The following is a 72089-nucleotide window of genomic DNA, read 5'->3' on the forward strand; positions in this document are numbered from 1 at the left end:
TATACAACGACGATGACAGTTTCTCAACAATTATTTCCCGCACGTTGTTTGATGATGTAATAAATTTTAGGCCACGCAGTCTCCCTTTATATCGACTTGCAAGAACATGACTTAGAGTCTGTCGAAGCGCGCCATTAAACACTTGCGTGTCGATGTCAATTGACACCCCATATTAATGACACTTTGACCTATATAGTAAATATATAAGTCATAGTTACACTTTCCCATTGACGGTTCGGAAATAAACACCTCGGAAGAACAGCGAACGAAACTCAGCGGGATTGTTTTGATATTATATTTTACAATTATAGCTTCATACAATATTAAAAAATATATTTTCGTTATTTGAAATAGCCTGAAGGCGATCATCTCATTGCAAGGTGTGCAATCAACTAAAAAGTCAGTTGTTATATCCTTTAGCTAACAAACTCTTCTGGACGGTTCTTTTAAATTTTAAAATTGAATTCCATGCCATTTTCAGGGATCCTGTTGTAGCATGTTGTCCTTGTCTCACAACAGGATCACTAGCCCTGTGTAATCGATTAATTGAAGTTACAGGTTTATACTTGTTCCTAGTGTTAACATGTAGATTGGAGATTGCTCAATGGATTGGCCCTTTGCAATATCAAAATATTATACTTTATTTGAGTAGGTATTTTTCTCACAATATTTCTTACAGAGCTTATTGATGCTAGATCTTATTTCAATCTATATGCAGTTAAGAGCCCTATCTATTATGCCATTGGGCCAACTTGTCTCTTAATAATACGAATTGAATTTCATCAGTGAGAATGAAATGTAGTAAATATACCTGTTCGAGCCAAATAAAACCTCCTTGCTGTGTACAAAATTATTTACGGCGAGACGTCATTTTTTGAAAAAGAGCAGATTGCGCTTGGAGACTTGGACGTAAAATAATAATATAATTATTTACATAAAATATTATGTTAATTTGATCAAACTCATTTCTCCATCTTCAATCATTGGCGCGATCATTTGGTGACCCCGACGTGATCTTTACCGAACAATCCACCTATCGAAAAACGAAGCCAAGACTATTCGCCCTCCAGGACATCGCCAGCGTCCAGCTGCAGCCATCAATCCGAGGAAAATACGTCTTCAATCCTTCATAATAAATTCTTTTTAATTCGATTTGTGTGAAAACGGTAGACGAGAATGTTTTTAAGTCAACTCACATTTTCAAATAATTATTATACAAATTACAGAAATAAACATCTATAAGTTCGGAATTGGTTGTAAAATCGTGGCGAGTGTCGCAGAATCTCGCTCCTACATACAATTGCAAGCGTATTGTCAGAGACCGGGCGGCTGTGAAACCGATTCGTAACGGGATTCACGTAAAGTACAAATTCAATAATTATATTGTTAGATTAGTTTTGTAAACAAACAGTTAATTAATTGTGCATTGTTTTCGCCGTTAAAATGAGTAAGCCAAAGGATCTTGGTAAACAAAGCAACCATTAGAGGTAGATTAACTTTTTTTGATAAATATTTAACACCATTAATGGAATGTAAAGAATTTAATGCCGTACAATTAAACGAACTTCGTTTAAGATGTGACAAGTTGCGTGACCTTTCAAGCTGTTTTGAGGATATACAATCACAGCTAGAATTATTAGAAGATGATACATCAAAGCAGCTTGAGGAACGCGATATAACGGAGAATTAATTTTATAATTTAATTGCCAAGGCTCAGTCTTTGTTGGAGTATTTTGAAAACAAGGATAAAGATGAAAATGCATCCATTAAACCAAATAAGGGTCGTAATAGCTTAATGAAGTTGCCTCCTTTAAAAATACCTCCTTTTAGTGGTAATTCAAACCAGTGGCTTTCCTTTAGGGATACATATATCACTTGTTCATAATAATGATTCTATAGAAGATATGAACAAATTTCATTATTTAAAATCGTACTTAGAAGATTCTGCTGGTTCTGTCATATCGTCTATTACTGTGTCTTCCAATAATTATTCAATCACATGGAATCTTTTATGCCAACGGTACGACAACAAGCGTCTCTTAATGAATGAACACATTAAGGGACTGTTTTCAATTCAACAGCTACATAAAGAAAGTGAGCACGGCATACATGAGTTAATTGATACTTTATACAAAAACTTAAACGCCTTAAATTCTTTAGGCGAACCTACTGATAAGTGGGCCACTTTAGTAATTTATATGGCCTCGGGGAAGCTCGACAGTGTTACAGCGCGTAAATGGGAAGAATTTAGAAGTGACTTGGATTCACCCTCATTGGAAGAATTTTATACTTTCCTTCGCCAGCGAGCTACTGTCTTAGAAACTGTTAACGCAGGTAGGTTTAATAATAATGAAAGAAGACATATCTTGCCTCATACAAAATCATTTATTGCTTCATCCTCCGTCGAATATAAAACAGAAGAAATGTCCACTTTGTAACCAAGATCATAGAATTTTTGAATGCCTTAAATTTAAATCGTTACCTGTCGAGGAACGCTTAACTAAAGGATCCATCATGAAATTATGTAGTAATTGTCTCCGCAGAGGTCATCAATCATATCAATGTAGATTGAATGGCTGTAGGATCTGTCACAAAAAACACAACACATTATTACATAAACAAAGTTATTTACGATCCACTCAAAATAATCATCTAACCACTACAAATACAAAACCTAATAATGAAAACACTACAAATACTAATGAAATTAACTTATCTGAGGCTGTAGTTGATTCCACTGAGTTTCTTTCGCCTTTCGCACAATGTAGAAAACGGTGGAGTGCATGAGGATCATAACGGAATCTCTTGCCGGGATGCTATCACGCTTTAAAGCCAAACAAAGATCCATCGTCGCTTTAAGTAAATAATATATGCTTAAGAATAATATCAAATTCATTGGAATATATCCACTTCGATGCGTTGGCATGTTGACAAACTGTGACAGCGGACACGCGAGGGTACAGAGTAGATTATTACAGAGAACATAGCATTTTTGAATAAAAAAAATACTAGAGATATGATAAGCCATCAAAAATGTGTAGGTGCCTGATTGTTTAGGAGCATTTACGTGGTTAATTTTTGTTCAGCTGTCCGCCAACTCACTCACTGTACCGATACATCATGATTCATTTCATTTGCCAGACTGTAAATTACCCACTGCTAAGCTAAATCCACGGTGAGGTTTGGAACGAATTCTACCACGTTTGCTAAAATACCTGTTAGTGGATAACCGGTGTTGGAAATTTTCACCCAATACATGCACGAGATGAATTCTAAACAAAAATAAAGCAAATGAAAATTCAGCGAGTCTTAACTGAATTTGTTCTCGCAATTTTGTGTACCGTTAATATGTCTAATTAAATAGCGTGATTCCTACCTTCCTGTTATACATTTCCGTCGTCACGTATTTAATTCAATCATAAGACAATACATTGTGTGTTGTGTTTGTGGCCAATTAGCGAGAATGATGTTATTTTAATATCAAAATGTAAAGAGTTAGCTTATTATTTAAAATTATTAGTCGATTTCAATAAAAGAAGATTATTTCTATCTTGGATGATTATGAAACAAGTTGAAATGAAGAATTTTTGACGAACTGTCGTAATAGACAGATATACACACAGAGTCTCTTTCAGTATCCAAGCAACCTCACAAAGATCTTTGTATTAAATTGATGGCAAAAGCAGGAGGCTGATGGAAAAAACTACCTCCACCCATGGACATCTGCTACATCTGCACTGCCGTTCGTAAAACATATTGGTTCGGCCAAAATGCCGTTGAAAGTTGATTCTATCACGCTGTTCTTGATTTTTTGGATTCAAGATTATGTGGGGTTCTCGAGTCTTGGTTGATTTCCATTCACAACTGGCGCAACAAAACTTCGGCCTATACGAGCTAAGGTTTGACGTGTCGATTTATATCGGTATTATAAGATAAAAATGTATGTCTCACTTTCTTAAAAATATTTTCAATTTTTGTATATTAGTGTTTATCTCGTGCTCGATGAGAAAAAAATCAAATGTATATTTAGCATGAATTGAACCTTTAATTACTATTCTATAAATTTAAATTAATAATCTTACTTTACTCTATATTACTCTATAGTTATTCATTTTAATCTATTATTACTCAATAAAAAAATATTTTAATATAAATTAATAAAGTATCAAGTGATCACGTGTCGCGATATCAAATGAGTACTGTTCGTAGTTACTAATGCGTCGACGAACGTGACCTCCGTGACCTGCGTTCCCCCTCGAAACAGCTGATAGCTGATTCTACTTATTTCATTATGAATTTAATTATTAACCTGCTTAGAACAGATAGTTAGATGAAAAATAATTCAAAATTAATATATATCTATTTCAAAGGACTCTTTATTTAATTTGCCTATAAATCATCTCATTCGAAGTCTTTCAAATCTAATTTAAACAGTATCAGAATGAGTTTTTATATACGAATATTTTCATATTTACCTTTAAAAGAAAATCTGAACATGTACCTTATATTTTATAAATTTAATAAAAATTAATCCAATATCTAAAATATTAATCTCACTGTTTATAACACAACAATCGTGAAAGTAGTTGAGCTTATTGTCAATAACTTAGCTACTAACAAACTGACTGCCAGACAGATTAGGTTCAGGGCAAAAACCTCGAATATCCGATTAAAAGTTATCTGTCTGTCTGAAGACTGGAAGTTGGAAGCTTGTACATTCCCTTGCCTTGGAAAACACGTAAAGCCGTTGGTCACACCTGAACTCTTATTAACTGATTAATGTTATTAATTATTTGTATTATTATATCGTTTGTTATATTTTTGTCACTATCACAGAATTATCAGTATACAGATTATAAAATCGTTTGTCAGGACTGGAAATTTCAAATTTAAGCGAAAAAATTTAAAATAACTTTGTATGTAGTCGAGACTGACAATGCTTTGGGAGCATAGTTTCTCTGTAACAACATTACTCTGTGGTTGATACAGGATAGCCCTTTGTCACGTCGCTACTATTGTTCGATTAGTTATTTGACTGACTGATGACGTGTTTGTAAAGAAATTTTATATATTGTCACGTTGTTATTGTAATTACAATATATATATACATAACGAATGTCTTTTTTGTTCACGAGACTGACGTTTGCGGGTAGATTTCGTAGATAATATCGAAATATCGAGCTCCACCAAATAAAAATAAATAACATGGTAAATATCCCGTTTTAAATACTGTTAGTAATAAAAATAACCATGTTAATTTAAAATCTTATATACATATATACACACATATATATAATATCATCGTGTATTGTTTCCATAGTTTCTTCATGTTGGTATTCGTCTGGATTATACTTTGGAAAAATTGTTTCAAATAAATGATATTTGTGCAAATTTTTTAGTCGTACCCATCTCTTTCCTGTTATGTATAAACCAAGCACACAATATTTGCGTTCTATTGAATTAGGTGGCAATTAGCTATATTTGTAGCCGTTTCAAAACTTTTCATAAATCAACGTTTCCTTTTTGAATAGTTTGCGCTGGGACACGACTCCCGACATCCGTTCACAATTTTTATTGATAACTTAATTTACTTGCCAAGAGGAAGTTTCACACGAATACGCCTATTGACAACATTAAAGGAACATATTTTCGTGCAGATTCGGCTTAAAGCTAAATCGATAATATTTTAGAAATTCTTAATGTACATTATAAAAGAACCTAGTGTATTGTTGTTTCTCTATCACACATCTATAATACACTATGACAAGAAGACGAAATATGTGCGTAGTTGTTTTTTCTATAATCCAAGTACTCCAATCTTTATTAAGATATTTAAGACGTTACGCCACAAAGCCTCTTGGGCCTTATTACATAAAATATATATAGCTTTGGCGCAGTCAATATTGGTATACTGTATTCCTGTATGGGGAGGAGCAGCTAAATCTAAGTTCATTGAAGTTGAGAGAGCGCAAAGGCTTTTGCTAAAAGTTATCCACTTCAAGCCATATCGCTTCTCAACGGACACGCTATATTCAATGAGCCAGATACTGACTGTCAGACAAATGTATATCCAACGTATCGTTCTTAAAGCTCATAAATCATTAAAATTCATTAAATCCAGTTCATTAAACAGAAGAATAAAACATAAAATAGCTGAAACGTATGATGCTAAGACTACTTTTGCTAGCAACCAATATATAACACGTTCTGCCTACCTTTATAATAAAATTAATAAAATTCTAAACATATATCCCGAACAATATTTTAACGTCAAACAGAAATTATTTGAATGGTTAAAAACAAAAACATACGATGACACCGAATTAATTCTGTTTCATAAAACATAATCTAATCTACTGTAATCTACACATACACCCACCTACACATACACACACACACACACACACACACACACACACACGCACACACAAGTAAATTTTATTTTGATATAATGTTAGTTTACCTACTGATTGTGAGTTTTAGTATATAGTAAGTTATTGTTTATTCTTTTTAAGAACATGGACAGAATTGTATGTTACGGAAAAGCGGGCCCTTCTGTCACGAGTATTATATTATACTCACTAGAGGGTCCCAACCTTTATTTGCTATGTACAACTTGATAAAGAATAAACTATTTTTTTTTCATTTTTTTTTTTTTTTTTTTTTTTTCAATTATTACTTCTGATTCATCAGTTGACATGACTAAATTAATATCAACATTACACCTAACATTGGTACTGTAAGAAATATTAATCATACCTCACATCACCAATAACCACCAATCTATGGGAACAAAGTGGTTAACTTGTGCCTGTAGAGAAACTAACTCACTCACTTTGGAATATATCATTATTGGGTGGTACTCACTATCACAAAGCCCTACCACGAAGTAACTTATGAAGTATTAAATATTTTTTTAACAAGAATAACTAAAAGGGAAAGATCTATTTCCGTCTAAGAAGCCCTCTGAATCGTAATCATTAAAGCACCATTAAAGCCTAGTTAGTTGTTAACCTGTTTGAGAGCTCCCTATTCTCCTTTTTCAGAGTCGTGTTCATCATTTGAAGACGTTTCTTCCCCACCCGTTGATAATTCTTTAAACAATGTAGCCTGACCATCATTAAATTGGCAATAGTCAAGCCATCGAATACTGTAGTAATTGGTATCCAATAACAGTTTAATAGAAGTATATTAATCAAAATGGCGGTGTAAACAGGAACGTTTCTAAAGGAAATAATTTTCAATATTTTACCAAGTATATATTTTCTGTCTTCACTTTAAAGTCTAGTCGTATGTATCGACGTATGTCAGGGTTGCTGCTTCAGAATGATATAGATTTTTTTTTTACATACATTAGCAGCCTGTAAATTTCCCACTGCTGGGCTAAAGGCCTCCTCTCCCTTTGAGGAGAAGGTTTGGAGCATATTCCACCACGCTGCTCCAATGCGGGTTGGCGGAATACACATGTGGCTGAATTTCGTTGAAATTAGACACATGCAGGTTTCCTCACGATGTTTTCCTTCACCGCCGAGCACGAGATGAATTATAAACACAAATTAAGCACATGAAAATTCAGTGGTGCCTGCCTGGGCTTGAACCCGAAATCATCGGTTAAGATGCACGCGTTCTAACCACTGGGCCATCTCGACTCAACCTTGGTACCTGAGATGTTATGTCCCTTTCACCGGAAAATTCATTGGAACACAACCATAGTATGTATGGTTGATGGGCAGTAGAATATATGATGAGGTGATAGTACTTACCCAGGCTTCAACAAAGCCCTATCAGCGAGTGATTATAGTGTAATCATAGCTGAATTTCATCAGCCTAGCCTTGAGCTTAAAAATTCTTGAAAGACAAATAAAACTTCAAATCTACAGCGTCATATGCAAGCCACTAGACCAATCCTATGTATTCATTCAAAAGTTTTTTTTCTCCATAGGCATGTATTAAAAGCAGATAATAATAACCTGGAAAAGAACCCAGGTCTCATCAATTACCCTACAGCCAATTATTAATCATTTTCATTGCTGTGTTCCGGTTTGAGGGATTAATGATCAATGTTACTTCAGGCACTAGAGACATAACGTTTTAGTTTCCAATGATGGTGGCGCGTTGGTATAAGTTGCAATATATACAGCAAGAGATAATCATTTCTATCAAACAACCTTTTAGCATGTAGGCTCTGTAAAAAAAATGAAAGTCGTTTCACGATTTTTCAATAGATTTCGTTGATTGTTAGTTTGTTTTCAGTTAAGAAAATAATTATTGATTAAAGTGAATCAACTTAGCTGTTATAATATGACCATATCAATAACTGAAGTCATTACACAATAACAGCAACGGCCTGTAAATGACGCAATGCTGAGCTAAGGCCTCCCCGTTTTCTGAGAAGTTTTGGAGCTTAAAATCGAAATATACTTTATTCAAGTAGGCTTTTACAAGCACTTTTGAATCGTCATTTAACAAACTATATTAAGTGAAGTTATCACCGCTTCAGAATATAGATTCTACCGAGAATAACCGGTAAGAAACTCAGTATTATTAATTATTCCATCACATGGGGCAGAATTTCATTGAAATTAGACACATTCATGATTTCTGACGATTGTCATTAAATCTTTACTTATTAAATTTTGTCCAATATTTTTAATATCTTTTGTTGTTTCAACCCTGAACTCATACGTTGGATGCAACAGAACGTCACAAGTTTGATAATATTTGAAAATAACTATCTCCCATGTTTTATCTGGATCTAGAATTGATAGATAAAATCTGGCTTCTGTTTTCCTGTGTGCAAAGATACACGACACGAATATTGTCAATAAAACGTGACTGGACTTTCCTTTAATAATTTATCAGATTACAAGCCGTTTACCCGATGCGTTATCCCATCGGAAAACATGTTACGTTCTTCTTTTATTTAAATCAGAAGCGTAAACACCGACTTCCTTGTTTTGACTTAAATGATGATGAACTTTCATACAGTTTTTCATCACCCATTTCGCTCTTCTAAGTGATGAATTTTCGAAAACGCTGTTGTAACTTTCTTTTACTAATAAACAGAAGCCTAAACCTCGATTTCAATATTTAACTGAACTTCAAACTTTCATCCCCAAAAGTTTAAAGTTGGGATGAATTATCAGAAATGCTTTGACATTTGTCTATTTCTCAAATACGGAAGGCTGTATAACAATTTCTATATTTCTAACATTGGAAATTAATAAGTTGTCATCCCCCATATAATTTAGAAGATGAACTTTGGAAAATTCCCTCTTAGAATTCATCAATATTCCGAAATGAATTCCTGTCCAAAAAAATATGAAGTCAAAAAGTTGATTAGCTTCAGTAGTTCAATGTTACATATAACACTCATATAGGACATACGAAATTAAATAAAAGAGCCAAACAGGTCTCTTATGAGTGTTTTAGTACATAACCGCTTTTCGTAACCGTCGGTTAAATTTTGTCTGCAGTGCGTATCGCAGCGAAATCTGTGGAGTCGATTTTGTAAATAAAATATGCATATATTGAACGTAGTATAGACTGCATGGTTAGCTGTTTAGGGTTCAGATCCTCTGCCTCTGAACTCCGAGATGGGTCCGTATTAGGTTTAAAAAAAAATTAAAACCTTAGATATTTAATTTTATTTCTTAGAACGGATTAAGCCAAGTATAATCGGCAGTGTTATGGTAAGCAGGCTATTTCTTCCAAAAAACCCAACGGAAAGGGTGACTTCAAAACAGAAAACAGCTAGAGGTGCCGTAATAAACATCTTACGTTTATGTACAAACGAATACTTTTACGAAATACACATAGAAAAATGAAGTAACAGACACAATGAGAATAATTAAACAATAAGAAATAAAAATGTTATTAAAAACTCCAAAAATAAGTTTAAATAATGTTATATTACGTACGTAATTGTAGAGAATTGTATTGTCATACTAATATCCAATCGGGGCCTTAACCGCGTATGAGAAAGGGGTCAACACAAATCAAATCAAATCAAATTCCTTTATTCAACATAGAAGAGGGATATTCGCGCAATCTATAACCTAGGATAGATCAGAGCCAAGGAATCATTAAGGTATAAATTTAAAGAAATTAAGATATTGACTGTTTATTCTCAATATATATTCTGTAACGTTTTGTATGTACGGAAAAATATTAATGTTTTATGAGAAAATGTGATTCTTATAACATTGGTACAAGGAACAAACACAATCTTGTTACTCCTGTTACTCGACTGCATAGAGTCAGTAACTCTTTTGTGGGGCAATGTATACGCTTCTACAACAGGATCCCAGAAAGCGTTCAAAATGCTTCTGTTGCCAAATTTTAAAAAATTGTTAAGGAACGCTTGTGTGCGAAAGGTTACTACACAATTAGTGAGTTTATGTTTGATAGCATACCTTGGGAATGAAACGATCGCCTCCTGGCTGTTTCTATTCATATACAAATATTTATGTAATTAATTTGACAAAAATAAAAAGACCCGCTGAGTTTCTTTCGCCGGTTCTTCTCAGGTCAGGGTGTTCCTTTTTCCGAACCGGTGGTAGTGTTTAATTTGACCATCAATAAGAAAATGTAATGCTTCTATGTTTAATAAAGGAATTTGAGTTTGAGTTGAGTTTACGCATTACACTTATTTATTGATTGTCAAATTAAACAATCCTACCTGAGAAGAACCGGCGAAAGAAACTCGACGCATTTTTTTTTATCAATTTATGATTCATACACACATATTTGAAATTAGTTAGGACTTATTGTGGACGAAGAAACATTCTAGTGCATACGAAATTACATAAATTGACATTGAACTAGTAAACCATAAACGTGTAATGATCGCGAGAATACAAACAACATTTCCTCGTTGAATTGCAATTACTTGTCCCGATTCTCTAGTCGAGACTTAGCGTGTCGCTCGTGTTTAAATATGCCTGTTATATTGACAGACGAAGCAAACTAACTTAGCTTTATGTTTATTACAATTTCCCTCGGTATTATCGCTTTGTTCTATCCCGTCTGCGTATACACCGTCCACTGTTCACATCCTATCGCTAAGCTTAGTATGGTTGAGTTGGGATTCAACGCCAATGTGGTGACCATACCATCAGATGATATAAAATAACAGTGTTATTTACAAGCTCTTACCATACTTGTATCAAATCTTTTCAGTCGAATTCTAAAGGATCTTAATGTTCATAGATGTGAAGTTAATATAAGACGTTATAGATCTATAACTTGTTTAGAGGCCTCTGATTGTACTTATGACATTTTTTTCACAAACGAACTGAACGATTCTATTCATGTCTATGTCTCCTGTTTCCTAATAACCGGTAAATATGATACCAGGTGGTTATTACCACATCATTATTCCGTTGTATTAGATAATGCGTTCTGTGTTATAATAACGTTTTAGATTAAATATATATACATAATTATTTCAAATCATAAATATATTTTGCGAGTTATTCAATAATATTCATGGCCCAGTGGTTAGAACGCGTGCATCTTAACCGACGATTTCGGGTCCAAACCCAGGCAGGCGCCACTGAATTTTCATATGCTTAATTTGTGTTTATAATTCATCTCGTGCTCGACGGTGAAGGAAAACATCGTGAGGAAATTTGCATGTGTCTAATTTCAACGAAATTCTGCCACATGTGTATTCCACCAACCCGCATTGAAGCAGCGTGGTGGAATATGCTCCAAACCTTCTTCTCAAAGGGAGAGAAGGCCTTTAGCCCAGCAGAGGGAAATTTACAGGCTGCTAATGCTAAAAAAAAATATAGTATATTTGAAGAAAATACTGTAACAGACGGACAGATAAACACGAGAGTGATGCTATAAATTATATGATTTAAAATAAAAGTTACGATTCTCTATATAAAATAAACTAAAAAATTAAACTATTGAGTCAGATTCACTAACTTGGCTAAATACTGAAAACTCATTGGTTCCCTATTACGGCATCGCCTATTGTTATCCAATGATAATTAATATTAAACTTATATTATTTAAACTCATATTAATCAGCGTTTTCGAAACTGGATATTAATCGTCAAATCTTTTAAAACAAGAGATCAAAACAAACGCAGCCGTGTGAAGCCGGTAGTCATAAATAACAGCCACGCTGCGTGATTTATACCACGCGACGGCTTGAAAATTTCATATGTATCAACTTTTTAACTTTATTTAACCGTGAAACATAATCTTAAACTGAAGTTTTATTTTATGTTTTATATAAAAACTGTTTGTAATAACTTTCTGACTGTTTATTATGTCTGAGTTACTATGTTATTAAAAATGTGGGCCTTTATTAATAATAATGACTTAGATACCCTCGGACAAAAAAAATCAAGTCTTGTGTTGTAAAAGTTTTTTTTTGACGGGTAGGGTTGATGGAAGTTGTGTAGATGAGTTCTAGACTGGAGAGCAGAGATGGACAGACATTGCGTAATCCACTAAGCAAGGTGTATGAATAACTTGACGAAGGGGGCGGGTCACGACTGAATGCAGATGAAAAAAAACCGTTGGAGTATTGGTAAATATGAGGGTAGGGCATACATTTATATTTGGAATGATAATGATTATAAATATATTTACTTGGTGGTAATATTCTACGACCAAATTTGTAGTTGTATATAGTAAGTCAGTGTAAATACAGGCTCATAAAATCTTAGGTCTTAAGGATGAGAGCATTGAAAATGCAAGGAATGGTGAATATTTCTTACAGCGCCAATGTCTATGATGACCACTCATCAACAGGTCGTGTTTCAGCCTACCGACCTTTAATATAAAAAAAAAAATTAAAACACGACAAAATTTTAAAATATTCTATACAAATACATTTTCATGCCAACAAGTACGGAATAAAAAACAACCGAAAAATGAGCTGTACATCACGCGGAAAATACTTCATAATTTATATGACTGTAGCTAGTAGTGAACACGTGTGGATATATTATTGTTCTCTACTGTTGACTTAGTTTATTTAGTAGCTAATATGGCTGATTTTACCTTGAGGTACTGAGTACAGATCTCAAAATGACCCAAAAATTTACAGGTTATAAATATTAATATTCTCAGAAAATCAAAGTCAAAGTCAAAAACCTTTATTCAATATAGAAGTGTTTACACTTGCTTATTGATTGTCAAAAATCTACCACCGGTTCGGAATTTAGCACCTCGGACCTGAGAAGAACCGGCGAAAGAAACTCAGCGGGATATATATATATATACATATTTTTTTTTTTTTTTTTCAGTGGAATACATGGTGTAATTTTATTTTTATTTAACTGAGTAACTAGTATGTTTCTTACCAATTATGTAAAATGACGATTCCAAATCGCTTGTAAAGGCCCGCTTGTAAATTTTTATTTTGATTATGAGTAGCAACCCGAAGTGCGTAAGTAGGAAGTGTAATAAATTGCAAACAAACAGGGGGTTTATCTGATGGAAACTATCTTTGGGTGAATGCTTGCAGGTGCGTTGCCGAAAATTCGCGTGAGACAGAAAAATGCTTTAAAATCACTTGTCGCTGAAGTTCCAAAAAGATTCCACTCCTGTGGATTGGAAATGTTTCCGGTCTTGTCGGATTATAATAGCGAGGGTATGGAACACTTGTATTTATTCACATGCACGTATGTATCTTCTGAGAATGGCCGCCACAGCCTAAGACAGTCAGTCAGTATGACCACCAAAGAGCAACATCATTTATAAAAACTAAATTACGCTGGAGTTTGTATACAATGGAATCAATGCTTTCGTCTAGACATATTTGTTTATTTGCACAAACTATGCAAAGATAGACAGACATTTCATACGGAAAGTCATTCTCTAAGACGAACGGAAAATATATGGTGCAACAATCTTCTTAATAAATAAAAATGAATATTTGTATGGTTATCTTCTATGCGTTCCTAAACCATTCATGTAATTGTGATAAAACGATGTGTTTGGATCTCATTAAAAGGCCTGACCTAAAAGAAGCACTAGATGTTTCCGTGTGTATTCTTTTCTATAGGATATGTAGGGAGACGGTCACATGGGTCACTCAGTGATAAGGGCAACCAACGCCCAAAATTCCATACATTTCCAATTTCCACCATCCTTTCGAACTAAGTTATTATGTCCCTTGTACCTTGAGGTACTGTTGGTCACACTGTGAGTGAGTAAGCACTCACCCTTAAAACCGGAACACAACAATACAAAGTACTGCTTGGTGTTATAATGTATGATGAGTAGGTATTACTCACCAACACAGGCTTTTACAAAGCTCTCTCTCTCTCTCAGCCGAAGGACGTCCAGTGCTGGACATAGGCCTCCCTCCGCAACCAGCAGCTTTACCACGACCTTCACCAGGTCGTCGGACCACCTTGTGGGGGGCCTACTCACGAGTAAAAAAAGCTACAAAGCTCTACTACTAAGTAAAATACCTAAACCTCATTCAACCCCTGCGATGCCAGGGCAGGTAACTTTAAAAAATGATTGATTTTAACCGTACATTTTAATTTACACGTATGTGATTGTATATATAATATCTTATTTATGATTTTTCCTTGGTTTTGCTGGAAGAAATCTCTGATTCTCATCAGTCACACAAGAAAGACATAGATGAACTCAACTCCAAAGAGACATTAAACAAGGAAGATATTCGGTACACAGATCATAACGTTAGAGGACAGAGTATATCTTAGTTACTTAATACCGTTTTAAATTTGTCTTGTTTATTAGCTTCTGCTATGTATATATGTATATGTTTAAAGTTATCTCAATACTCCACATCCAGTTTTTCGTCAGACTCATTCGCCTTTGGAACAACTTACTAAAGTTGTTAAAGCAAGCTGCGACGTCATGAGTCAGGTGACGCTTTAAACGACAAGCTAAGAACTTATTTTTGTTTTATACTTACATACTCAGCGACAATTCACTATGCCTATGTTATACATTGAATTTTACTGTATGATAATGTTCAGCCAAATACCTTTTCTGAAACCCCCTGAATACAACAGTAGTTATTTCACGTCAAAACATTTCGCAGTGTTTACGTGATGCGCGTTCAAAAAAAGCAGCAATATTTCTACAGATATAGAAAATTTGATTTCCTAGTATAATACCACGTCCCAAATAAGTCACGTGTGTATTTTTATATGTACCTTCGTATTTATTATGGGCGTCTATAAGGTTGACTATTATACAATGCTTTGAGCACCCAAAAGATGATCAAAATCTTGAAAATAATTTTCAGAAAGTGATAAGCGACATATATTTTAATGATTATAACATTTAAAGGATACAAGCATCAAAATAGCATATCACCGTCATTTGGTTATCGACCAATCACAATTGAGATAATGAAGTTTTATAAAATGTCTAATTTTTCTACTATTAGCAATCAACTAATGGCTCACACGCATTTAATGTTGCAATAATATCAATTTTAATCTGAACCAAATAATTTTACCATTTAAATCCAAAAAAAAAAATCATCCAAAAAAACTATTCCGAAACAAAACTTCCACAGACCAAGTAGCTTTACGAAATCGTTGTAAAATTTTCATTGAATGGAACAATGAAAACTAGACAAATAAGCGAAACAGTGCATTGCGCAGTAAATCAAGGCCTGCTGCGTGATTTATACGACCGAGGTACACGTGTAGATGTGTAACCACCCTTATTGCAACTAAACTAAATCAGAATACGAGAAAAATTGGCCTAGGGTGATTCAGTTTGCATTTAATATTGTATCAAGACGTTCCCAGACTTCGAACAGTTTGATCGTTTTAAAAATAAAATCTTAATATTAACTAACACCACAGTCTGAGTTAGTTTTTCTTGCATCAGAATATATTCGCCTTACGTTACACTTAAACTTGACCTTAAAATTATACTTTAATTGTGCCCTACGTCAATAATTAGTCGCAAATTAATCAATCAAAAGAAATTTTGAAACTGTTCACAGAAAATACACGAAACGCTTTTCCACTTAAAAAATTTCCATTACGAAGGATAAAAATAGATAATGACAAAAATTATAAACACAATGACAAAATGAATAGGGTGACCAAGTTTCTTAGGATTTTTATTCTCGAGTCCGATTTTTTTCGGATTTCATTAACTTTGAGGAAAACGTATATTAATTAACAGATTTATTCACACTCGGAGGTGCACTCCACTTAAAATTATATAAGGCTTAATAAAATATGAAAAAAAGTAATATTTTTGTAATATTTTAACGTGGTTTACTCTTAGCCGCCTCGTGCACACTAAGACATCTTTTAACCACGAGTGTCCTCACAAATACTAATAAAAATAACCTAAAATCGGCTGATAAACTTTGTAGATAAAATGTACTAGGCCACTTTGTGTTTCTCTATTTATATATCTATATGACTTTTTGAAACATAATTATTATATAAAATATACTATTAAAGTTACCACTACATTTCAAAATGTGTTCCCGATTTTAAAATGTACGTCGACCTTCTAACAATATAAGGTTCGGTTTTTAGAGCAAAATGTCCAGTCTAATAGCAAGTCCTGATTTTCATTTTCAAGGCCTGGCTACCCTGAGCTCAAGGAAAGCGTAACGGTTGACTCGCATTAATGTCACCTAAAATTATAAAGGTGGATCATCAATTTTTAATAAAAGGTCATTTTAGACGGTACTTGAAATAATATTACTGTAATTTTGTATAATTTAAACTAAGTTAGTACGACCTAATCCGACGAAGATCGTTAACGAGATAAAAAAACATAATTACTTTGACTTTTTAAGTCTAAAGATTCGAGTTTTAGTTGGAAAGGGTCTCGGGAATCGTTTCTTTGTATGTCATGCGAATGTCATAAAGACGAAATGTTCTAAAAGATGTTCTGAAAAATGTTCTATAGTTTGTTATAAAAAAATGTTCTGTGTGTGTTATATGTTGAAATCATTATGAGCTATGAGCATATGTATATAGGTATATTATGTCAAGATATATTACCATCATCATCCTCCTGCCCTTATCACAATTTAATTGGGGTCGGCGCAGCATGTCTTCTTCTTCCATACTTCTCTGTCAGACGTCGTCTCACAAGTAACATTCTTTCCAGCCATATCGTCTTTCACACAATCCATCCTTTCTTCGGTCGTCCCCTTCCTCTATATATATATATAAAAAAAAAATACAAAAAAAGTAGAAAATAACCGTAGCTCATTTACATCCAAATAGTAGGTATGAAATATAATATAAAAGTATTTTGATTGAATTTGATTTGCATCAAAAAGACAAAAATGTACTTTTGAACGGATAGGCATTATCACGAGTTCGAAATGCAGATTCTACCAAGAAGAATCAGCTAGCACAGTTGTCTTGCATGGAGCACACCATGGGCTATTATCTATAAATAATGTAATTATGTACATACATAACATTGTCGTAAACATACTGTGAAGCTACAAGCATCAAAAACATCTCGAAGGGTGTCTCGAGCTCCAAGAATATAAATAGACAGGGGAGTTCTTTTTTGCAGGCTGGAAACTGTTTAAATATCTGTAGCGTTACCCCAAAGCAAAATGCTCTAAGAATACTATGAAAGTAACCGAAGTATACTAATCGAGCAGTATTAACATCAGTTAGTTGTCTAACTTTTCTAACCGCGTAGGCTGCGGAGCTGAGTCTCCCTGTCAGGTACGATAAATGAGGATTCCAACGAAGCTTCGAGTCTAAAGTGATACTAGAAATATTGTATCAGATACATTCAGACCACTATTGTTTGAAGTTAACTTTAAATTTTACATTCTTACAATGGGTAAGGTAGACAGTACACATTGTGTCTTTTTGGCATTTAGAACAAAAATATTTTTTGTAAACCAACTACTAAGTTGGTTGTTCACTGATAAAGCATTATTTACATAATCATAATTAATATTTCCTGTCAACTTAAAAAACTAAATAACTTAACAATGATACGGGAACACTTCAAGCAAAATCGGTTCATATTGAAAAAAGTTATACACAAATCTACATAAATGAGTTAAGCACACTTTTTAGGCTAAAAAGCGAAACAATTATCTAGTAAGTAGAGTAACTACTGAGTTTCTTGCCGGTTTTTCTCGGTAGAATCTCCATTCCGACCCCGTGGTAGCTTCATTTAATATAGTTTATAAAACGACGATTCAAAAGTGCTTGTAAAAGCCTACTTGAATAAAGTATATTTTTATTTTGTGTCACTATATTTGAACCTTATTATAAGAACGCTACAATTATATTTCTATACTAGCTGTGCCCACGACTTCGTGCGCGTTGTTTGAATTTAAGTTATTTGGATATTGTAGTGTGATTTTATTTTTATTCTATATATAATTCTAAGATAAAAGTAGCCTAAGTTACTCCTTATTACATCCGCTATCTGCCAGTGAAAGTCCCGTCGAAATCGGTTCAGCCGTTCCAGAGATTAGCCGGAACAAACAGACAGACATCCAGACAGACAAAAATGGTAAAAAATATTATTTTGGTATATGTACCGTGTATACATACATATGCATTTAGTAAAAATGGGTTATTTTAATATTACAAACAGACACTCCAATTTTATTATATGTATAGATAGATAACAATTTGAAGTATTATTTATATTTTGGACGTCTTGATATTACTTCAGTATTCTATCCGAAATAAAATACAAAGATCTAATTATATTGTGAGGTGAATTACATTTGAACATTATGTACCTTTTGGGGTAATTTTCTTCGTTAATACCGATTTTTGCCGAATAGAAATATTTTCTCATTTATTTACGCGTACAATAGAATTAATCGGCCAAGTTACTAAAAATAATATCAGCATTATATAATATATAATTGGATTGCCCTTGGATCGGATGCTACGACGTGCGGTCCGCATTATTGGCGACGTATCACAAACAACCTCCAACCTTTACTCGTGCGTCGAGAGAAAGCGGCGCTGAGCGGTTTTTGTCGACTGTATCACGGTGAGTGCTCTGAGGAACTATTCTCTCTAATTCTAACTTCCCCTTTCCTTCACAAGTGTACGAGTGCTGGCTCGCAATGTCACCGCGCAACTGTGACATCAGTTCCATTGCGCACTAAGAAATTCGGCAAGACTTTGTCACACCTCCAATAAATGAAATTTCAAACGAGGCGTGAAGAGGTATCTTGTGGGCTGGCATGGCGTGGCGTGGCATGGCATGGCATGGCATCTAGTGCAGTTCATTCAACCGTCTTCGCTTTTGGACTCATCCACCATTTACCATCAGGTGGAGTGCAGTCATATGACTACCAGGTGAATATTAAAAAAAAAATTGTATACACATGTTTAATTTTAGTATATAATAGTTGCCGCCCGCGGCTTCGTTCGCGTCTTAGGGATTTGCCATCAGGTGCTAAGCATAAAAATCTAACATTTGTCGTTCCTTGGGGTACAAGCTTCATTCATACCACAATCCGTCACATTTATCTCAGGTGTTTGGTTGTAAATGAGCAACAGACAGACAGAGTTGCATTAATAATACTAATATAAATAATAACCGATGTTACTATATTTCATATTTTAATAGTTTCTGTTTTCTTTAAACGTGACATTTCATGAACGATGTTAATCGGATGACAATGGTCTCCTGTTATTGTTAGAAAAATATTTTTATTGCATTAGTAAGTTAACGGGCAAATGGGTAACCTGATGGTTAGTGGTCACCACTGCCAAAGATATCAACCATAGGAACTTGATGGTACCTGTCACTCACCATTCAAAACAGAACACAACACTTCTAAGTATTGCTGCTTGTGGTAACTTCCAAAAGCCCTACCAAGCTTCATTGAATCATTTTTTAGACACAAGTGCTTTAGCTACTTAAATTGGGATCAGAGTAATGTATGTGATGTTGTCCAATATTTATAAAAAAAAAAATATTTTGATTGTTTTATTGTATCTACTGTTAGTTGTCGTAATTCAATATATAAATTATTTTCATGTATTTGGTATGACGCCAACCCCTTTGGAAGAGCTATTGTTTGTGGAGTTATGCATATCTCCACGTTTACACCATTATAAAGATAAAAATGGGTAAATGTTTCGCTGCTCGGCGAATACCAATGTTTTGCCTAAGCATAAGAATTTATAGTTCAATTTCCTTTCTGTATTTCCTCAAAATATAATTATTTATCTTACCTTTGATTGTATGTCCACTAAAGACACGCACACTAGTAAATTAGTACTGAGTGTCAAGCGTAGAGCCGAGATGGCCCAGTGGTTAGAACGCGTGCATCTTAACCGATGATTTCGGGTTCAAACCCAGGCAGGCACCACTGAATTTTCATGTGCTTAATTTGTGTTTATAATTCATCTCGTGCTCGGTGGTGAAGGAAAACATCGTGAGGAAACCTGCTTGTGTCTAATTTCAACGAAATTCTGCCACATGTGTATTCCACCAACCCGCATTGGAGCAGCGTGGTGGAATATGCTCCATACCTTCTCCTCAACGGGAGAGGAGGCCTTAGCCCAGCAGTGGGAAATTTACAGGCTGATTATGATTATGTCATATAGCTGTAACGCACACCAAGATAAAAATGTCGGCTCCTCGTTTGTTTTATTTATTTTGTAATTATATACTGTATGTATATAAACAATGTTAGTCTTATTGATTATCAAATAAAAAAAACTATATCGTTACTGTATCGCGAATTGCTGCTACATAAATGTGTTAGAATTTATTTCGCCGCGGGTAGGTTTTCTCACGGTTCTGTCATCGCTAACACGAGATCAATTATAAACACAAATTTAGGGCGTAAAAACTCAATTGTGATCATCAAGATTTTGATAACAACGTGCATGCCGATTTTGAAATCATGCATCTAAAAAAATATTGTAGTTAAGTCATAATTTATTTTCAGATTTTTAGAAGTAAATATGTTCAAGAATGCTTTATCTAAGACTAGTGCACCTCAGCTCTCCTCCCCCCTCCGATCCTCAGGAATAATGTATGTAGTATAATTACATGATATTTTTTTTAGTTCAATATATTACCCTCTACATACAGGCAAACAAATTTAACGTCTTTAATTATTAATTATAATATTAGTACAGATTAAATAAGTATCCCATTATTACTTTATTTTAAGAAGAATTTTACAAATCAAATACAATTAAATATTAATTTAGTTATAATTAATTAACACAATGGATAAAGATTATATATCTATTGTGATATTATAACTATAGATAAACAGACCCAGTAACAGCCTGAAAATTTCCCACTGCTGGGCTAAGGCCTCCTCTCGTTGGTTGGTGGATACACATGTGGCAGAATTTCGTTTAAATTAGACACGTGCAGGTTTCCTCACGATGTTTTCCTTCAACGCCGACGACGATAAATTCAGTGGTGGTTGCCTGGGTTTGAACTAGCAATCATCGATTAAGATTCACGCGGTCTAACTACTGGGCCATCACGTCATTAATATTTCTTAAAGTACCAATATTTATGTGTAATGGACGTCTTACCACCAGGTGGCTCATTTGCCAGTCTACCTGCCTATATGACACCTGAACTATCTAAAGTTATTGGTTCGAATTTGAAAGTGTTAAAGGCAATATGTATCTACGCCACTGGTCCTCAAACCATTTGAGTCTTCGACCACTCACCATATTTTTTTTTATTTTTTTGGACCGCTCAGCTAATATATTGCAAATTCATTAACTTCAAATATATTTATATTGGACAACGGAATTTTATTAGACTTATTTCGCTACTAATATCAGAATTGCGAAAATGAATCTGTTTACATATCCGATGACAGTACGTTGTCGGTCTGTTTATGATGTTTTTTTTTTTATGTTAATTTAAAGTCAAAATAAAAACCCCGACCTGCTTAAATGGGATCCACGATCATGGACCACCGTTTACATCTCACGAGCCCTCAATTTCATTCTCATGGACCCCTTGTCGTAGTCGACCTCTGAGTGTCAATATACCCCTCTTTGGGTATCACGGATAAAACGTTTTGAAGATAAACAAAACATAAAACATACATATAATATTAGTTTGATGCTGTTTTTAAAATAAACATCTGTTTAAAAAATGTTTTTAAAATCCAGAGTTTTATTTAGTTAGGTATTGAATAAATAAAAAAATAGGTATATATGTCACAACGTGAACGCTTGTTGAAAAGGGTCGAATATAATTATCAAGTTTTATCAAATTGTTTATATATTAGGCTATATGTTCTAGTGAGTTTGAATAAACGTTGCGCATGTATAATATATGTTATATATATAATGTACGTTATATATTTTATGACCATTTTATTTTATTTATTACGCTGTTTCTATTCATATACAATATATGTATAATTAGTTTGACAAAAAAAAAGACACGCTGAGTTTCTTTCGCCGGTTCCTTTCAGGTCAGGGTGTTTCCTTTTCCGAAACGATGGTAGTGTTTAATTTGACAATGAATAAGTAAGTCTAATGTTTCTATATTGAATAAAGGAATTTGAGTTTGAGTTTGAGTTTGACTTTACGTAATAATTAATACTAGTGGTCTCCCATTGGTTGAAATTCGACCGTAATTCATTACTAATAAAATATCAGATGTATTGATTCGAAAGGTTCGTGGAAGAGTGAGGCTCAACTGGATAATACCTTCACCATCACTTCTGCAATAAAAAAATTGAAATGTAAAAAAAATGTCATTGACATGACCTGTGTATGTCTGTGTGCAGCATATACGTAAGCTATGAACATTTCATATTAAATATGATGTAGATAAACGTGTATGTGTTAAACGTATTGTAGTGTGTGTAAGGCTTTATTTTATTATTGTAATGTATTTCTAATGTATATTTAATAAAAATATTAGCTTTCTGTCCTCCTTCTCCACATAAACATTAATAGTGCCAAATTTCATACACAGTCCGCGGCTTTTTGATAAAAAAGGGGTACAAAGTTAATAAAAAAAAACTTCACGTATTAATATATAGATAACGAAACGTTAAATAAATAATAATAATCTTTGAGTATTTACTTTGTGGTAGTGGTAAGTTGGTCTGGGTAAGTACCACAGACTCATCAGATATTCTACTGTCTAACATCAATTAGTAGTAGTATTCCAGTTTGAAACGTCAGTGTGTAAAAACAAGCACAAGCATAAAATTATAGTTCCCAAGTTTGGAGTCGCATTGGCGCTCATCTGATGGTACAACATATATTCGATTTCAGACTTCCACATCTTTCGTAAATTTCCACACGTAAAAACATATCACCATACATGTAACCTATAAAATAATCATTACAGTATTCGTAAGAAACCCAGTTAAATTACATTTTCATGTTGTACCAGTCACAAGGTTAATAAATTCCATTCGGTCTCATTCGTCAATTAATAATTCAAAACAATCAGACGAGACCCATCGTTGAATGACAATCAGTTAGAACCTTGTAAATTTTAGGCAAAAGTTACAATTTGGCAAAGATTTTTTTTTAAATTTTTCTACTTGATTTAGGTTATATCATTACGCAATTTATATTCAAAATTAAACGTAAGGTAACACGTTTCCCATCTAGACAAAACAAAATGCCTAGAATCCACTGGCATATTTATGAACCCCAATGGTGCCATTTGCTAAATTGTAGTGCAATATCTCTGACCCAGTAGAGCAGTTTCGTCGATTATAATTCTGTAACAAGATGGAGTACTTCCAGTTTATTTTTAGGCCTAAACCTTTATATATTTATAATTTTAAATAATTTATTCTTTAAATATGTACGTATACTTACAAAATATGATTAGGGAAACTTTTATGAGTGAATAGAAGTATACTGAATATCAATTTTATGGTTCTGTAATATACATACATATATTCTGAAGAGGTGGTCAGATTTCCAAGTAGCCGATGGTATGTGATCACCACTGCCCATAGTATCGTCAATTCGCCACAAACCTTGGGAACTAAGATCAGCTGGGACGTAAGATATTTTTATTTCGTATGTAACACTGGCTGAATATCCTTTAAACCTTGAACACAACAATACCAATTACTGCTGTTTGGTGTTAGAATATGTGATAAGTATGCCAGATGGGCTTACACAAACGGTAGTGAAGTTCTTTTATTACGTTATAGGTGGCAAACGAGCAGGAGGCTCACCTGATGGCAAGTGACTACCAGTGCTCAGGGACATCTGCAACACCGGGGGGCTTGCAGATGCCTCGCCGGCCCTTAAGGAAGGAGTACGCTCCTTGAAGTGGAATAAATGACACTGATCGTCTGTTATATTCGTGAATGTCGTTACCTGTGATGCTTAGAAAAACTGTAATTTATAGGAGATCGACTTGGAATTGATTAAGTGCTTATTGTTTTGGGCGATATATGTATGTACATCCAAAAATCCTGTAAATGTCTCACGGCTGGGTCTTTCCTTTTTCGGCGATGGTTGTATCGAATCTTGTAAATACAGAATATCATAAGTTTATTCACCATAAATTCCTTCAGCGCCAAGCACGCGACGAAGTCTAGACACAAATTAAAATTGCCTAAATTTTGAAATGCAATATTCGATTTAATAAAACTCGTGGTATAACCACTGAGCCATCACCGTTAACTTGTCTTACTAATATTATATATGCGAAAGCTTGTGTGGATATAGGTATGTTACTCAATCACGCCATAGCTGAATGTATCTCAATGAAATTTAGCACAGAGGTAGGTTAAGATATGAAAGTAGATTATAAAGGAAATTTTTATTCCTAAAATGTACACAACACTCAATGAGTAAGCCATCATAAAAAAATTATTATTGATAGGCGAATGAAATATTTTGATGAATGACTATGTGAAGGTTTAAAAGCTAACATTGATGAACAGTGGAAAATTGCGTACGACCGAACGTTTAAATAATTAAAACAATTTTATCGATTTTATTTTAATTTCGTTTTTTAATTTATTTGTGACATAATGCACACACAAGCAAACATTCTCGTGCTTGTGAGTATAATCATTAACAGCCTGTAAATTTCCCACTGCTGGGCTAATGCCTCCCCTTCCTTCGAGGAGAAGGTATGGAGCATATTCCACCACGCTGCTCCAATGCGGGTTGGTGGAATACACATGTGGCAGAATTTAGTTGAAATTAGACACATGCAGGTTTCATCACGATGTTTTCCTTCACCGTCGAGCACGAGATGAATTATAAACACAAATTAAGTTCTAAATTAAGATGCACGTGTTTTAACCGCTGGCCGTGGGCCATCTCGGCGTATGGAGTATAATATCGCCCACAAATTAAGGAATCACTCCAAACAATGCCTCGGTAAGATTCCAAGATCTCTTTCATCAGGAGAGAAAGACTATTCGATAGTGTGACATGACCAGATTAATACAATATAAATAACAGCCGATTAAAATATTCTATTCAATTTTTTTTTTTCGTAAATAAATTATTCAAGGTGTTTTTACGTTCATTACTTCGGTAATCTCTCCGTCGGATGTCGTCTTATTTTACGACTCGGGGCCGAGATCATCTTATGAAGGCTTTTATTTTTACATCTTGACATTTTTTTCCATTATTACAAACGCATTAAAAATGTAGAGGAATAGTGCATTTATAAATGTATGTAATATTTATTAATTTTAATGTACTTTTAAAATTTTTGTGACTGTCATTTTTAAGTTTTGTTTCTCTTTGTTACTTGCATATTTAAATGTATAAGACAAGATATATATATACATCTCTGTATATAGTTATATAGCTGCCCGTTAACTCAATATGAATGGAACGAGAATTATATTAACTTCCCGATCACAGCAACGCCTATCAGATCCTATCTTTTCTTGCTTGCTTTTAGCTTTGGTAGACGGACGAAAAGCCACTTCATGGTAAGTAGTCGCCGCTGGTGCCGTAAGCAATTTTAACCATTCCTGACACTGGGAACTGAGATGTTATATCCCTTTTGCCTGTAGTTTCACTGGCTCACTTACCCTTCAAAACGCAACACAACAATGATGAATTAAACAATCCACTAATACAAAAATAAAATCATCATAATCGGTCTTTGTTAAGCCGTTTAAGAAGACTTTAGTTTCATAAAGTCTTCATAAAGTTTAGTTATAGATAAATTTCTTTATATTATATCAAAACGAATCTGTAGTTATTATTATTCTTAAATACACTAGTGGACTCGAAACTACATCAATGTCCAGGACGCCATTGAAATAAATATTTAACCAACTATTGAAACTTTATACGATATATATATATATTATATTTTACTTTATACTATATTTTCATTTATTTCATTCTAAATAGATTACATACTTCAAGAATATTAGTTCGAAAGTAATCCTGAAATTTGATGCAGCTTATGAGTCCGTTAGTGTATATATATGTTTTAGTGTTTGTGTGTCTTCAGACTGAAAGACAGGACGCACCTCAAAGTAACACGCAAGGCAAACCTCGTTCCAGTCGACTTGTCAAACCGCAATGTTTTTGTTGCCTGTGTTGCATTCAAGGAGATTTCTATGCTGGGCCATTCGTAGAGCTATTCAATAACAAAACACTCGAGGCTCATCGCAGACGATCGTGAAATGTCAAAAAGTGATGTGCGTATATATACACAAATGTCTATCTGTATAAATGGTTTTTAGATGTTGATTGTATAAGAAATAGATTTGTCTCATTCTTTCGTTTGTAAAATAAATGATGGCAGAAAGAGATAAATTAGTATTTAATAATACAGTCATTATTTTTTTATAATTAGTAATACCTCAAAATTATTGAATTTTTTTTATTTTTTTTTTGTTTAATTTGTATCTCACGTCTATGTGGCGGTAGGTGGATATAAGAAACATTATTCCGAAATTTTTCCAATAACTGTATTTAGATATACCATATTTCTAAATTTAAAAAATATCACAAAACTTTAACTGAAGCTTTAACATCGTTTTTTACAAACAAACTTTTATCCCCTATTCAAGCCCTTTAGGAGTTTGTTATGTAGTTAGGCTAAGCTTTTACGTGAGTGCGTTTGGCTGCATTCCACCTGAGCAAGGTTTCTATTAAATCAGCGTGTAATTAATCTCGTGGCTTAATTGACGGAGACCTACTGCTTTTATCTACTCTACAACGGAACTAAAAAAAAAAAATTACTTTATACTTTATTGTACACCACACAGAGAAAATAAATAAATACAACATAGATACAGCCGCGATAGACGCGTACAATTTTGGCTACCTTATCGCTAAATAGCGATCTCTTCCAGGAAACCAACGGTGTGGGTTATAGCTCACAGAATATGAGGTGGGTGGTGCTCTAATAATTAATAAAATAACATGAATCTACTATTATTAAAACTAATAAATAAATGTAAATATAGAATACACATTATATATCAATAAATATATTATATTATCAATACTTATATATAAAATACAAGTATACAATCGAAATACACACTACATACAAAATACATCTTTAAATAATTAAAAAATCTATATTAGTGCCTTAGGTTCCACCAGCTTATTGACTCACTCAGCTTAGGCATTGCGTTGTACAATTAAGTTAGTGACTTCCAGGCAGGAGACATAACATACATATGTATATAATTGTATTTAACTAACATGACTGTATTTTTAGATGTTGAAAAAGAGTATCTACTGAGTTTCTTGCCGGGTAGAATCTACATTCCGAACCGGTGGTAGCTTTACTTTAAATAGTTTGTTAAATGACGATTCAAAAGTGCTTGTAAAAGCCTACTTGAATAAAGTACATTTTGATTTTTTTTTTTAATAAAAATATTCTGAGTAAGTTATCGATAGAACCGTTACCTTATAACCTGGAATCCCTATCACTTCCAAGTTCTAAGCCAATTAGGCTTAAGATAAGGATTTTTCAGCATAAGTAAAGAGATATTATATGCAGTGGCTCTCTTGGGTCCGTGAGGAGTCTGATTTGGCAAGACGCCAAAGTAGCTTCGACTGAGATCTTGAAAGAAAACTGTGAAACTAGAATAGAGGAATTTAAACGAGCAAATCTACCTGAGGCCTATATCTATATATGTACGAATCGTCGCGGTAATTGTAATTAGTTTCGATATATAATCACTCAATTGTATGTGGAATTTGATTTGATGTTGCCAGATACCATTTGCAAGGTTGGACTGGGTTTGCAGCGCAGCATTGACTAATCACTACATAGTATAAAACAAAGTCGCTTCCCGCTTTCTGTCTGTGTCTGTGCTCAGATCTTTAAAACTACGAAACGGAATTGTTTTTTTATAATAGGTAGTGTTTCAAGGGGAAGGTTTATATATATAATAAACACATAGTATTGTATAAAAACACTGATAATTTTAGAGGTTTCTAATGTGATGTCGTAAATAAGTACAATTTTTGCCCTTACTTTGCATGCTGGCTGAATCCTACGAGATAGATCAAAATAGTTTACTAGAGTATTGTATATTGTTACGAGACTAGTCCTAGCCTCCATACGGTGCTACGTCGTAGGATATTATAATTAATTATATCATTAATAATATCACATATTATAAATATATACAATTATTATTGTAATTAATTGATCAATAATTTGTACAACTTTAGTTAATATTATTTTATGGGATAACATTTAATACTGGCATGTAACACTATTTCTTATTTTAAAAATGATTGAGCTGTCATAAGGAAAACAATTGGATGATTTTGAGGGATTTGTACAGATATATAGAGAGATTGGAGCATCATTGTAAAAACATAATTTTATTTTGCCATCCCGAACTACTGAAATTACAATATATTAAAAAGGTCTCGGCGATGGTATATACATATCTATCTCTTAGAAATAACCAACAATAACCATTTTGTATCCTTTAATTTTTACGAGAAATAAAGGATTCTTTACGAAGGGATCTTAAGCAATAGAACATTAATCCTTATTCCATCAATATGGCCCTTTACAGAAAAAAATTAAATGCAGGGAAATAGTGGTTTGTATTGTCTAATGACATAAAAGCCGTGAAAGTTGTATGTAAAGACATTCTGTAGTATATTTAGTATTAGCATTGAACCCGTGCGAAGCCGGGTCGGGTCGCTAGTTTAACATTACAATAGTTTGAGGTATAGGTGATGTTCAAAAGGACTTGGTGGTAGGGCTTTGTGCAAGCACGCCTGGGTAGGTTCCACCCACTCAACTGATATTCTGCCACCAAGCAACATCACGTGGTATCGTTGTGTTCCGGTCTGAAGGGCGAGTGAGCCAGTGTAACTACAGGCACAAGGGACATATTAGTTCCCAAGGTTAGTGGCGCATTGGCGAAAATAAGTAATGGCTAATATTTCTAACAGCGCCAATGTCTATGGGCGGTGGTGACCACTTAACATCAGGTGGCCCATTTGCCGGTCCGAATACTGACATAAAAAAGGACTGGTGGTTGTTTCTAACAGAGAATGTAGTAAGCGCCAAAAGCAGCTTAAAAAAAAACCAAAAAGTTTTACAAAGGACGCCGTATAGTAGCCCTAGATAGTTTGTAATAATAATTTACTAGCTTCTGCCCGCGACTTCGTTCGCATAGATTTCGGATTTGTGACAGGATTGCGTATCTCAAAAGGAAATCAAAATAACCCATAAAGATACAAAAGAAAAAATATATATATATTAATTTTTTAAACTTTGCGAAAATTATGTAAACTTTATAACACTGCACAGATCATGAATGTGATGTAAATAGTTATATTATGTATTGACGAGGCTGTTGCATCTTTGAATAATGATTTGGCTAAGATCAGTGAATGGTGTAAATCTTACGGTCTCCAAGTGAATCCGAGGAAGTCGCAAGTAGCTGTTTTTGGCAGTCTTAAGCTTCTGTCGTGGGCTAAAGACAAAAATCTATCTCCAATCATGTTTGAGGACATATTACCGCTACAAGACAATGTTAAAAATCTTGGACTACTTCTGGATACTTCCTTTTCCTGGGTACCTCAAGTTGCAGAAATGAGCCGTAAGATGTATGCCATCATTGGTTTTTTAAGGCGATGGAAAAACCTACTGCCCATCAAGGCTAAGATCAGCTTAGCCAATGCTTTCCTTTTTCCAATATTGGATTTTGCTGACGCCTGCTACATTGACTTAACTGAAGACCTTCTAACTAAATTAGAACGGCTGCAAAATTTGGCCATTAGATATATCTTTGGTCAGCGTAAGTTTGATCATGTTTCGCAGTATCGGTCTCAGTTAAAATGGCTGCCAATCAGGCTTCGAAGGAACTTGCACGCCTTGTCTCTTCTCTATTCGATACTATATGTCGAACATACACCACCTTACCTTAAAGAACGCTTTAAATTTCTTGGGTCTGACAGCATACACAACCTGCGTTCTAGTGAGGATAACAAACTAATAACACCATGCAGCCGGACACAAACCTACAGCAACTCTTTCACTGTGTAAAACCGTCAAAGTTTGGAATGCACTACCCACTGATATACGGCAGTCTAAAACCTTGTCCATCTTTAAGCATCGTTTGAAAAACGATTATCTATCCATATCTAAATAATATATGCAAGTATGTATGTATGTTTATAATTATATATATACATATATATTGATAGTCTATAATTATATATTATTATGTGTGTAATATTGGGATGTAGCTGTGTGTAGTTTATTATTATACTTTAGTATAAATATTTTTATATTATAGTTTTTTATCTCCTATCTTTATCTATTTCTGAACTTACCTGTTTTCGTTCCAAGTTTCTATCACCAAAGGTTGTCTGTGAGAGATCGCTATAAGCGATAAGACCGACTTTGCGCACCATTTATTTAATGTTTTGTATTTATATTATGTATTCCTGTGGTGTGCAATAAAGTATTTTAAATAAATAAATAAATTAAAAAAAATGGTTGTTGTGCCTCACTCGACATTGATAGGTATAGTGTGTCGCGGACTTTTTTGTAGATATTTATAAGATCTACAATTAATTTGAACATTTTATGGTTCTATCTTTTAAAGTTTAGGCAGCGTACGCAAAATAAGTAACTTTTCTGGTTGATTTTTTACACCTTGTGTTCGAACAACCCAAATATCTTAAGGAACCCTATTTTTTTCAAAATAAAATTTAGCCTATGTTACTCGTGGATAACGTAGCTTTCGAATGGTGAAAGAATCTTTTAAATCGGTTCAGTAGTTTTTGAGCCTATTCATTACAAACAAACAAACAAACAAAGTTTTCCTCTTTATAATATTAAGTATATATTATCCATTTTTCGTGTCAATACACTAAAGCAATAATTAAAAAACTAAAACTCGGAAATCTTGTAACACTTTTTATCAAATTATTTTTTGTATATTGATCAAACACTACCCTTGAAAATATATTATGTAAGTACATATAACACTTAAATTGTAACTTTAAACTGGATTTGTCCATAGAAAATCAAATTAAAGATTAGTTTCGCACGATGTCTTCAATTATGCTTTTCTGGGCTTTGAACTTGTGAACATCGGCTTAGATATACGCGCTTTAACGACTAGCTCATCTCGGTACAAATTAACATTAAAAAAGATTAATGATTAATTTTTTTTGTTACAAAATTTCATCACGGAGCTTCGTTAAAGTCTGAATATATTAAACTATGATATCATAATTAAAACGTCACTAATAATTACTGCTTATAAGAATAAAGAGCTAAAGAATGGTAAAATAAGGAGACGATTTTAAAAGTGGTATTAAATAATACGAGACAATAGATGCGCCAGGGGCGAGTGAGTGAATTCATTTGCTTCTCAACGGACGGTTAGGCTGGACGGTTTTATGCAGCAGTTGATAAATTTATAATGAGAAATATGAATCGAGTCAAAAATATATATTTTAAAATGAACTCATTGTTGGTAGTCGTACATCCTCCGATTCATATAAAAACGACCGCTCAATAAACGGTAAGTCATTTGGTCGTCAGTCGTCGGTCGGTAAGAGTCGGTACCTGCACTACTTAGCAGTAAGTTCGTTCCTTTATTATAGTGGTTTTTCGTTTTATGTGTTTGTCGTTTGAATATTAACGGTTGTTTGTTATCGGTCGAATTTGGATTATAAATCGAATTATTGTTAAAAATTAAAGATTATTTTTTAAAAAAAATATATTTTTTTTTTATTATTTTCTCTTCTTATTGCTAAAAATATATTCGTCATAAACGTAGTGATGATCAAAAAAAGTAAACTTTAGTAACTCTGTATTTCCAATTAATATAACTTTCAAAAGTAGTAAGTATTCGGAAAGTTACTTTTGTCAAACATGGCCGCCGTTGAACTGTCATGTTACTGAATTTCATGGATATAATATCGAAATATCTCGATTATACGAATTTTGCGGATATATATTGTTGACTAAAGAATAATATATATATATATATATTAAATCAAATCAAATCAAATCAAATCAAAAATCTTTATTCAATATAGAAGTGTTTACACTTGCTTATTGATTGTCAAAAATCTACCACCGGTTCGGAACTTAGCACCTCGGACCTGAGAAGAACCGGCGAAAGAAACTCAGCGGGATATTTTTTTTTTTTTTTTCATTTTGCATGTACAATAATTATTATATTTTAGTTATTTGAAACAGCCTGGAGGCGATCATTTCATTCCCAAGGTGTGCAGTCAACTAAAAAGTCATTAGTGTTGTAATATCCTTTAGCACACAAACGCTCTTTAACGATTCTTTTGAATTTTATAATTGAATAATTTTGAACGTTTTCTGGGATCCTGTTGTAAAAACGTATACATTGCCCCAAAAAAGAGTTACTAACCCTGTGTAATCGGGTACTTGGAGTAACAAGTTTATTCTTGTTCCTAGTGTTAATAGAATGTACGTCACAATTTCTGGGAAAATCGTTTATGTTTTTGCGTACATACATAACATTATCAAAAACAAATTGAGAAGCGACAGTCATTATTTTAATTTCTTTAAATTTATCTCTTAACGAATCTTTTGGGCCCAGGTTATAAATTGCACGAATAGCCCTCTTCTGCAGTACAAAAATAGTATTAATGTCAGCTGCATTACCCCAGAGTAGGATGCCATACGACATTATACTGTGGAAATAACTGAAGTACACAAGGCGAGCCGTATCCACATCAGTCAAAAGTCTAATTTTTTTTACCGCATAGGCTGCAGAGCTGAGTCTATTCGCCAACTTATTTATATGGGGGCCCCATTGGAGCTTAGAGTCTATTGTCATACCAAGGAACTCTGTTGATTCTAAAACATCTAATGCTTCCCCGTTTAAGCGTACACTCGTTTTGACACATCTTACATTGGGAGTAGTGAATTTAATACATTTAGTCTTTTTACTATTTAACATTAAATTATTAACACTAAACCAATTTACTATTTCAGAGAGAGTATTGTTCACATCGTCATATATTGAAAGACGTCTTTTTATTTTAAAAATTAAAGAAGTATCATCAGCAAACAATACTATCTCGAGTTTATCACCTAGGAGATGTGGCAGGTCATTTATATAAACAAGGAAGAGGAATGGTCCAAGAATTGATCCTTGAGGGACCCCCACAGTAACTGGAGACCCGGGAGATCTCTTTCCATTTACATCAACCCTCTGAATCCGATTGATCAGATACGAAATCAGAAGACTGAGTGCAGTGTCCCTAATTCCATAATGACGTAGCTTCCTGACCAAAGTTTCGTGTTGCACGCAATCAAAGGCCTTAGATAAATCACAAAATATCCCTAAGGCATCCTGTGACTCCTCCCAGGCCCTGTAAATATTTTTAACGAGCTCAACACCAGCGTCAGTTGTCGAGCGACCCCTTGTAAATCCAAATTGTTTCTTGTGTAGCAACTTGTTATTGTTAAAATGTACTAGCATTTGATTTAGTAATAACTTTTCAAAGATCTTGCTAAGAGTTGGTAGTACAGAGATGGGCCTATAGTTGTTGGGGTCTGATGTACTACCTGACTTCGCCATTATATAATAATATATATCTATAATCGCGGATAGGTTTCGATCGGGTCTATCGAAATTATTAATACAGATTTACGTTTTATGTTAAACCATAATCTAACCCAACACCGTATTACCTTTAAGAGTCGTTTACCTTTATTTTTATTTCTTTTCTTTCTATTCTGATGGCTGATATTTTAGAGACGCACTCAATTACACAGCAACTCCTTCTTTGTTGAAGCTGTCAAATTATGAAATTCCTTCTTCGTTAAGTCTAGCATCAAAACCGAATCGAATAAAACCCACAGCATACGCATGTTATGTATCAATGCGTGCCGCAATATCTCATAGTATATTTAAGGGTTCAATTACATAAAAATAATTAATTGTTATCGTAAACATAAAGCCATTCCAATCATCTTGGCAAAGTCGCGCGGAACATAGACTTTCTGTTCGTTAACTTATAATATTATTTATTACTATGTATTCAATATCAAAAGATAATTATGTTGGTTAGGAGTTTTGGCAAATTAACTGCAAAACTTATAGCCAATGTCGCATATAACATTCTGAATTTTCACGATCGTTAACTACAGCGAGGTACCACTTTGTTGTTATGCAATAGCTTACTGATATTCCTCAACAACCTTTAGTTCTCAATTTATGAATTATTTTATTCTACGTGATGTGCTATGGAAGAACTCAATTTTAAAAGCCGATTGTCTTCGATGTCAGTATTACAGATATTTTTACAGAAAAACTTTAAAATTAGTTTGACATAAAAACTTTTGATTGAATTGAATCTTGATGCTGCGTATTGTATGACACCGTCCATTTCATCTCGCTAGAGGAAATATCATTAGCAGTGTCGCTGAACAGATTCCCGACTCCTAAGTGCGTCCGGTTGATATTTATTTATGAATCTCCGTTAATATATATCGCACAGATGAGTAAAGATGTAAATACATTTCTGTTCTACTTAGTAACAGCCTATTAATGTCCCACTGATGGGCTTAGCATACATACATCTACCCGTTTGAGTATTGGGGCTTATTCCAGCATACTACTGCAGTGGATTAGCGGATAAACATGTGCCAGATTTTCATTGCACACAAGTTTCCTCAGGACGTTCCCTGCCAAGTACGGGATGAATTTGCAATCCATTAATCACATGTGAATTGAGCGGCGCTTGGCCGTACTTGAACCGAGTCTTCAGCAAAGGTGTTCTAACCACTAGGACGACTGGCACTGGGGTAATTTTGTTTGTTTAATCAATATGTTTATTTGTTTGTGCGTTGAATATTGAATGGATTAGTGGTCAGTTTATAAAGTTGAGCAGTTCGAGATTCAGAATTCTAATTGGAGATTAGGTTAATAAAAAATATTGGACTTTTCTATCGACCAATGCTTGAATAGGCGTGTATATACATTTCCGTGCTATGATAAGTACTTATATACTTGCTATGATATACTTATATTCTTAATTTAATAATGGAATAGAAAATGCACTAGTGAGTTTGTGCTTTTTTAAGGAATAGGTGGCAAAGGAGCAGGAGGCTCACCTGCTGGAAAGTGACTAAGACCTGCAGGTACATTGCCCGTCTTTCGGAAATGTCTAGGCTTTTTTATTTAAGATTCCCAAGTCACATCGGTTCAATAAACTGCTCTACCAAAAAATATTTAATATATCGATCACAAATATCTAATATCCCTTGAAATTGTCTTTGGCCGAAATCGTTCAGAGGGACACCACAATTTTATACAATAGCTCTGTTATAATTACAGAGAATAAATTACTAATATAATAATAATAATAGAATAAACTACTTAACTAAGTAATAAGTCTAATAAATGCACTCTAAGCATTGATTGGGAAGTCACTTGCATCTAAGATACGGGGTCTCCTAGTTTAGGGGCCTCTTTGATGTATATTATACTGTATTTGTATTATTATTACTGTGTTGTGTGTGTTATAAGACTATCATGAGAAAATTATAATAGACAATATCCTCTTTGAGGAGAAGGTTACGAGCACATTCCACCACATTGGTCCAATGCGGATCGGTGGATTCACATGTGGTAGAGTTCATTAAAATTAGATACAGGCAGGTTTCTTCACAAAGTTTTCCTTCACCGCCAAGCTCGAGATTAATTATAAATACAAATTAACCACTAAGCACATGAAAATTCAGTGGTGATTGCCTAAGTTTGAACCCGCAATCATCGGGTAAGATGTACACGCTCTAACCACTGGATCTCGGCTCTTACGAGTACAGTAACCTGCAATTATTTTGACAGAAGCAATTACAGACGTTGCTTAAACAAGAGCATTAAAGTCAAACTTCTAACATCGCTCCATCTCCGCAGATACAATTCGTCCTTACCCGGACAAGACGCTTGCTTTTACAATGAAGTCCATTCAATACATTTAGCTTTGGTTTTTAATAAATTTAAATTTCATGAAAATATCATTAATAAGTATGAAAATTTACTTGTTGGTTAAAAGCGATTTTTTATACTGGACATATAATATTTTAATGTAATTTAATTAAAATACTCATTATATATAATTAGTAAATACTAAAAATGTTAGTGGTACAACCCCTTTATCACATATTCTACCGCCGAACAGCAATACCCGTATTGTTGTGTTCCGGTTTGAAGGGTGTTGCGCCAGTGTAACTACTGCACAAGGGACATAACATCTGAGCTCACGAGATTGGTGACTGATGTAAATAATGGTAAATATTTCTCACACCCAATTTCTATGGGCGAAGGTGACCACTGACCATCAGGTGGCAGAATTGTTCGTCCGCCTACGTTTACAAAAAAAAAAAAAATAGTAACGGATTAAGATACGCGCCATGTACAAGGGAGAGTCATATAAGGTAACGTCACGCCGTTTGCCGTGACGGCATACGAGACGGCGTTACCCTCAATATGTCAAGATGTTTCATATTAAAAGAAAATAATTAATCGCCACACTATGAACACTTCACCGACCGCCATTTTATATTTACAAACGCCATTAGCATTACAACATAGTACCCAAGGTTTGCTTAATAATTCTAATTGATTAATATTTCTCACAGTGTTGGGCGATGGTGACCTCTTACCATCATATGAACCATTTGTCCGTCCGCTCATTTATAAAAAAAAGCCAACGAGACACAAAATTAAAATAAATACACTTTATATAAAATATGTATACGGACATACAAACTATTTATAGTAATCATAAAATACTTCTATTTTGAAATCGCTCTAGCCAGTCTCGGACAGATTGCTAGGGTTATGCATCACAGCTGGATGGATGTCCTGAATGTAATTGGAGTCTGATGTATTATTTATTCAGAACACAAGATCCGATCTGGACCTGGGTCATGTCGAACAGAATCCTAGGACTCTGGATAAGAATCTAACTTAAGTTAGCTCTTAGTTAGATAGTTGATCTAACTAACTTAATATATTGATAAAATTTATCTTGGACAAATTAGATATTTATATAGTTAAGTAATACTAATAACAGATTGAAATTATAAAGGTGATTGATATCCTTGAAATGTAAAAAAAATACACCAATCATTAAAATGATTAGTGTATTTTTGTGGTACAATTTTTTTATGAAAATGAAAAAAATAAAGAATTTAATTAACTGTTGCTTCTCAATAGATATTCTGTAATGTTTTGTATGTACGGAAAAATATTAATGATTTTATGAGAAAATGTGATTCTCATAGCATTAGTACAAGGAACAAACACAATCTTGTTACTCCTGTTACTCGACTGCATAGAGTCGGTAACACTTTTGTGGGGCAATGTATACGGTTCTAGAAAGCGTTCAAAATGCTTCTGTTGCCAAATTAAAAAAAAATGTTAAGGAACGCTTGTGTGCGAAAGGTTACTGTACAATTAGAGAGTTTATGATTGATAGCACACCTTGGGAATGACATGATCGCCTCCTGGCTGTTTCTAATCATATTCAATATATGTACTTAATTTGATTGACAAAAAAAGACCCGCTGAGTTTCTTTCGCCGTTTCTTCTCGGGTCAGAGTGTTCCTTTATCCGAACCGGTGGTAGTGTTTAATTTGACCATCAATAAGAAAGTGTAATGCTTCTATGTTGAATAAAGGAATTTGAGTTTGAGTTTTTGACTTGGTGGTAGGGCTTTCAGCAACAATGTCTGTGGGCGGTGGTGAACACTTACCATCAGGTAGCGCATTTGCCCGTACACCTATTACATTTAAAAAAAGCATTTTACTAAACGCAGTGTTCAATGCTCATATCCTAAGCTGAAAATTATAAAGGGAATATTAAAATTAAATAAAAAGTTGAGTATCTGTAAGCTGTTTCAAGTAAGAGCGCGGGTCACGAAGGTCACGCCGACGCATTAGAATGCGCGCGAAATTCGTTAAATACCGCGACACATGACTATTTGATACTTTGTATTTTTTTACAAATTTACATAACAGATAGCTTAAATAAGAATTATACTCAGGGACGTTATATCTTGGTACCCAAGGTTGGTGGCGCATTGGTGATGTAAGGAATGGTTAATATTTCTTACAACGCCATTGTCTATGGGCGGTGGTGACCACTTACCATCGGGTGGCCCATTTGCTCGTCCGCATACCGATATCATAAAAATAATAAAAAAATATCAAAAATCCCACTCAGGTATGAGCTTCTTATAAAGATTGCCATTTTTCTCGGTCTTAAGCTATCTGAGACCATTTTTGTTTTAATGTCACCTCCCCAGTGCGCATGTGGTCTACTTTCGCAGCGTCTGCCGTGTGGTCATCTCCATCACTGCTTTAGACCACCTGAGATCCTTGAGATGATTCGGAATAAGAGACGAATGTTTGCATTAACAGCTCAAATTATTTTTATAATATATCACAGTATTGGATCAATTCTTATTTCAAATTCACACTAGAGCCGTCCATGGCGGCACTACCAGCGTAAACTATATAATATAGTATATTATTGTACCGGTTTCATCGCGACACTTAATCTAATACTAAAAACGTATATTTATTAGTCTCGATATGTTTAACAGAACTCAGGCGTTTTAACCCAAATGTGCAATGTCGCACGTCTGAGCATTGGTGAGGGACCTCAAAATATCTCTTAATAATCTTTTGTTGCGTATATAAAAATCAATATATTCTTTAACTTGGAAGTAGGTTCGTAAAAGTACTTTTGAATCGTGATGTTAACATAACATAACATAATCAGCCTGTAAATTTCCCACTGCTGGGCTAAGGCCTCCTCTCCCGTTGAGGAGAAGGTATGGAGCATATTCCACCACGCTGCTCCAATGCGGGTTGGTGGAATACACAAGTGGCAGAATTTCGTTGAAATTACACACATGCAGGTTTCCTCACGATGTTTTCCTTCACCGCCGAGCACGAGATGAATTATAAACACAAATTAAGTACATGAAAATTCAGTGGTGCCTGCCTGGGTTTGAACCCGAAATCATCGGTTAAGATGCACGCGTTCTAACCACTGGGCCATCTCGGCTCGTGATGTTATGGTTGAATTAAATATAAAGCTACCGTCGGTTCGGAAAGTATATTCCACCTAAAACCGACAGACAATAAACTAAGTAGTTACTCTTTTTCAACATTTTCATTTGCTCGTCAGAAGACTGCTTTCGCTTGGCCGTTTGTTGTGTTAAATATCTGATTTTATATTTTAAATAATATTTGACATTTTATAGTCATATTTATAGCTAATATATTTATATATACTCTGATATATACTGGATATTTATAGGGACAAAGAACCCTATTATTAACCCTACTGACGGCTTAGGTGTCTGTCTGGCGTAGGACTGTTTTAAATCTGTAATACTCGAATATTTTTTTTACACATGTATGTATGTATGTATAAAGATGAGCCCAGATGGCCCGGTGGTTAGAACGCGTGCATCTTAACCGATGATTTCGGGTACAACCAGGCAGGCACCACTGAATTTTCATGTGCTTAATTTGTGTTTGTAATTAATGTCGTGCTCGGCGTTGAAGGAAAACATAGTGAGGAAACCTGCATGTGTCTAATTTCAACGAAATTCTGCCACATGTGTATTCCGCCAACCCGCATTGGAGCAGCATGGTGGAATATGCTCCAAAACTTCTCAAAGGGAGAGGAGGCCTTTAGCCCAGCAGTGGGAAATTTACAGGCTGCTAATGCTAAATAATTTATAACTACAGAAGACATTATCTGTGTTTTGTTAATATTAATAAAAAAAAAAGAACTATTTTTGTTATCATATTCCAGAACAACAACGCATACACGTAACATAATGTAGAAGATGCTTTATACACACACACACACACTAAAACAAAGAATAATAAACCATAAATAGTTTCATATAAATGAACTATAAAGCGAGTCTGGATTTTAGACAAAGTGCATTCGACAATTGTCAAAGCGCTTTCGTCTAAATTATTCAATTCAATACGTCAATTGTTGATCACGTAAAAAATCAACTGCATTTTTAATTCATTATATTTTAAACTTATATACTAATTCAATCAATGTTATGATCATCGTTAAAACAGTCCGTAGACCGTCAATGCAATGTCAACCACAGGAAATCAGATGTTACATCTCTGGAAGCAGTATTTACACCAGCTTAGCCGTTTAAACCGGAGTATATACTATTGATGTAAATGCTGTCCAGACGGTATCTATACAAAGCCTTATCTCTGGTAGTAATATAAACAAAGAATATTTATGTATATGTTATGAACATTCACATCAGACGTTTCTACTCGGAGGTACCGTATCGTTTACGTAAGATAAAAAGTCGAATTACTTCATGAAGGGTTTCATGAAGGACAGACAAACAAATTATTACATTCACAGATATAATAATAAATATTAAAGAATACTCAGACGAAACAAACCTTGAAATTCTATCCCATATAGACAAAATAAATTAACTTCATAAACCTGTCGCTGGATATAAAAAATATTTTATGTTTAAAGAATGAACGCAAACTGAAAGTCTTCAGACGGGCTTTGAACTCAGTCCCTTTGTTTCAAGAAACACGACATCTGATAAGCTTTATAGCGACTGCACAGTGCACTTATCTAAAACAATTCTTTTCAATTTTATCAAACGATAAATGACTGCTATCCTTGTGTTTGTTTAAGAACTCGCTAAAGAAACTGTTTTTAAATGTTTTGCTTTGATTCTTGATCATATAACTGTCTTATAACATGACGCCTTCCTCACCTCTGATTGGTCGCCAATGACGTTATAATGATGCTTAGGACCAATGGGCAACGACTATTCGTCGGAGCGGCCGGTGACGAGGCAATTTTAGAGATGCAGACACTTTTACTATTTTCAAAACATTCCGATGTCTGGGCGCGCTAGGCGTCCTGGGCACCGAGAAATGGTACATTATACCCCCCTCCCAATTTCATTTGGGGGAAATGCGTAAGGCATTGTTCCAGTGAGATAAAACAGTTTAAATTGGCTTTACTGGACTAGTAGATTTTTTGGAACGAAGTTCTTCGCGGCTCAAAGTAGTCTGAAAAACATGTCTGTTATTTAACACATTACATGCGAAAGAAACTTAGTTCTAACAGGGTGTCTCGCGAAACCTCGCGATGTTATTTTTATAAAATTTGTATTTTTTTATTTATAACTGTGAAAAGCTTTTTTGCGCGCTTTGGACTGACTAGCATGCTGTGACAAGTTAACGTCCTCTTATAATACTGTCTACTCCGTGTGAGCATGTCTCTCTATTTAACAGCATACTTGACGCAATCTAATATAATCTCTGTTTAATATTCAGATTTATATTAATAGACCATTGTAAATTATTATTAATTTATTATTGGTAGGGATTTGTGATTGGTTAGGTACCTACCATCCACTCAATATATATTATACCGCAAAGCTTCAATACTATGAATAAGGATGATAATGAGGATGAATGAATATCTTAGTCTTTAAAATTGGCGGCGTATTTTTGATGTGAGGAATGATTAATATATTTCACAGTGCCAAAGTCAATGTCAGTGCTGACTTATCATTAGGTAGATCAGTTATATTTTTTTAATATATTTATATATATATAAATAATTTCATTGTATCTTATTTTATTTGGTAGACGGACTGGCAACTGATCTACATATATATATATATATATATATATATACATACTACTTTTAATGCGTTAGTAATATATACATATATTACTAAAATGCTAACGTTAAACCCTTGGGATTGGCATAAGCTATATTTAATCCCGTTAAAATAAAAAGCTTCTCGTGGAAACCAATTTTGCAATTTAAGTAGAGGAAAAAAAAAACCGAGCGAATGCGTTTTTAACAAACATTGGCCTGATATTTCAGTGTTGAATTAAATATAAAGTTACCGCCGTTTCGAAAAGTAGATTCCACCGAGTAAAACCGCCGAGAAACTCTATAGTTACTCTTTTCCCAACATTTTAACTACACAATTTACATCAAAGAGGTATAATTCAAAGTCAAAAACCCTTATTCAATATAGAAGTGTTTACGCTTGCTTATTGATAGTCAAAAATCGACCACCGGTTCGGAATTTAACACCTCGGACCTGAGAAGAACCGGCGAAAGAAACTCAGCGGGATATTTTTTTTTTTCCATTTTTCATGTACAATAATAATTATATTTTAGTTATTTGAAACAGCCTGGAGGCGATCATTTCATTCCCAAGGTGTGCAGTCAACTAAAAAGTCATTAGTGTTGTAATATCCTTTAGCACACAAACGCTCTTTAACGATTCTTTTGAATTTTATAATTGAATATTTTGAACGTTTTCTGGGATCTTGTTGTACAAACGTATACATTGCCCCAAAAAAGAGTTACTAACCCTGTGTAATCGGGTACTTGGAGTAACAAGTTTATTCTTGTTCCTAGTGTTAATAGAATGTACGTCACAATTTCTGGGAAAATCATTTATGTTTTTGCGTACATACATAACAAATTGAAATTAAAAAACAAATTGAGACGCGACAGTCATTATTTTAATTTCTTTAAATTTACCTCTTAACGAATCTTTTGGGCCCCGTTTATAAATTGCACGAATAGCCCTCTTCTTTAAATTTATTTATATCCTTCCTGAAAACAAATATTAATTGCATGCTTTTTAATAAATAATATAATCTTATATTGAGTAATATCCCTAATTTATGAATGTTTTTTGACATGATAGGAGGAGTTCCGTAGAAAAACTAAGGTCACTGACATAGCCCGAAGGATTGTCACACTTAAGTGGCAGTGGGCGGGGCACATTGCTCGAAGAACTGACGGCCGTTGGGCCCGACGAGTTCTCTAGTGGCGACCACGGACCGGAAGACCCGGTGAAGGTCGCGGGAAGCCGCTGGTTGCGGGCTGCACAAGACCGGTCGTTGTGGCGTCTTTGCGGAAGGCCTATGTCCAGCAGTAGATGCCCTACGACTGAGATGATGATGATGTTAATATTTAAATACATTAATAGGTGAAATTAAAAATATAAAGGCATTATATATCAAATTTTAAAACTTATAAATTCGTGTAAAACGACCCGTGGGAGAGTATATCTTTATGTTAAGGCGAATTCACAAATTGAGATTACATAGCTAAAAGATAATTTAATATTAATTTTAAAGTATACTAGCAGGACCACAACTACCTTATTTACCTAGTATATAATATACTACAATTTTACGATAAGTATTATATCAATCTATTAACTCAGTGGAAATAAAGAAAAAAAAAACCCTGTCAAATATAACAAGAGTTCTTCAGTTTTGAAGTCGGTTAAGCGACATATATATTTAATAAAACTTCATCGGTTATAAATAAATCCACCTTGTGCAGGGGGCATATAAAGGAGATCACGTGACACCGGAAGTGATGGGTCGGACGGTGATTGGATTTCCTGTACCGGATATTGTAGGGGTAACTTGTTTGATAAGCCGGTTTATCCATAGTTGAGTTTTAATGAGTTTGTATCGTCATACTTTAAGCTAATATTGCAAATCGTTCGTCTGTTCCGGATTAATGATTAAAATTTATAATTGTTGCTTTAAGACAATTAGTTTGAAGTTCCGAAGTCGAATTTGAGTGCATCGTTTAATGTTCGGATGTTACGTTTGTGACGCGAAACACGTTTTTTTTTGTATCAAAATATACTTTATTCAAGTACGTTTTGAGGTCCATTGAATCAATTTTACATATAGATTACAGATTAAATCAAATGTAGCTAATACGAAATTATATAATCCACGGAGAACATTATCAAATACAAATAACAAGCCGGATTTATTTTTGTGTAAAAATCATACAAAAGTCTCCAATTAAACTAAAACATCAGATTACATTATAAAATAAACTTATGTTCCCAATTTCAGCTTTCTAGACTCAGTATTTTTGGTTGAGAGTGATAAGATGCGAAGCCAAAAAAAAAAAAATTTATTAAATAATTTCCTTGTTGCTATCCAACCCTTTTTTGAGTCATTACCAATTGATATCCTTACGGTCGAACTATTTGTTACATGTTTAACTGCATTATGTGTAAAATTCTGTACTCATAAGTGAACTGTAATGTTCTTGAGAAATAAAGTTCTTTAAACCTAAACGATATGATGAGATGGTCTCGTTCTGTGCAAGCGTCATGTCGCAGGAGGCCGCAGATCGGGAGCGTGACAGCAGTGCTGGTGACCCGCTTCGCCAAAAAAACCTCCGAGAAGGCGTCTGCGCTATGGACAACTTCTCCTCCCGCCATAAGTATTGCTGGGGCTAGGGGGTCTCTGTATCCAGGGAAGCCCCTAGGATTTGGGGGCCCGAAAAAGTGGGCCTACCGTCGGGACGACACGTTCGACGTGTCGATGTTCCCCGAAAAGACGAACTGGGTACCGGCAGATCGTACATACCCACATCATGTAGGGGAAACGCGTGAAGGCGTATTTCCATTTAAAAAAAGACAAACTTTATAAGAATATATTTTTAAAAGATACGGAGTTTTTTTTTCGAAACAACCTCAGTAGCCGCGGCTACTGAGGTTGTTTCGAAAAAAAAAAACTAAACGGAGGTAAATAGCTGTTAATGTTGATTCTCCCGTTTTTCGAAAAGAACTCCCTCTCTCCCCTATCGTGTCATATTGATACAATGAGAGTTAAGGAACAGACTGTGACCTGTGTTTGTTTAGTATAATATCTCTGATATATTTGTGGACATCTATATATTTATATATGCGTATATTTTTCGATATCTTAACATATATGCATCACAATATACTGTTCTTATAGTTCCGTACTACTAAAGGAAAAAAGGAGATTTATAGTATTATTTATAAGATTAATTCGTATGTCCGTCTGTCTTTCTGTCAATCTGTCCCTCAAAACCCTTTTTCTCAGGGACGCTTAGAGGTATAAAGTTGACATTAATACCAAGTACTGAGGTCTACCTACAGGATCTACCTATAGGGTATTTCCCGTTGACCCAAACTCGTGAAATTTGGCAGGAAGAAATGTTTTAGTAGCACAAGTATATAGGATAAATCTCGGAGTATTGTGTGATGGTACGGAACCCTCAGAGCGCGATTTCGACTCGAATCTACCTGATTTTTATTAAAAAAATACTTCGACCAATCTACGTATACGGATTTGCAAATTCATCGATTCCTCATACTTCCACCACCTTTTCACAACTTTAAGGGATAATTTCCGTGATATAAACATCCTTCTCCGGACCTATTTCCTTACCAAAATTAATCTCATATAAGCGTAAATAGGTAACAAAGTAAAAATCCCGTTTATAATATTAGTAGAGATTATATTCAAAATACACACACACACATAATTTCAATGATATTTCATTTAAATATAAACGAACGTAAGTAGCTCTACCTTACGATACAACAGTGAGCATTCCAAGCAATTGGATGTAGAGACGTTTTCCAGACGATTAAACTGTATTAGGCTGTAATATATTTAGAACAATCCTTAATAAATATTTTAGGATTGTTTTACTTTTAAAGAGGATAAAGGGCCTCTTTTATAACACGTGCATTGAGCACCACTAAGTTTTCGTCATGTTTAATTTGTGTTTTTGCTCTGCTTTTCGATTTTGGAAAGTATCGAAACCAAACCTGCCATTTGTATATCCCAACTCGTATTAAAATAGCATGTTGGTAAAAAAATACATCTCATGTCAAAAATCATTGATTATTTATTAAGGCGTGTTACTCAATAGAATTTATGAGATGGCCCAGTGGTTAGAACGCGTGCATCTTAACCGATGATTTCGGGTTCAAACCCAGGCAAGCACCACTGAATTTTCATGTGCTTAATTTGTGTTTATAATTCATCCCGTGCTCGGCGGTGAAGGAAAACATCGTGATGAAATCCGCATGTGTCTAATTTCAACGAAATTCTTCCACATGTGTATTCCACCAACCCGCATTGTTGCAGCGTGGTGGAATATGCTCCAAATCTTCTCCTCAAAGGGAGAGGAGGCCTTAGCCCAGCAGTGGGAAATTTACAGGCTGTTAATGTAATGTAATTACTCAATACAAGATTATATTAAAGATAATTTTAAGGATTTAATATTTGTTGATTTCTACGCAGCATAAATATATATAAATGAACTTTTCTGACATACTCTGTAACTCAAATGGTAGAACAGAGTAACTACTGAGTCTCCAGCCGGTTCTCCTCGGTAGAATGCGCTTTGCAAACCGTGGGTAGCTACATTTAAATCAACAATATGAATTGACGATTCAAAAGTGCCTCTACTTACTCGAAGAATGAGTTAATCAAGTTCAGACAGGCTAGTCCAAAAATGGGACGTCTTCGTTTACTTTTTTAAATGTTTTCTAAGACACTAGAAACTAATTCTAGTAGAACTTTAAAGATCTATAATTGTGAATTAGTTCCGATCAGATCTATCGGAGACCTACACGAAATTATTAATAAAGATGTATACAAGAATTGCTTATTTAATATATACTAATATAATAACTGTCAGTTACTTCTTCACGCTTAAACGTAGAACCGATTTAGTTGAAATTTATACGGTATTTATATAGCTTGATTTTCCGGGAAGAGTACAGGCTATTTTTTTAATTCACCCCTCGAAGGAGTAAAATGAGGAATTCCTCGACCTGAACCGTAATTACGGTTTCTGCGCTATAGGGTAAAGTTTTAAAAATGTCGCGCAGGTAAAGCCGCAGGTTCAGTTAGTGTTATTATAAATATAAATATATTTATATGATATGAGTGTTCTTCTGAAAGGTAATAGCCTAAATTTGAGCTATAATTCGGTAATTGATATAACTACGTCAATTGATTTTCAAAGAATTGTTTTCCCACTTAACTGACATAACGCTTCAATGTTTTTTTTACATTGTACTTATACGACCCCGTCCACTTCTATATAATATTGATGGTCTTCTCCCTATCAAGTTTTATGTAGGACCGGAAGCAGTTTCGGTTCGAAATTTTTATGATTTTCAAATTCGGTACCTCGAAAATCTCTATAACGAATATTTATTTCTTTTATTTGTTTTTTCTCAAATTTGCCCTTTTTTCATAGGTTTGTTTTTTCTTATTATTATTATATTAGACATTATAATTAATTTTGTTCTGCTCTTATTACGTTTTTAGTTATAAGTGGAAACTTTACTGGTATATGTGCTAATTTTTATGCTTTAGCTTTAAGAATGACTTGTACTGTTTGTTTCCCTAATAAAGTAAAAATAAAAATAAAATTTATATAATATTAAAGGCATTTATATAAGATGGTATGTTTTTTTTTTCTAAATTAGTTCACAGAACAATTGTATATAGGTACTTATTGTTTCTGTATCCCGCTTGAGCCCCAGCAAGTGTTATTATAAACAAGAACATAAAATTCACGTGCGTCACGTTAATAGTCTAAATTTAAAGCGAAACACAGTTGTTCATAATAATATTATATACTAAATCCTCCGCTGCATCTCCTGGTATAAGTTTTATGTATATTTATTTAGTAGGTTTTTTAATTAGGCATTACTAATATCTCCACATTGATTACTATATTATATACTATTAGCATACTGAACATAACATATTACATAATGTAGTATTTATTATAAGTATAGTATAGGCAATGAAATTCAACTTCAATGTTTCACTTTAAAATCCATCCAAAACTCGTACTAACCGCCAAAATCCCGGAATGAATAAAAAAAAAAAAAACATAGATTTTCTATAACCCTAGAGTGGAGTGCATCGAGTGTTATTCCGGACGATTGGTTCTTGGGACGTTTTACGGACGGTTTCATTTTATTGGCCCTTAAATTGTGACCTAGGATGGTGCTATGGGTTTCACAGATTGTGGAGTTTTGATTTCTTGTTTTTTTTTCTTTTATGGAACAGTTCTAAATTCAAATTTCGAAGGGGAACACCGAATTTAATTGCAGTCGTTCCAGGTCGAGTTTGAGTGATATCATATTGAAATGACGGAACGAAGTTATTTCTCGATAGATTATTATGATTTTAATGGCAATTGTTCAATCATGTCTGTGAAAAATATTTACTCCTTTATTACAAGTGTTGTGCCAATCGAGGTATAAAATAATTGTGATAGGTATCTGAGGGCAGTGTTGGTCTTGCCGCCGAGGTGACTAGTTCCAAGTTAAGTACTTCAATTATTATTTTATAAAGGCTGTTCATAACATGGTTACATGACATTATAATTCGTGATTGCTTGTATTAGATTATATATATGTATTTTGCTGCTTAAAGGGAGCTTGTATAGTTACAGGATAGTTAGATATAAATCTTTTCAGTATAAGGTTTGATAGATAATATATGTTTATGGTGGAACATAGATCACGTAATTGTTGTATGTTTTACACTCAATGCATTCTTAGTGCTTAACCAATAAAGTCTGAGAGAGTTACTTCTATTACTTACCCATAAGAACATTACAATATAAAATTTGCCCCACCATACTAATACTGTAGAAAATAAATTTAATTATTTAAATGTAATTTTGTATTTTTTTTTTTTTATTAAGTCTTATATGACGTTCTAGTATTTATTGAGCATAGGTCGAGTCAATTATTTAATTCAGCATATTTTATTTTGACAAAAACGTGTGACACAAATAAAACATTAAATCTTTGTTTAAAATTAATAGCTTCGACATAGTTTTATGGTTTTCAATAAAGTTATATTTTATCGAAATTAAAAGTTCCGTTACGTGCGAACCCTGTAACCAGGCTCAGTAAAGTGATTACTAACAAGCCGTCATTTTTCCATCGCGTCTAACCTGGTATATCGTTTATCTGATGCGTCGGGATTGAAACCTATTGATTGTTAGTTCTATCAATCGTTCAATGATAGTTTAACCGCACATTAAAGATTTATCCCATTTTGTTTTCGTGTACTTCAGTCAAATACTGATACGTAATAATGTTTATTTATTTTTATTTAAAATAAGTTTATAACAGGCGGTTGCGATCATAGATATACAGTATATTGTCCATACGCTAACCTTTAGCGTAGCCTTGGAACTATGATGTTTTGTTTCTTAAGTCTGTAAACCTGACTCACTCATCCTCAAGGAAACAATAATACCCATATTCTACCATGAAAAGGCTGTGTAGCTCCTATTTTCGAAAATTAAAACCTTGTAAACTACTCGTCTCAAATGAAACCTACGAATGAAAGGTACGTGTATCTATCAACCTGCAATAGCAGCGTGGTGGTACTCCAAACTCGCTTCTAACCAATGCTCAAAATTGGGCCATTGACAGACCATTCGACTAAATACATTAAAAATTTTATTAGTGAAAAATTAAACCGACGAATTATATAACTGAGACTTAAAAGTTATTGAGCAATAAGACTTCCGAAAATCTGTTTAATACGAGTCAACAAAAAATGATTGTGTATAAATATCCGTCTCCCCCATAAAAGGGGACAGGCGTGATGCTTTGTTGTGGAATGTTTAAAACGTATGTATATAGACACGACCGCAGCGATCACGCGTCATTTTCTTTTTGTAATAGAACCTTTACATCATCTAACTCTGACGTTCATCATCAGATCATTATACATAAGGAGTTTTTAATTGATTAATTAATATTAAGGAGTTATAATATTACATATATACACTAAAACTAAAAATACAGAGCCAAGATGGCCCAGTGTTTAGAACGCGTGCATCTTAACCGATGATTTCGGGTTCAAACTCAGGCAGGCACCACTGAATTTTCATGTGCTTAATTTGTGTTTATAATTCATCTCGTGCTCGGCGGTGAAGGAAAACATCGTGAGGAAACCTGCATGTGTGTAATTTCAACGAAATTCTGCCACATGTGTATTCCACCAACCCGCATTGGAGCAGCGTGGTGGAATATGCTCCATACCTTCTCCTCAACGGGAGAGGAGGCCTTAGCCCAGCAGTGGGAAATTTACAGGCTGATTATGTTATGTTATATTATAAGGGGTTATTCCGTCACTATCTCAGGCGAGTTAATGGATAATGGAAATGTTTGTTAAAAGATACATAACTGAATCATAAACTTTTGGAATTTTGTTTATATAAGTACACGCGTCGAATAGAGAACCTCCGTATATTATTTTTATATAAGAGTTGTCAGACACTGTTAATCTTTTAGATCTTATAATTTACCTAAGGAACCCTAATAGCGAAATAAGAATAATATAAGATTCAAAGCTAATGGCGACGTGTAAACATCCCCCCTCGACTCAAAAATACATTTTTCTTTTTTCTAATGTTTTAATAATACTTCCTCGCGGTCACAGAAATGTAAACAAATATGGAATGGGATTTTGTTTATTTATTTTATTTTAATATATATATATTTTAAATATTTATCAAGCAATGTTTTTGCTGGTCAAATATTGCAAGCCAAGTCCGAACTGCATCCTTTTATATACGGATTTGAAATTTTATACGTTCGCTCAATTCCGAAGACTCAATTTGAGGAGTGTAATTGCTGCGGGTATCATGTAATATTTTCTTAAATTTGATTTTTATTGCCTGATAATATTGTGTATTTAATTATATTTTATACATCAATTATAACGTTATGTTTACAGCCACGCTTTCCATTCTCAAAAGAGATTGTCTAACTGCGCAAAATAAATTATAGTCCAAAAGTATGTCGCCAAACTTAGGTGCACTTTTTATCCTCTGTCACAATCCAATGGGACAAATCTGATACGACAGGAAACAACTTCAGTTGCAGCATAGTTTAGGACATGATCTATTTCAATATTCCAGGTGCCGAGTTGACGGAAAAATCCAATGACTTTTTATCGTCCCGACCCAGATCTGCGGCAATATAAGTCAGCAACTATAGTCGAAAAAATATTTTACTATAAAATTGTAACGTATGTAAAAGCAGTCTCTATATTAAACTAGCGCCTGACACAGCGAGGACATCATGAAAGTCTCATTTGCCGGTGCCTTCAGATTTCATCCACTGCTTTGGTGGGTTTCTTTGAATTATTACGTAATTATCTATCCATACATATATACATACATAGATTTTGTAATAAATTTGTAATGGGGTCGTATCTGTATATGAAATATTGAATAATAGGGTAAAAAACTTTTTTTCAATATATAACCAGTCTTATGACATATGAAACACGTCCTGCCAAACAATAGCTTCTGGTTTGAGGAGTGAGTGAGTCAGTGTAACTATGAATTCAAGGAGCCTCTTAGTTCCCAAAGTTGACGCATCATCAGCGGTGACTTATCATCAGATAACCCATTTGCTAGTCAGCCTACCTATTATAGATAAAAAAAATCTCTGTTTATATTTTTATATAACTTTAAATGCTAATGGCGTTTAAAAATGTAAAATGGCGGTCGATGTTCATAGTGTGGCAATTAATTATTTTCGTTTAATGTGAAATATCTTGACACATTGAGGGTAATACGGTCACGGCAAACGGCGTGACGTTGTCGAATCAAATCAAATCAATTTTATTCAAGTAAACTTCACAATGAAGCGTTTTTGAATCGTCGATATTTAAATAGTATTTATCACCGTTTCGGAAAGCAGCTTCCAGCGTTATTGAAAAAGATTAACTACTGAGTTTCTTGCCGGTTCTTCTCGGTAGAATCAACATTCCGAACCGGTGAGCTTTACTTTAAATAGTTTGTTAAATGACGATTCAAAAGTGCTTGTAAAAGCCTACTTGAATAAAGTATATTTTGATTGATTGATTGATTGAAGAAACGGCAAGAAACTTGCATAGTTGCTCTTTTTAAATAAACAGATTTACAATGCTGTTTTTTATACAATAATTACTGTCCTGTGATGGAACCCGAGCCTAAATCCAGGCGTTTTTTTTCTACAAAGTATTTTAATGAATAATGATAAGATTTATCATATCCTGACATGCCTCTCCCTTGTACATGGGGCGTATCTTATTCTGTTACTAATTTATTTCGTAAAGGATGCTGTTCGACATGGAACAGGCGGACGAGCTACCTTCACCCAGAGAAATTGGGTATGAGAAATATTTACGATTCTTTACATCGCTAATGCGCCACCAATCACGTGAGCTCAGATGTTATGTCCCTTGTGCCTGTAGTTACACTGGCTCAGTCCTCCCTTTAAACCGGAACATAACAATACTAAGTATTGCTGTTTAGCGGTAGTATATTTGATGAGCAGGCGGTATCTACCCTTGGAGAAAAATATATTTATCTCATTAACTTTTTATTAATTTGTTTTCATGAATTGTAAATTATTTCAATAAAAAACAATGTCGATGTTTCAACATCTGCTGGGCGTCCCTTGTCGGCTATAAATTATTTTTATTGTAACGATATATGTTTTTAATGTTCGTAGTATTTGTGTTTAACCTACTTCAAGACGGGAGGTTTTGTGTTCAAAATAATTGTATATTAATACAATTATTATTATAATTAGAATATATTATCCAATCATAGAGATCGTGAATCCATTAGTTTAAGCAATAATGTATATGCCTTTTTATATTTATTTAGGCTCAGCCGAATGTGTTGAAAACTTAATTGACGTTTATGAAAGAACAGCATGTCTTTTTCTCCTACGCTGGTTGGTTGGATCCCTGACTACAATTTGTGGTACAAAACGTTGCTGATTTGTTAGTTTTAGGGCTCTTAGAATACCACTATCCAACCGACTACAATACCCAAGGGAATCAGGGTATGTTTAATTTTTATTATTATAATTTTTAATTTAAAGTGGATAGGCGGACAGAAAAATGTTCCAATACATTTTGACACGTTAAGAAATACTAACTGACCATCATGAAAACCTGACAACACAACAATGCTAAGTGATGGTCTACCCAGACGGAGTTCCACAAAGCCCTGCCAAACGAGTAAAGTTAAAGTTGTGTTAAAAACAACAACAAAACAAATCGAACACATTCGAAATTTGAATCAAAATAAGAATTAAGCCCGATTAGTTTGACATTTCGGTTACATCCAGTAATCCTGGATTTAAAAAGCGAACACGATTTCTAAATTTGAATTTCATGAACGTCGTACGTACTAGAGATCTTTTGAAATTAGAACGTGAGAATTTCATCGCGGCATATTTCACGTTGAATTTTCTCTAGCACTTGCAAACGGTTCACAGGGCTGCCGCGTTACAGAGAAGTCTTTGTTGAAAACGTCGTTGGTACAGTATTACTCAGTCTTTACATATTATAATAAAACTATAGGGTCATGCTTATGCATAATATATTAAAAATATATATATTTTTTAGGATCTCCATTTTAAAATTTTTGATAAAATTACAATTTTTAAAATATTTCGTCTACCTTGTCAATTTTCGTATCGAAAATACATTATTTTTATTGAAGTAATAATACGTAATAATGTTAATTCAAATATAATACAATACCCTATTTAAGAAAGATACTCAATGTTATAAAGATTTAAATCTCTATTATTATTATTTATTGCTCAATGCTCTGCTAACCAATTGAATAACATATGGGACTATTTGCAAAAAATAGTTGAAATCATAAGACACACTAAAAATAAAACTTTTTATATGAAAGTAACGGCTTTTATTAGTTGATCATATATTTATAATCCACTAGCTAATTACATTAAATATATATTTAAAATTGTATATATGTAGTATAAGGTGTATTTGTGACAGCCCTAACGCGACTGCTTTCTGTACCGCCCGTAATTTATTTTTAATTGGTCAGTCGAGCTTCGCTTTTTGAATTTCAAAAAATTATAAAATGGAACGTGCGATTAAATGTGACTGATTGGTGTGATTTTTACTTTTCAATCACAAAGACGTTCCTTTTTTGAAAATCAAATCCAATTTCAGTTTATTAATAAATATTATTATTATTGTATGTTCTTTTTTCGAAATTTGTACCATTGAATTTCTAATTGTCGTCAATGGCATTATTCATTTTGTCAATCGAAGCTTATGATAGGCTTAAAACCAATGGAATTGCGGAACGGCTTAGTTTCCCTTTGTTTTAAGCCAATTGTCAACTCGTAAAAAGTTTTCATTCGGTTGTTTCATGAAATCGTACTAATATTACAAATGGGAAACAAACTATATCTATTCAAGCCACAATAGGATAGGAGCCGAACAAATAACATTTGACATTGAATTGACGAGTCGAGAGCTTGAATAATATTCACTATGGATTTTCCAAAAAATCCCATTTTGAACTTCGATCTGTTATCGAAACTTTGGAAGTAAAATTAAAGGAGATATAAGTGTAAATTATAAATAAAGACATATTAATAAGGAACTGTTCGTAGCGTAATGTTGCTGAGCTATTAGCAAATCATAATGAAATATCGTATTATTCATAATTTTGAGTACAAATTCAGTAAATTTATTTGACAGTTGCAAACGCAGCTTCACTCGCGAGACGTTTGTGACAATAAGAGTAGATAAATACACGGGATATATACGACACGTGCGTTTTAAACATAAGTATAATGTGATGAGCAAATAATACTATCTTATGTTATGTAAGAGTTAAAGCAAGTTATTTATGTAAATGAGGAAGAAAAAAATATCTAGAATTAATCCTTGTTGAATCCCTGATTACAGGAGCTTCGTGTCATGTCTTTCTGCTTACATCAACCCTCTAAATTCTTTAGCTTAGGCCAAAATCAAATGATGAAACAAATTTTCTTAAATTAATTTAATATCCAATCTGACCTCTTTAGTTTAACATGGTTCGCTCATTCAAACGCCTTGGATAAGTCATAAAATATCCCTAAAGAACCCTTTGACATCTAAGTTTGATATCGAGCGAATTCGATTTTTATTGGAACCAACTTTACTGGATATAACTGTTACAATATAAAATACTTTGTATTTTTACGATAACAGTTTCGAGATAGTCGGGTGGAGGGACCAAATGAATCATAACAGAAAGTCACGGAAAGCGAAGTAATTTCTCTATTTGTAATAAAAACAAAAGCAAATAAAAATTAATTGTTACTTTCTCGGATTCAAAATCGAATCAATAATTTATTCGAGTAGGCTTATAAGCTTTTGAATAGTCATGTAGAGTATTGAATTAAATGAAAACCTACTACCGACCGGGTCGGAGTAGACCCTAACCAGAAGAATTGGCTAAAAATTCAGTTACTCTTTCCAACATTTTAATTACTGAGTTTATGTCAATAAATTACATTTAAATGTGAATTGTGAATATAATCTTGTATTGAGTAATATGCTTATTTATCAATGTATATTTGACATGCCATTTAAATTTATTAATAAGCCAAGTTAAAAATACTGTTAAATCTTATTATGGGAACCAATCCCGTGGCTGGTTGTACTGACTTTGCGAAGTCGAATAGAGAACAACATATTATGATACATGACATCTGGAATCTGAAACCCATCATACGTGGAAAAGAACGAAAACTAAACATATAGCGACATATATCATTGAGCAGATTTATATATTCTTTTATTTATTATAATATATAAAGCTAACATGATCGCGAGCATTGGATCTGTTTAAATATTAAAAACTCAATCGTCGCTGGCTGGCAGGATTTTATTATTTATAAAAACATATGATACTATGCATCAGTCCTGTTGCCGTATATTATATGATATATCGCTTGTGTTGCTTTCTGATTTGAGCGATTTGGTTCAGTGGATAGAATTGGATCTCAGTCAGAAGTTTAAATTCAGAAAAAAATAGTTCAATTTGTTTTTGGAATCGCGTCACAAGGGATTTAATATGTTTTTTCCCTTGATCCCAGCAAGAATTATAACCCACCTCCTTCAACTGTTAACGCACCACAAACCATTGAAACTTATATTGTGATTAGTTCATTCATCTTTTAAATCAGAACACAGCAAAAGTACGTTTGACGGGAGAATAATTTATTAATGTAAAGCTGAAACGTCCCCTTTTAATGTAATCGGTAGACGGACGGGAAAATAGGCCAGACGGTGGTAAGTGGTTACCATCGCCCATAAATATTTGCGCTGTGAGAAATATTAACCATTCCTTATCACCAATGAACCACCAAACTTGGGAGCTAAGATGCTAGGTATTTTGTACCTGCAATTTATAATATTGACTTTCGTTTTAATTGAATTTGACATGTGACATTAGGTTATACGTCTATTTGAATTGTCTGAATTTTATAAACATTAAAATACAAAGTAGTTATTATACCTACAATTAAAGTAGGTATAAATGTACATATTTAAGGCGTCTTGGATATGTTAGAAATGTTAATGTAACAGCAATACCACTGATACTACCTAAGTGATTGGACGTTCTACTGGAAGGCATTAAAATTTCATTGTCAATCACTCCTTCGGTTAGGTTTAAGTTATAAGCTTCGGCGGAGTTATGTAAGTTATTTTCAAGTATATAGGTATGATATTTAATATTCGAAAACGACATTTTATGGTATTATTGAAATGTAAATATGCTTTGACGTCTGGTCCGTACAATAGTATTCTAATTCTTTTGCGTATATCGCTAAAGAAATATCTTGTTATGTTAGTGATTTTCGGGTAAAATCCATGTTTGTGAAGTGATTATTAAAACACTAACGCTTTTTAAATTATACAAGTTATAAATATTAACAGAGTCACGCTTATTGTAATGTAATTTTTATGCATGCAAGATTTTTAATTTTATTTTAAACTAGCTGTGACCGCGACTTCGTGCGCGTTTGAATTTAACAAGAAACTTATTGTTGTAGCCTAAGTTACTCCTTATAGCATCAGCCATCTTCCAGTGAAAGTAACGTCAAAATCAGTTCAGCCGTTCCAGAGATTAGCCGCACTAAACAAAAAAAAAATTGTAAAAAAAAATATTTTGGTATACATACCGTGTATATATAAATATGCATTTAATAAAAAGCGGTTATTTTAATATTACAAAGAGACACTACAATTTTATTGTATGTATAGATAAAAATATTTAACAATTATTTTAGTTTGCGTTTGTAATTAATATGGAAAGGCTTTTCTAGACATCATTTATCCCATGTCACGGTGGCACTTAGAGATACGAATGTCAAATCTACTATGGTTGGTCTACAGTTCAAATTCAAAGAGATAAGATTTTTTTTTTTTTTTTTCTTTTTTTTTTTTTTAAATCGGTCTATCAATTTTCAAGCTACGTCACTTGATAAAAAAGTAATATATATAATACATTAACTAGCAAGGTGATTCAGAATTCAAACTTATGTACTTCAAATTACAATAAATAAATATGGAGTAAAAAAAAAAAACATTTTCTGTACAGTTTCTATAAATACCTATTTGTAAACGGTCACGTTATTGGAATCGGTCTTACATTATTCATATAAACTCGTAATTTTACTGAAATAAGTCAAATGTAGGGTTTTTAGGTTCAAGGTCGTCTGGATAAGTACTCATCAGATATTCTACCGCTAAACAGTCATAATTATTATTATTGTGTTCCGGTTTGAAGGTGCTGAGTCATTGTTACTATAGGCACAAGGGATATAACACCTTAGCTCCCAAGGTTGGCACCACAATAGTGATATAAGGAATGTTTAACATATTTCTTACAGCGCCATTGTCTACGGGCGGTGTGTCTTATAACTAGTGTAGTCATTAAAAATGTGGTCTTGGTGTAGTTATTTTATGCATAATAAACAATTCGGCTTAAAGGCTATTAGCTTGCGCCGTCCCCAAGCATCCCTCAAGGCGGATGTACCAGTTTAATTGACTTACTATGTTGAAAGAGAGTTGAAACTATTGGATTAACCTCTGCTACTGCTTATATAAATAATTAATTTCATGCACTAATTTAACCCGCACTTTCGCATTGGAAGGAGGCATGACAACGAACAGTACTAGTCCTAGAACACGACGTTATTGAAAAATTGAGAATTTTTTGGATTTTTTGGAATACTAGATTTTGTTCGCGATTTCGCGTAAAAGTTGAAGATATTTATAAAGTCCATGTTTATTAAGCTGTTTTAGGTACATCGCGCATCAGTAAGGGTGGAACTTAAGTATTTATATTATTTTATGATCTTGTGTACGTTACTATAATTTAGTATCTTATCGTAATTTTGTTGTGGAGTTATTTGAAAACTATGAAATCTTCTAAGGTATTTATTGAAATCAAATGAAGTAAAGTGTTTTTTTTATGAATATCATGTTTATATGAATAATTATTAATATTATGCTTAGAAAACACCTTCGCAAGTAATAATATATTATTTTGTAACAAATTAGATTATCATAAATAGGGTTATAATAGAACTTTTAAAGAGGAACAATTCTCCAATCTAGGTCCATCTCCACTCTTTTCGAGGTCTTCACTCTAAGACCCCTCTGCTCCAACGGCCATCGATCCTTTGATATACGTGACCAGCCCACTAAATCTTCAATTAGTTAATTTTGGCAAGCAGTATCGGCTTCTTCTAAATTTCAATAAATAGGTTATTTATCACTTAAATTACCAATTGAATCGTATTTGTTTGTTTCAGTATTTCTTAAATAATTTTTAACTAAAGCGACTAATACGGATCTGCCGTGTGATTTGCACAAAATCAAGATATACTATCTTCCAGAAGGTTCTTAAAAGGACTTTTAAATCGTCGCTTTACTAGGTTATAATAAACTAGTTGCCTTTCTCGACTTTGTACGAATAAAATAAGAATTTTACCAGGAAATATTTTCGCCAGTAAAACGTTTCAAATAGACTTGCGCATTTTTTTAAATGAGTACTTTTTTTAATATTAAAAACTGCATACGAATACTGACGATAAACAACGTACAGCCTAAACCGGAGTGATTTTAGACAGGTCCTTAGAACATTGGTAAGCACTAAGATATTATTTTAATTTCATCTGCTAAAGGAATTAATGAGATTTCCAAAAAAAAACCGTATTTAGGCTTAAGAGGAATAAACTTAGGATAAGCGTTCATCATTGATATGAAACATATACATTTCAAATTCAAATTAAAAATATCAATTAGACATTTAAGGATTAATATAATATTACTGATCGATATGAAACTGTACAGTTTCATATCAATCGAATTAATAATTTTTGCATGGAGTCGCAGTCGTATAATAAAATTAATTTTATGTAAAGCGGTTCGGAATGTAGATGCCGGCAATTACAGAATGGCTCTCCCATTCGGAATATAGATTCCTCCGGAAAACGGTTTAAGACCCAATAGCTACTCTTTTCAACCAATTAAATAACATAGATAAGTATGGCAATAAAACCGGACACCAAGTATTTGTGATTCTGACGTTATAATTACATATTTTTATCATTGATTAATACTATTACATTACATTACATTAACAGCCTGTAAATTTCCCACTGCTGGGCTAAAGCCTCCCTTTGAGGAGAAGGTATGGAGCATATTCCACCACGCTGCTCCAATGCGGGTTGGCAGAATACAAATGTGGCAGATTTTCGTTGAAATTAGACACATGCAGCTTTCCTCACGATGTGTTCCTTCACCGCCGGGCACGAGATGAATTATAAACACGAATTAAGCACATGAAAATTCAGTGGTGCTTGCCTGGGTTTGAACCCGAAATCATCGGTTAAGATGCACGCGTTCTAACCTCTGGGCCATCTCGACTTTACTTGTTGCTTTGCAACATTTGACGTTGGTATTTAATTGTCTATTATTACTCATATTTCTCATCTGTGACGTAATCATAATATAAACTAATGAATAAATAAACGTTACAAAATGAACAAAAGCTGAAGGGAAAGAACGATCCAAATATTCGTGTCTTGTTCCAAATCATTTTTTGTCCCATTTGCCGTTGAAACACTCCAAGGGTTGGTCTTTGGAGTAGTGGTGCAAAAAGCTTCATTAAAAGTATAACATAACACCTCGACTTACTGCCTCCACTGGTGACAGGAGGACTGGTTCGATTTTTGCTCAGAGAAATGTTGCTAGCATTCTTGCCACCATTCCACGCGGTCAAGATTTATCTAGTGACTATTTTTAATTCATATTTGTATATATTTAACTTAATGTTAATAATTCTCATGTAAATAAAATGAACATCTTCGTAATACTATCTTGCTAAGATCACTACTTCAATTGGCCTATTTACTTGGTGGTAGGGCTTTGAGCAAGCCCGTCTGGATGGGTACCACCCTCTCATCAGATATTCTACCGCCAAACAGCAGTACTCATTATTGTTGTGTTCCGGTTTGAAGGGTGAGTGAGCCTGTGTAACTACAGGCACAAGGGACGTAACATCTTAGTCCCCAAGGTTGGTGCGCATGATAAACCCTTTTGGACACCTGCTAAATCTTCTGATATATTTAGTAGTTTTTCAAATAATGCATTACAGACAAAACGTCTTCTTGTATATAAAGATATATTTTATGTTCGTACGTATAAAGACAGCCATGTTTGTTTGAATTAGATATTCGTAATACGTCATTATACACCATGAATAATACATAAGTGAGATCGGATGTTTAAATGTGCCACGTGTGTCATAGGCCGTATTGTTGATATACATGTCATTGATAAAGTTCAAAGCAATTAACGTGTTTAATTTACGTCTTTAGTTAATTTTAGTTTAAACTGTTATGTAAGAAATAAGTTTGGTTATGAAGCATATATTGGCGCCCTTTGGGTATAGGAATCGTATACCGTGACTTTAAACGTTATGACGCTCTTTTATGCCGTCATTGCCCCCCCCCCCCCTATCTCTATCTCAATAGTGTGTGCAATGCGCGTATATACTTCTTTGTTAACCCGTGTTCTCTGTTTTTATTATAATTTAAATACTTTGAATCCACATTTATAGGTATACAAGTTTTTTGTGGCATCGGTGGACGAACGATAAATATTTCTTACACAATCAATTCTCTACCTATCTTGGGAACTGAGATGTTACGTCCCTTGTACCTGTAATTACACTGGCTCACTCACTCTTCAAACCGGAATGCAGCAATATTAAGTATTACTGCTTGTCGGTAAAGAATGGAAGGCTGATTCCCAGATGGACTTGCTCAAAGGCCTACTACCAACTTTGTGTTCAGAGCGAGGGCATATTACAAGAGTATAAGATTGATATTTGCCATTTACCGCTCAACCTATCCCAGTCTGTTGGACATCCCTCTTCTAAGTTTGTCCCTCCTCCCTCGTTCTTCATGTAAATGAAATACATAATAATATTACAACCACGAAAGTAACTCTGGTTGTCTGTCTGTCTGTCGCTCTTTCACGGTCAAACCGCTTAACTGAATTTGATGAAATTTTGGTATAAAGCAAGCATGAATTCCAAGGAAATACACAGGGTTTTTGATGTCTTACTAGCGAACCGCCCCGGCTTCGCAAGGGTGCAATACTGATACTAAATATACTACAGAATGTTTTTATAAACAACGTTCACAGCTTTTTAAGTCAGTTCAAGGCCATATTGATCTATATTAATTGCACAATGTATTTAAGGTATTTAATTAATGACGTATTGCTATAAGCCATTATTTCTCGTAAAAGTAAAGGATAAAAAATGGTTATTGTGGGCTATCCCTAAGAGATATACCATCACGGACTTTTTTGTAGACCTTTTTAAGGTGTACAATACTGCAGTATATTATTTTGATCTATCCCGTAGGGTTCATCCAACGTTTGCAATGTAAGCGCAATCATGTGTTTATTTATGCCATCACGTTAGAAACCTCTAAAATGATCAGCGTTTTTCTACTATATTATGCATATATTATACATATAAACATTCCTCTTGAATCACTCTATCTATTTAAAAACAACCGTTTCAAAATCCGTTGCATAGTCTTAAAGGTCTAAGCATACATAGGGACAGACGGCGGGAAGCAACTTTGGTTTAAACTGTGTAGTGATACCTGACGATCGAACCCTAAAACGCGAGCGAAGCTGCGGCTGACAACTAGCTTAATAAAGAAATTGTATCACATTCTTAAAGGTAATTTTTTTATATGTGAATTATCCAGCAATGTACAGTAACCTTTGGTTGCCCGTTCTACACTGTCCGACCAGTTTTTGCGATGGTATAATTACTTCACCCTAGAACGATGACATGGAAGGCTTTTTGTGACATTAAACGCTTAAACTAACATTATCACTATTATAATGGTCTTAAATGATAGATGACCCACTTCAGACATCTCGCATTTGACTCGGTAAAATAAAAGTTAATGTTGAACCATTATATATGTATAAAGATGGAACGTATGGATCTAAAAAGATAATACCGGATTTATATATCGATCGTAACAATTTTTGTTTTTCGTGGAGACGTGATCGTAAGTCCAAATAAAGTCAATTTGAAATTTAAAAATCGAAATTCGAAATTCAAATTTTTCAAGCAGCTCCCTCATAAGCATTCTATGCTGTTGGCTTACCTAATGGAAAGTGACTACCACTCATGGACATCTGCAACCCTGGGGGGCTTGCCGGTACGGTCCTCAAGTCGTATCGGCTCGGTAAAATATAAACCTTCTTTTGAAACTAGGAGATTTAATTTGCCAAACAGTCCATTCAAGAGCTGTCAGTTTATCAAACATGGATATTATCCTAACTTCCTAACCAATATTAATCACTGCACAAACACGTGCACTATTCTTCCTGTAAAAGTAACTAAAGGGTAGTTACTTTTGGGAGATAAATCTGTCAGAAGAACAATATCATCATCATAAGTGGTTTAAATGAGGTCACTTGGTGGTAGGGCTTTATGCATGCACCACTGGGTAGGTACCACCAACTCATCAGATATTCTACCGCCAAACAGCAGTACTTAGTATTGTTGTGTTCCGGTTTGAAAGGTGAGTGAGCCAGTGTAACTACAGGCACAAGAGACATAACATCTTAGTTTCTAAGGTTGATGGCGCATTTGTGAATACTATGGGTGGTGGTGACCACTTACCATCACGTAGCCCATTTTCTCGTCCTCCTATCTATGTCATAAAAAAGGTATATAATAGGGACTATTTGATTTGATTTGGTAGATAAAATTGAATGTTTAATATTATCTTGTTAATTTTCGCTTTTTAAATAATTTATACAGAATCCTATAGTCTATAAATTAGCAAGACTAAACCTGACCTGAATTTTGTATTAAATTTTTGAAAAGACAATTAATAATGACTGAGAGTAAGATTATAATCTATTTAAGGCTTCAAGTAGTTTTTTAAATCTATTTATAAATACAATTTTAAGAAACAGCCTCCCACCGCGTCTGTTCGTCTTATCTGTATTAATAATATCGTGAAGGCTTACGATAGACCCTATCGAAACCTATCAATTATAGATCGTTAAAAGTTAATATTTTTTTTAGTCGACAGCATATATCCGCAAAAATCTTTTTTTTATTTTAATTTCGATATTTAATCTATGAAATTCAATGACATTAAGTTAAACGGGCGGCCATGTTTGACGTTTACGGGTGCGTTCAGAAAGTGGTGTTCGAAATAATAATTTCGTGCAGGGGTACGGTAGACTCGATGGAAACTTATCCATAATAAATTGTAGATCGTTAAAAAATAATTAATCATTCCTTACTACTTGTCACTCGTACCTGTAGTTTTGGCTTACTCACCCTTCAAACCGAATCACAACATTAAGTATCACTGTTCGGTAGAGTATGTGACGAGTGAGGCTAAACTAACCTACCCAGACTATCTTGCACAAATACATACCAAAAATAACCAATATAATAACTTAGCTAGTTAAGTTTTTAAAGGCTCCAAATGATAAATTGATAGTATGGGAAGGACTATAAGAAGGAGACGAATTCTCGCAATTATTTTATTCGAACAATCAGACAGAGTATGTAATCGATATATCCGATACAGGGATGAAACGTATCGATTATCCTGAATCGTCCGTAAATGGCGCGACTTAGGGCCAATCTTCTGTGCTAATACTTAAACAGGGTGACTACGGTCAGCAGAAAAAATCATTAAAAATATATAGCGTAAAAATATAATTAGCATTGCTTATTAATAAATTTCAATCACATGTCAAGAAAACTTTGATTGATAATTAGGCAATTTACTCAAAAAATAATCATATGGATGCCTAAAATTTTGCGAAGCTTGTATTCGTTGATTCGTACGTGGCGAATGAAATAAATTATATTATTTAAGAATGTATGTATTGTATTTAAAACTTAAAAATGTAATCAAATCAAAATATCCTTTATAAAAGGCTCATAAAAGTATTTTTGAATCATCATGTTATTCTGTTCACAGCTATCACCGTTTCGGAAAGTAGATTATACCGAGATGAACCTCCAAAAAACTGTGTAGTCACTATTTTCCAACATTTTAATTACAGTGTATGTCTTTAAAGTATATTATATTTATTTTAGTTTTTATTGATTTTCGTATCAGATCTTTTCTTTGTTTTGGAGACTTCGTTTCAATACTATTATATAACGTTCCGAAAGCGCTTTTATATGCTGAGCAAATGTAGTTGCACTAATTGATAGCATTTTGTCTCGCACAAAGTTAACCTAGTTTTATATTAAAGTATCTTTAACTTTACTCAAAAACTAGGCTACCGAAAGCAAATATTATTTAAAATCGGACTAGATGCGGTCATAAGATTAACATGTGCATGTAAACTGTTCAACTTTTTATTTTGAAGTGTAGAGTGAATTATTCACTATAGTTTTTAACACTTAAAATCAGTTGAAACATATACACGTAGTTAAATCACTTTCTGCATTACTTTTCATTTAAATTTTCATTCTATAAACACGAAGACAAGAAGCAAACCAAGTTTTCAAACCTACAAAGTCAATACATATAAACATCCTTCCTTGGTAAGGTATTCGTTTCAATGAAAAGGTATCGCAAATATATTTTAATTTTCAATTAGTACATTGAAAATTTTTGTAAAAAAAAACACAGTAACAAGTAAAAAGTTTATTACAATAATACATATTGTATAGTATATGTCATATATACATTTAGATGTATATACTTGACTATATATCTATTTCATTTGAGAAAAATAATAATTTGTTTCTCGCTTGTTCTTCTTACAATCTAAATTCCGAATCAACAATAATTTTTCATTTAATTTAATCCCGTAATAAAGTATAATATTCTCATTTCGATTTTTTGTCTTTTTTTATGGCATAGGTTGGCGGACGAACATATAGGTAAGTAATCACCACCACCAGTAGACAATGGCAGTGTAAGAAATATTAACCATTCCTTACATTGCCAATGCGCCACCAACCTGGCTCACTCATCCTTCAAACCGGAACACAACAATACTGAGTACTGTTGTTTGGCGATAGAATATCTGATGAGTGGTACCTACCCAGACGGGCTTGCACAAAGACCTACCGTCAAGTGTCGTAGAGATAGATAAAGGTACCTCTGCTGAGTCAATGCCATCGTGGAGATTATTCAATAATGCTGGTGTTACCAAGTAATTAATGTTATTCGTGACTTGGATCTTTTAATTTATAAATCATGATAATAATTAAAAAAAAAACTTTATAACAAATATCTGTTTGCTAACGCTACAACCAAGTTACCCCGGCTCAAGATATTTCGCCCATTAAAGCTTCGGAAAGTGGGTACCGACCCTACCGGAGGAATTTTACTAAGACCCCCTTCCCCACTCCGTGCAGATTAAACTGTTTTTCAAGTTCTATTACAATTCGGTTAATATTGTTTTGATGATGATTAGCAACTTGATTGTAAGTAATGTTATTTATACTTAAGACATACATACATACATCCATACATACAAATACAAAAATATGTATAATATATATTAATTTAATAACGCAAGTACTATTTTTATTTTATACTAGTTGTTACTTGCGGTTTCGTTCGCGTATTTGGGGATTGGATCTTCGATGTAAGATATTAAAAAAGTCTGTGTTCTTCTTTAGGGCTTAATCTTGCTTCATACATCATTTTATCAAATTTGGTTCAGTAATTTGGCCGTGAACAGACAGACAAACAGAGTTACTTCCGCATTTATAATATTAATATAGATTATATAATAAATAATTGCAAAATTTAAGTCCCTGGTATTATTATTCGACGACCTCCGTGGTCGAGTAGTGTGCACACCGCTTTTCATGGGTACGCCACCCCGAGGTCCCGGGTTCGATCCGAGTCGATTTAGAAAAATTTCATTAGTTGTCTGTGTCTTGGGTCTGGGTGTCTGTGGTAGCGTTACTTCTGGTTTTCCATAACACAAGTTCTTTAGCTACTTACATTGGGATCAGAGTAATGTTGTCCAATAATTTATTTAAAAAAAAAAAGTAATTATACTTAAAGGTTCTTATGGTTATAGCGTTTAACTTGTACTGAACCATTGTGCTATTGAATTGTTTATTGATTTATAATTGTTCTTAGCAACGAAATATATTTTATTTTCAATTTGATATGCTTTGTGTAAGTGTCGTGGTTACCTGGAAATATGACACCGTTTTTTGTCTCGCGTTAAAAACGCCGGTGCCCAGGCAGCCTAGCCCTAGAACACCTTCATACACGGGATCAATTTCGCATGCCGCTGACGATAAAAGGCAACTGTTTTATTTGACTCATACCAATGCTTTATTTCGTTTCACAAATTGTGTCATGTTGGTGATCCTAAAACAAATTAATTAATTTTATATCATTCATTGTTCCCTCTAAGGTGGAATGGAAATCAGCGTTGAACTTTAAAGGTCATTGTGGCTCCGTTGAGATATTTTATAACTTAATGTTGTTTTATAAAACAATTATTATTTTATATGGTAGGTCCGGTCATATTTCGTGGAAGCAATGCGTGTGTCGCAATTCAATTCTATTCAATTATTTTTGAAGTTTTGTGTTTCAAATAAAACTTACCTAAAAAAATATGTTTTGAATCTAAAAATGTATTTTATTTAAATTTCGTTCATAAAATAAGTATGTATTATATACTAAGATGGCCCAGTGGTTAGAACGGCTATCTTAACTGAAGATTGCGAAGCACTTCTGAATGTCCATGTGCTTTTCTATTCTATCTAGTCTTGCATCTAGTGACTAATTTTTTTTTACATACGTACTTTTAACGTGAATGAATATTCAGGCTCATGAGGTATCGAAAATATTAATTGTCTTTGTGCCGTTTACAGTTGATAGACTTAGTATTTGGAGAAAAACTGTTCTAGAAAATATAGCACCTCGGGTTATTGTCTATTGGTGACAGGGTTCTAGAACCCGTGTATCTGACCGATTGCAGTTCACGCTTAGACACTTTTCTTGATTGTAATTGATCTCGTCGGAAAACCTGTATATCACGAATTTTAATTTGTATCGCGTGAATTGGAGCATCTTGGTGGACTAAATCGTAAGCCTTATACACAAGAGGAAAGAACTTTGTCCAGCATTGAGAAACTTACAGGCTGTTATTATGCAATACTCTGACGCCCCCGAAGTGACGGAGAGGATACCACTCGTTTTTAGTGTCTGTCAGACCGAAATACCTGTCGCATCATGTGAAGAATCGTGCAAATGCAATTTTCCAGAAAAAATAAAGACTGCTACTAGTAAATGTTGCCATAGAAATGAATTAAAAAATAAATAAATTACGTTCTATTTTCAAAATACAATTAACATGGCCAAGAATAAATACGTAATAAAAATGAGAAAAAACACGTCACGTTACCTGCAGTAATTAGCTTACCTAAATTTTAACTAGATCCTAAACAAACAACGAAATCAGAGTATGGCGCTTAGATAAATAATTTAAACATCTCTGAGGCCGGGTTCGTGTTTTCGCTTAACTTTTTTTCGCTTTTTTTATATTATACACTGCCTCGCTGGTGTTGTGACTAGCTTATGTATAAGGTCCTGGATTCAATCGGCTCGAGGTATTAAAAAGTTCTCGAGTCAAGAGCTAATACTCGTTGACGCAGGATATATTATATCTTCTCGGTCGAATCTACACTCCGAGCCGGTGGTAACTTTAATCATCATAGTTCTATAAAATGACGATTCAAGAGTGCTTGAAATATCTACTTGAATAAAGTGTATTTTAATTTTACTATACTATACATATTTAACTTTTCTTATGTTTTCATTTATAATTATCTATCTGTCCCGATACGATAAGGCTCTATATACATATAGCTTTGAGATTGAACGAACAAAATTAAAAAAAAAAAAACTTGTTTTGTTCCCGCTTTTCTCTACTATAATTTGCAATTTTTTTTTTTTTTATTTCTGTTTGTTTCGTTTTGTTTGTGGTGTACAATAAAGTATATTCCATTTCATTCATTCATTCAAATATTACACGTATAAATCTTCGTCTTGAATCACTCTGTTAATTGATGAAAACCTCATTACAGCCCGTTGAAATATAAAAGATCTAAGCTTACGGAGCGAGGGAAGCGAATTTGTTCTATATTGTAGAGATTAAATATACATAAGGTAAACATCAGAACCATTATTTAAATTAATTGGTAGATTTATCTTTATTTACACAAATTTTCACAGCAACCAATCAGAAGAGGAGTAAACACGAATAAATAACCATTACATTTGATTCACGCGATATTATTGGTCGAAATCTTGAATCATATCTATACTAATATAAAAGCGAAAGCAACTCTGTCTGTCTGTTGTTATTTCAAGCATAAACCGCTGAACCGAATTTGATGGAATTTGATATAGCAAGCTTGAACTCCAAGGAAGGTTTATGCTTAAAGCCTGACGACCGATCTCAAAAAACGCGATTGACGTCGCGGGCGTCAAGGTGTTTTTAATGACAGTGAAATTTATTTCGAAAATTTTAAGTGTATATAAGCAGTTAAGTATACAGTTGAATTCATAATAAATATTTTAATCGAGATCTTGTTTTGTTTGTAGTGCATGTTATATTTACTAGCTTAGAATACTTCAATCTATGAAATGTTTATCTCTACTCCTATGTTTATAATATATAATGTTAGTTTAACTAACTTTACCCGTGAAATCAAATCAAATATATTTTATTCGAGTAAACTTTACAATAAATCATTTTTGAAACGTGAATATTTCAACTCTACCTTTTAGGAATGCAGCTTCTAGCGAGACGAAACGGCAAGCGAATCGCGCAGTTTATCTTTTAAAACAAACTAGAATTACAATGATAATACTTACAATTATTGTTTCCGCGTTGAAAATCGAGCTTTAATCCGAGCATGTAATAATTGTCTCAATTTATAATTTTTTTATATGTTAAGTGGTAAATTAGTTATATTTTTCTCCATTTATTAAACCGGAAAACAAAAATAAAATATTAATATTTCGTAAAGCATTCAAGAGAGGGTACCACCGGGGCTTACGTATGGTTCTTAGGAAAGGACTTTTGTAGATTACAAGTAATCGTTACAATAATAGAAATTTTCATTCAGTCTGTTCGTTCAATCGTATATCTTATTGCGTCAAACCAAATATTGCCCTAATTCTAAATAGGGTTGTCATATACATATATATATTTTTTAAATGTTGCTTTTCATAAATCAAATCAAAATATACTTTACTAACATTATCTAAAACGGGATATTTACCATGTTTTTTATTTTTATTTGGTGGAGCTCGATATTTCGTCTCGTGAACAAGACATTCGTAGATAATGTCGAAATATCGAGCTCCACCAAATAAAAATAAAAAACATGGTAAATATCCCGTTTTAGATAATGTTAGTAATAAAAATAACCATGTTAATTTAAAATCTTATATAAAATATACTTTATTCAAGTAGGCTGCTACTTTATTCAAGTGAAGCTACAACCGGTTTGGAATGTATATTCTACCGAGAAGAACCGGCAAGAAACTCAGTAGTTACTCTTTATCAACATCTAAAAATACAGTCATGTTAGTTAAATACAATTATATATGTATACAATATATCCTGCCTGGAAGTCAACAAATATTAACTCCACGCTTTCTTATCATCTGTATAATCTTGTATCGAATAATATGCCTTCTTTACTAATGTATTTGACACACACTGTATTACACACACACACACATCATTTGGAGTAACGAAAGTTACGTTAGGTGCAACAGCCGGTCTTATGGCTAAAACAGTGATCTCTTTTATTTAATTCTTTGTACAAGATACATACATACAAATCATTTATGTATTATGTATGTAACACTAATAAAACATCTAAAATTCATATCAATTTTAAGTGTAACCAATTCTTTCAGTTTCATAAGTTTGTTAGTGTGAATTGAATTTAACGATAAATTAACATTATTGTTATAATGGAGATCAATTGAAAAATATATATTTTCTCCATTATCAAAATAATAAAGATATTTTTTTATCTGTATATGTATATCACTGTCATCTTAACCAAACTAAAACTAAAGTTTTTTCGCATTTAAAGAAACTGAAGAATTGGTTACTGGTTCCCCTTTATAAAATATAATGTACCAAAGTTGACTTTTATTTTAGTTGACCCTAAGAGCACCCTTTAAAGATAGCTTTTAGGGCAATTGAAGATACACTTAAGATCAGAAATGATTTTAAAAATCGCACAAAATGTCAAAAGGATTTGAACCAGCAGCCCTCTGATATTATCCAATTATTTTCAGCCAATTAGGGGAAGTGCCTCCCTGGTAATGCTTCTGGTATAAGTCTTGTTATTTGATCTTAAACGTCGCGTTGCTTGAAGGAAATTCCTTACAGACTCCCAACTAATCAAAATGACATTTGTCTGACGTATTATATGATGTCGGTCATTTGTTTTTCGTAAGTATTGTAAACTGCTTGACTATTTGTTTTTTAATGGCAAGTCGACGAAGATCTGACTCAAATACTAATTATCCTTCCCAGCGGACATTTTTCAGGCAGTGGAAACCTTTGAAAATGTTCTCGGGCTCTTGAGGTAATTAAGTGTTGCTCTTACCAACTGAAACCACTGTGATGGCCGTCTACGCAAAATCGGAGATGTTACTATCCCGTACTCCGTTCGTGGCATGACGGAGTTTCCTCAGGGGACAAAGGTGATTTCGCCCTCCTCTCATACTATACGTTAGTGCGTAACAGTCCCAGCTACCGTCCTCCTCACGCTATTCAAACAGGGTGTACACTGTTGTATTTACCATTCCAACTTCCAGGCTTCGGAGTGTTACTGAATTTTTTTGACAGAAAAACTAAGTAACATAATGGATCTACGTTTGAACCCAGGACTTAATGATCTACAGCCTTGTAACAAACCACATACTAACGAGGCGAGCCGTTAATAATAATAATAATTACACACAGAATACATATTTAATAATAATAACTTAATAATCTCAAATTTCTGAACTTGTCATCTGTCATGACGAGGTACTCTGTTTGAATTATAAGATGATACAGGTTGTACGTTCTTATTTTTTTTTTATGGTATAAGTGAGCGGACGAGCATACGAGTATATAACCCATAGCTAATGACGCTGTAAGAAATATTAACCATTCCTTACATCGCCAATGTGCCACCAACCTTGGGAACTAAGATGTTATGTTCCTTGTGCCTGTAGTTACACTGGCTCATTCACCCTTCAAACCGAAATACAACAATACTGATTACTGTTGTTTGGCGTTAGAATATCTGATGAGTGAGTGGTACCTACGTAGCAGGCTTGCACAAAGCT

The sequence above is a fragment of the Vanessa tameamea genome, chromosome 27 (assembly GCF_037043105.1).
Source record: "Vanessa tameamea isolate UH-Manoa-2023 chromosome 27, ilVanTame1 primary haplotype, whole genome shotgun sequence".
Lineage (NCBI taxonomy): Eukaryota > Metazoa > Arthropoda > Insecta > Lepidoptera > Nymphalidae > Vanessa > Vanessa tameamea.